Here is a 72,089-nt window from a genome sequence, read left to right on the forward strand (position 1 = left end):
TTGTGACGGTCCGTCAGAGGGACTGACTGTCCACCAAGTCGTCCGTCACTCAAGTGCTAAAACTGGGATGTTCTGCTTTGGAGTGACGGTCGAAGTGATGGTCCATCATAAATCTGATGGTCCACCAGATCATCCGTCACTCGGGATCCAGGAGTGGGACATTCTGCTCGGTCTGACGGGCCCTCTGACGGTCCATCAACTTTCTAACGGTCCTCCACTTTGGCCGTCACATGAAGACCGAAAAAGGAAGCCACTGGCTTAGTCTGACGGGACACTTAATGGTCCATCAAGGACTTGGCGGTCCGTCAGATCGACCGTTAAACCTGCGATTCCGACAACGCTCAGTAAAACGGCCATAACTTCTTCGTTCGATGTCGGATTTTGATGAAATTGGTATCGATGGAAAGCTTGTTCAATGCTATACATGAGTAAAAGTAGAAATTAGGGAAAGTACACACGATTCAAAGTATTTCATACTTGGGAAGATACTTCTAAAACTTTTAGACTCAGATTTTCCGCTTTGCTGGATACGCTCTAAGGCTCAAACTAAAAGAGAACTTTGCGGGGTATTACAAATAATCTTTAATAATAAATATATCATGTTATTTTAAAAAAATAGGATAAAATTTTGGCTAAATAAGTTGATAAGTTAAATAGATCTGCTTATCCAAAAAAAAATGAATGACATGACATCCCAAGTAGGAGAGAGAAGGTTTTTGATGTATTAAGTATATTTTAAGAAAAATAGGAAGAGTTGGATGATATTCTTGTCCTAAATAAAATAAAACTGATACTTGTAGGCAATTTCCAAACATGGGTGACCATTCAGGAAATTTTCTCAACTTTTCTAAGAATGCAAATGACCAAACAAAACTTCAATTTTATCTCAAATGATTTTATATTGTATGACCAAGCAAGCCCTATGCATTTTGACTATTAACATTTTAATGACTAAAAATGATATATAAGAGCAGTAATAATCAAATTTAGAGTTTTAAAGTATTGTTGACGAGATTGATTTAGGAAAATACATTTCTTATAAAAACTTTAATAATTGTGTTAAGTCAATATAAATCAAGTAAAATTGAATCAGCAGGAGCACAATCAAACCTCTCTATAACAACCTCTCATTATAAAGATATTCCATTATAACGAACCCATTTCTTCAAGATTGATTTTTCATGTTATATTTTACTTTTCTATAACAACATTCTACTTACAACAATAATGAAATTCATTATAGCAATACACTCTTTGTAAATTACCTCTTATAACAGTTATATTCAAATATTATGTAATAATATTTTATAAGAAATATATTATGTATAAAGAAAAAAAATAATATATTATGTATAGTAAAAATGTCCATATATTCATGATAATCATCACTAATGTCATGTACATATTAAATTTTAAGTAGGGATATCTAATTAATAAAAAAATTTACTATAGTGATGTCTATTAATTATGTCATAACTTCATGAAAAAAGACTATTAATGATTCTATTTTCTTTACAATCATACCCTTTCTAATTTGCGTAGTTCATTCATAACAATTAAATGATATGTAAACATCAAATATTAGTACACATATAATAACATATCACTATAACATTATATGAAACTTTGAGACAAATGTTGTCATTGGAGATATGATTGATATACAATGGTTGTGTTTATTCTTGGCTCGACCAATAATAAATAAGAACACTAGTAATCAAATTTTGAGTTTCAAATTATTGTTGACAAGATTGGTTTGTTAAAACTTCAACACGTACACAGAGCCAATGCGCAGCGAAAAATAAATAGAGACATACCTTCAGCCATTATTGTTCAAGTGTTATGAAGAATCACCTTTGTCAAAATCTTAAAAATAAAATAGGAAAGAGACACCTAAGAATCTTCTAACCTATGTCTATCAAAGGTATGTCACACTGATGTAGTCACAGGTGTATTTATAGGTAAGCTAGGGGCTCTTAGGCAAATAACTTTAACCCTAGGGACTTTCATAGTTATTTCTTGCCATCAAAGAAATACCATATGTACATAACTTGGAGGAAAAGTAATTGACTGATTTAATACTTTACTTGGGAGACAAGGTAAATTTCTTACCAAAAATATGTGGGTCATTAATACGTAATATTCTTACATTCTCCCACTTGACCCACATATCAAAATTAGAGAACTCTTATGAGTGAAAATAAATAATATGAACATAAATACATAATCACTTAACTTAATAGTTATGAAAAAATCACTTTTATCAGGAATATATTAATACAAAAATCATGGCAGTCATGCTCTAAATTAAACACTTTCTTCCATGTATTACGATGTACAATATGTTATAAATAAAGTTTCCAACAACTTTATAAATGAGCTTAATATAAGTCATTCAGAGTCCAACTTTATTTGATACAATGATCACTTTATAATATATGAAAATCAAAATGTGCACGTTCATTATATTAAAATGATAATGTCTAGACAAATTGTTAGAGAATATAGCAAGATTACAATGAGATACTAAGTCTCATACGGGTCACATGATCCTTGAAAATATTAGCTGGTAAACCTTTAGTCATAGGATCAACAATCATCAAAGTAGTACTAATATGTTCAAAATTCACATCTTGTTTCTTGACATGATCTTTAACCATCAAATACTTTATGTCAATATTCTTACTTCGGCTGCCACTCTTATTATTCTTCAAAAAGAATACTGATGTTGAATTATCACAAAACAATTTTAATAGTCTTGCAATAGAATCGACAACTTTAAATTCTGAAGTAAAATTCTTCAACCATAACGCATGTGATGTAGCTTCATAGCATGTTATAAATTCAGCTTTCATTGTGGATGTTACAACAATGGGTTGCTTAACACTTCTCCAAGATACAACACCTCCAGCAAGAAGAAAAATGTATCCAAAAGTAGATTTACCACTGTCTTTGCATCTACCTAAATCAGAGTTTGAATACCCAGTGACTTTTAATCAGTCAGAATCTCTGTATGTAAGCTTAAGATCCTTAATTCCTTGTAAATATCTCAAAACTTTTTGTCATCTTTTCAATGATCAAGACCAGGGTTACTTTGATATCTGCCAAGCATTCCTACTACAAAGGCAATATCAGGTCTAGTGCAGACCTGTGCATACATAAGGCTCCCAACAAGTGAAGCATATGGAATGTCTTTCATTTACTCTTGTTTTAATGTATTTTGTGGGCATTAATTCAATGAGAATTTGTCACCTTTAATGATAGGTGCTACTATAGGTGAACAATTTTTTATTCCATATCTTTCTAATATTTTTTCACTATAGGCTCTTTGAGATAGTCCAAGTAATTGTTGAGATCTATCTCTATGAATCTCTATGTCAATGATATATGAGGCTTCACGCATATCCTTCATTTCAAAATTTTGGATAAGAAACTGTTTCATATCATGTAACAACCCTAAATCATTACTAGCAAGTAAAATGCCATCCATATATAGGACTAAGAAAATGTATTTACTCCCACTTATCTTAAGGTATATACATTTATCAATGATGTTCTCCGTGAATTCGAATGAAGAAACAATATTATGAAATTTAATATGTCATTGGCGGAAAGCCTGTTTTAGTCTATAGATAGATTTGTTCAACTTGCAAACAAGGTGACTTTTGTTCTTATCACTAAATCCTTTAGGCTGACGCATGTATACTCTTCTTCAAGATCTCCATTCAAGAAAGACCGTTTCACATTCATTTGATGTAGCTCTAAATCAAAATGAGCTACCAATGTCCTTATAAACAAATGAAAATTGAAATCATAACCAGCTATGGATAATCAAGAAAGAGAAATTAAATTCCTAGAATACGATGGAACATAAAAAATGTTTTCTAAATCTAATTGGAAATCATATTTTAAAATGAGTCCATACATCTCCACGCCTTCCACGAGTGATGTTGTCCTATTTCCAGAATAAATATTTTGTTCACTTTTCATCGGCTTTCTTAGAGTTAGAAAATTCCGCATGATTTTGGCAATGTGAGTTGTGAAATCAAAATCGATCCACCATGTATTATCAGAAATTTTAATAAAATTAGATTCATAATACACAAAGGTAAAATTACATTTCTTTTGGAGTCACTTCTTATATTTCAGGCAATATTTCTTCTAGTGTCCCTTCTTTCTGTAGAAATGGCAAGTATTTTTGTCAAGACTATCCTTCTTTTTCATAGGAACACTTTTGCCCTTTGTGGCATTTCTCTTATTATAAGTCACTAAATTTTCACTTTCGGGTGTCTCGTGCTTCAACCTCTCGTCTTCTTGCACACACATAGTCAAGAGTTCATTGATTGACTATTTATCTTTACTAGTTCAATCGAACGTGTCTCGCACGTGTAACATCTGATTATTTAAAATCAAATGATTTTATCGATTGCGGAGATTCAACTCACTTTTCGAAGATCCTTCACATTTTAATATAATAATGTAAATATAAACATATATTTTAGTGTAAGCATATATATATTTTATCAGCAAAAGTTTCAAGTGATTAATCGATCATCACTTTTGCGTTTATCATGCAGTACCTCTTTCCCTTGTTGCCAGAGGCTAAGAGAGAGACATCAATTTGGACCATATTTGTAGTACGATTATTTTTTTCTATATTTAAAATCTTTTCTTATTTTTTAAATTCAAATCTTTACAAAATCATTGATTATATTCGTATTATGTACTTAAAACTTTTAAAATTTGGTACTTCTTAAATTTTTCTTATTCTAACTCTTTTATATTTATTTTTAGATTTTTCAAATCTTCTTAAATTAAATTTAGTTGATTTAGAATTCTTAAACTAATGAAAAAATTTAGTTGTCATTAATTCTGATGACTTCTAATAAGAAAAGATTTTACCACAAATATATTTAATTAATTTTCAACGCTTAAATATTAGGAAAAATCATTAATTCTGATGACTTCTAATAAGGAAAGTTTTTACTACAAATATATTTAATTAGTTTTAAACACTTAAATATTAGAAAAAAATCATTAATTCTGATGACTTCTAATAAGGAAAGGTTTTATCATAAATATATTTAATTAATTTTCAACACTTAAATATTAGAAAAAAATAATGAAAAGACGATTTTGTCTAAAGTAAAGACTTTTAATGAAAGGCAAAATGTTCAAACAATATTTCTAAGGCTTTTCACACTTTTAATATATTGTAGATGTGTGTCTTAAGATATCTTGAATAGACCATATTCCGTAGGAAGAAAGTTGAGAATAAAATGCACAAGAAATGGTGCAGACATATCAACCTCAAGGGACTTGAGTTTAGCAGCAATATCTCCCATTTCCATAATATGCTCACGCACTGTACTTCTACTATCAAATGTCATACTTGAGATCTTCTTCATAAGGGTATTGGCCAACGCCTTGTTAGAGCTTACAAATTGTTGATCAATTGCCTTCATGTAATCTTTGACATTGTCGTTGTTAGGGATAGAACCCCTAATGCTTTGATTTATATGAGCCTTTATGAGTATTAAGCTCAAGCGATTAGATCGCTCCCATTGCTCGTAGAAAGCCTTAACCTCTACCATACTTGATTTCGTAGGCTCAGATGGTTCTTCCACACGAAGTGCCAAAGCCAGATCCGAACACCCTAAAGTGAGAAGGACTTTCTTCTTCCATTCAGTAAAGTTGTCACCAGACAACATTGAAATTCGAGCATTTTCGTTAAATAGAGCAGTAGAAAAAGTTGTGTTAACTGCAAAACAAGGATACACATACATAAGTTATGAAATACATAACTATCAAAATGAATCGCAAAAATATCGATTCTTAAGTAAATTCTAAACCTTCCTGTGGGTAGAGTTTGAACTCATGCATAGAATTACTTAACTTCATTAGACTAGTAAACCACATAAAACTAGAAAATAATCCGTACCAGTGGGCATAGGATAATTTTTAAACAGAAAGATTTACTATCTATTCCAGTTAATCTAACAAAACTAGTTACCTCCCTGTGGGGTAAGGTTACTATTTTGATAAGATAATGGAACTTTATTAGATGTCATTATTATATTTCAATTACTTAACTTTGTGATTAAAGAAATTATTTTCTTTAGATCATATGCTCGGAATGTTGTGACTAACCCAAATATATGATAAGAAGAACTCAGAATGACATCTCACAATAGTTAATTTTAATAATTAACTTAAACAAAGTGTAATTCCTAAAATATTAAAGCGAATTGAATAAGCAGGGCCTACATCAAAGCAATCCATTGTGCAAAACATCTTTTATTAATTGAAGAAAAATCATACAACAAATAAATAGGCTGAGCCTACATGTCCTTAGTTAAAACGGTAATTCTTTAGCCATAGTGATAATAGGTTGCATACTATAAGGGAATAGGCTGAGTCTACACATCTCTCATTCATATTTCTTATAATTAGTCAAGATATTATAAGAAGAATATGATATAATAATTAAATGTACAATTAAAACAACTACTATTTTTGAATATAACGAAATACTAAACAACATGGCTAAAGCTGGCTCTGATACCACATGTTGAAATTTCAACACATATACAAAGTCAATGCACAGCGAAAAAATAAATAGAAACGTGCCTTCAGTCATTATTGTTCAAGTGTTGTGAAGAATTACCTTTGTCAAAACTTTAAAAAGAAAAGAGGAAAAAGCCACCAAAAAATTTTCTAGCCTATGTCTATCAAAGGTATGCCAGACTGATGGAGTCACTGACGTGTTTATAGGTAGGCTAGGGACTCTTAGGCAAAAGAATTTAACCCTAAGGACTTTCATAGTTATTTCTTGTCATCAAAGAAATACCATATATACATAACTTGAAGGAAAAATAATTGACTGATTTAATACTTCACTTGGGAGATAAGGTAAATTTCTTACCAAAAATATGTGGGCCATTAATATGTAATATTATACGTAGTATTCCTACATGATTTAGTAAAATATATTTCTTATAAAAACTTTTTTAATGATTGTGTTAAGTCAATGTAATCAAGTAAAATTGAATCAGCGGGAGTATAGTCAAACCTCTCTATAACAACCCCCATTAAAACGATATTTCATTATAACAAACCTATTCTCCATAATCTATTTTTCATATTATATTTTACTTTTCTGTGACAACATTCAACTTATAACAACAGTGAAATTCAATATAACAGTACATTTTTTGTAATTTATCTCTTTATAACAGTTATATTCAAAAAATTTATTATATAGAAAGGTGATCAAGTGGACGACCAAGGGTAGTTTAGTAAATATGACTTATTTCAAGGGCAATTTAATAAGATAATGAAACTCTATATTTTTTTTATATAGAAGAGTCATAACTAGGACGACCGGAAAATTTGTCAATTAACAAAAAGTCTAGCTTAAACTTATTGTACATCATGCAAAGAGTGGGTAATTTAAAAAAAAAATTCATGTTCCAGAAAATTCTAATAACTATGCTTTGAAAAATTTTTAAAAATCAAGTGTCATCTTAAAGAATTGGGACCCATTGTTTTCCTTCAAAAGGTTATGGAGAAGTTCTTTTCTTAAAATTTTCTTTATGTAATAACTTCAGAATTCATGATCATACACTTTCGTTCTTTTTTCTTATTTATTTAAATAATATACTTGAATCAAATGAAAAGAATAATTTTAAATTTAAAGAGAATTTATATTTGAAGTTTGTTCCATTTAAATATTTTTAATTTTGATTTCAGACAAACTTTCCTGCTCTTATCCAAAACCACAGAATAAACATTGTGAAATATTTTCATGTATCTTGAATCCGATGTCTACTCAAAGTTATATAAATTGAAATATTGGGAGACGTAGTTTGTCAGTGAATGTATAAATACTCACATATGTTTCATAAATGATAAAAAAATAAAATTAATTTTGGTCATACATTTAATTGTATAAAGTAGTTATTACTATACTATAGTAAAATAATTAAAAAAAAATCCTCATAATTATTGAATAGGCATGTATCTATTATACACAATAACGAATCCCTTCATAATTTCAAAACTTCACTTGATACATATCATTACAAATATTTACAATACATATAAATTATAGAAACATAATTACTTACTAATGTTAAAAATATTTTAAACAACTTATTTAAAATACAATATTAACTACCTCATGTTAAATTACTACAATATATATTATGTTAACTTTTGTTAATTTTTTAGATTCTTCTTATTTGAGATAGAAAATTTCCTCATCAGATAGACAAACCATTTTAAAAGAAATTTCTTGCTTACTGTATTAAACTAATCTATTATTCTTGATGTATATAAGACAAGACATAAAAGCAATCTTTTAACGTTATGATTCATTAAAATTTTCATCCATTTCCTTATTTCTGTATGTTAAACACATATGAAACGAATTTAAATGTATTTAAAATCAATTTATGTATGGATTAATATTCTTTATTGCTTCGTATGATTCTATAAAAAAATATTAATAAATAGATATTTATAATTTTAGTTTATTCTTTTGTATAGTTTTTAAATAAAGTAGAACATTAAAATTAGTTATTTAATGTAAGAGAATATGTTTGATCTGATATTAAAATAAGCACTAGAGTGTGTGATATTTTAATGTTAATTATGAAAATTTAAATAATTTGTAAGATATCTTTGATTTTATAAAAATAAGAAGTTATATTTTATTATATAGTGTGATTTCTACTGAAACTTTCTATTGTGTTTATTCAAATATATTAATAATTATTTTTAAAAAAAAATTAATTAAATAACTATAAATATATTTAAAATTGTAATATTGAGCCCGTAAACGGGCCTTTCATTATCTAGTATTATATAATATTATTTAGAGAAAAGACATATTTTCCCCTGAACTTGTCCTCCCAACTCACTTTAGCACTTAAACTTAACTTTCGTTTATTACCCCCCTTAACATTTTTAAAATGTATTTGTTTGACCCCTAAAGCTGACGTGATAATTTCAGTAATATTATATTTAAAATATAATAAAAAATTAAAATTAAAAATGGATTTTTTTTCTTCTTTCTTCTTCAAATCATCATCAACAACAATACTCAAACCTCCATTAACAACCTTAAATTTTTTTCACTTTCCTCCATTAACAACACCACCCAACAACAACAATTTCCTTCAATTTTTTTTCACTTTCCTCCATTAACAACACCACTCAAGAACAACACTTTTCTTTATTTCCTTCATTAACAACACCACTCAAGAATAATACTTTTCTTTAAATTTCTTTTTCACTTTCTTCCATTAACAACAACACCTAAAACAACACTTTCCTTTAATTAAAAGGGAGAAAGAATACCGGGTGGGGCTGGGGGGCACTGGAAGGGGAGAAAGAAAGGGGGTGAGGTGGGGTGGGGGCTGAAAAGAAAGAAGAGCGGGGGGTGGGGGAAGGGGCTGGAATGGTATATATAGTACGTGTATATTTTTATTTTTAAAATAAAAATACATAAAAATAATTATATAAAATATATATTATTTAAATGAAAATAGGGTGGGGATGGGGGCATTTTTTATTCAATATATATATATATATATATATAAATAATATTTTTTGATTTTAAAAGAAATACATAAAAATAGTATGTGTGGGATTTTTTTAAAATAAATTCTAATTTCTTACGTGGCAATGACCTGGCACTGATGTGGCACTGATTTGGCACTGACATGGCGCGTGTGTAACTCACTCTCCGTTGTGAGAGTGATATTTAATTTTGAGGGGTGAAATAAATACACTTTAAAGATGTTAAGGTGGGTAAATAAACGAAAGTTAAGTTTAAGTGTTAAAGTGAGTTGGGAGGACAAGTTCAGAGGGGAAAATATGACTTTTCTCTATTATTTATAAGAAATATATTATGCATAAAATAAAATATCAATATATTTATGATAGTATTACTAATTTTATGTACATAATAAATTAAATTTTAAATACAAATATCTAATTAAGAGAAAAATTTAATGAAGTAGTATTCATCAACTATGTCATAACTTTACGAAAAAGGCTATTAATAATTATTTATTTTTACAATCATACCCTTTCTAATTTATATATTTCATTCATAATAATTAAATACGATCTAAATATCAAATATCAATATACATATATAACAACACCTCATTATAACATTCTACGAAACTCTTGGCAAATGTTGTGTCATGGGAGAGACAATACAAATGGTTGTGTTTATTGTTGGGTCGACCAATCAATCATTAGTGTGTAGAGGGTACTAGGTAAATTCACTCTTGGTAGTTTGTGTACTAGTATTCAACTAATTACTCCATTTGGGCAAAACAAAAATCATTAGCAAGGCTATGGCCCACACAATTCCCCGAGTCGCCCCTGTTACCAACTCGGTTTCCCTTCTTCCTCGTCCCAACACACACACACACACACACACACTCTCTATACACTACTACTATCTCCCTCACCCCCTTAATCTCTCTCTGTCCTTTTTAGTCTTTTCACACATCAATCCAACGGCAATGCCACCTTCCACGTCCCCCATTTCTTCTTCCTTCTTCTTCTTCCCTTATTTTTCCCTTTTCTTGTGTAGTAATCCACACTATACTCTCCCAAACACCCGCGTAGCACTATATAACCGCCTCTTCTCTTAGGGTTTTCTCTTCTCTTTCTGCATACATTAGCCTTCAACAAATATTGGGTCGCCTTTTTGTCTTCTTGTTTCTGGGTTCATACGTCTCAAAGGTAATTTTTTCTAATGTAATTTGTAATTTTCACTTTATGGCTGTGTTTATTTTTTATTTTACTACATGGTTTTCAATATTTGATGTTTTACTGAAATTGATATTTGGAATTTCTGAATCTTTTTCATGTTTTGTGGTTGAGTTTTTCTAATTAAATCTGTAATTTTTTCTTTATGGGTGTGTTTACTTTTGATTTTACGACATGGGTTTTTTAGTTTGATGATTTCTTGAAATGGGTATTTGGAATTTCTGAATTTTGATATGTTTTTGGTTGATTTTTGTTTTCTAGGGTTTTGAAATTTGGATTGGAAGGGGGTCTGTTATTGTTTTTATGTTGAATGGTGATCGAAAAGAGCAGCTTTAAGGCATCAGAGGTTTCTCCTCGTAGTAAGGACACTATGTCGAGTGAGGAGGAGGAGGAGTTTCGAGAAGTTGAATCAAATGATGAGGATGAGGATGATGATTGTGATTCGGGGGCGGGATCGGATGATTTTGATTTGTTGGAATTAGGGGAGTCTAAGGAGGAGTTTTGTCAAATTGGGGATCAAACATGTAGTATTCCTTTTGAATTGTATGATCTTTCGGGGTTGGGTGATGTGTTGTCGTTGGATGTTTGGAATGAGGTGTTGTCGGAGGGAGAAAGATTTAATCTTTCTCAGTATCTTCCTGATATGGACCAGGAAACATTTATGCGAACATTGAAAGACCTCTTCACGGGTGGTAATATGCATTTTGGAAGTCCTCTTGATAAGCTGTTTTACATGTTGAAGGGTGGGTTATGTGAGCCAAGAGTGGCACTTTATCGACAAGGATTGATTTTCTTTCAGAAGCGACAGCATTATCAAAGCCTCAGAAACCATCATAATGCAATTGTTGGTAATCTTTGTCAGATAAGAGATGCTTGGCTCAGTTGTCCAGGATATAGTATTGAGGAGAAGCTTCAAGTGCTGAACATTAAGAAGAATGAGAAGATATTAATGTATGAGAAAATGGAAGAACTGGAAAGTGATGGATCCGAGAGAGAGGAGTTCAGTGATACTTTCTGGGGCAAAAGAACGAAAGATCATAATCTTGGGCAGAGTATGGGTTGTTATTCTGGATGCGGGATAGGGTCGGCCTTGGATTCATCATCTAGACAAATGGCTTTGGAAGCTACCAGATACAAAAAGCAGAACCTAAAAGGGACTTCCAAGGTAGGTGGAAAAAAGGGTTCTGCTGGTAAAGGAATGGAACTTAGATCAGGGCCCTATGATTCTGCATTGCCTCCTTTTCGTCGTGGTAAAGGAATGGGCTATGATTCTGGGATGGCTTTCCCAATGAGGGATATGTTGAATGGCAATTATGAGGAGGATGGGATGTATGAAGTGGATGTACAGAGAGATAAAAACTTTTCACGGGCAGGGGCTGCTGATAAAAGTGGGACTGTCAAACTGGGGAAGAAGCATGAAAGGCTTAGAATGGAAGAAAGCGCTGATGTTTTCATGGGTGTGCCTGTCCCGTCGAAGAATGATCTTTATGCCTATGGCAGGAATAACACTGTCAATCAGCTGTCAGATATTAAGATCTTGACTGCAAAGCCTGGCAATGCCAGAACTGCATATGAGTTTGGCAAAAAGGACAGGTATGCTGATGGTCTCCCACAGTTTTGCTCTGAAGATCAGATGAATTCTGGGAAAATCCGGATTCCTAAAATGTCACTGAAGGGAAGTGGAATGGAACTAGCGAGCGGAAGTGAACCATTTTGGCCAAGTAAAGCACAAGAGGATAACTATTTTACCAACCCATCCCATAAGTTTGGTAACATGAATGTAAAAAGCAAAAAGTGGAAGGTGGACCAGCGATATCCTGATCGCAAGTTAAATGATAGGTTGTTTCAGTCAGACTATAGGGCAAAGGCTTTTCCTGAGAAAGTCAAGGGAAAATTGCAGAATGGAGGACAAGACGTGTCCAGAGGTAGAAGGGTATTTGCAAAGACTGAAGAAACTGAATCTGAATCGTCAGAAAGAAGTGATGAGGATAATAATCCATTGATGAGGAGCAAGTGGGCATATCCTAGTGGTTCTACGAACTTGATGTCTGCATTGGATACTAAAAAGGCTAAATTTGGTCAAAAGGATAAGTACAGTGTACTGGCTCGTGATGGCTCATTTCATTCTTCTAGGCTGATGAGCGACGCCAGTGATCTTTTCCACCCAAAGAGAACTGGAAGTCATGGCTTGGGAGCAGAACCAATGGGTAAGATGCATGATCTTGGTCATCTGAATAGTTTCTCCAGTAGAAATCATTTCTCTGGTCTAAGCCACTTTAACAATGACAATGATGAGCAACCAATCTACAAGCTAGCCAAGAATGATCCTTTGCAAGGGGACCATACTGAAAAGTACCACATGGCATCCACCCGAGAGAAGAAACAGAAAGGAAAAGTTAGCCATGATATCCTGCCTGCAAATTATATGCAAGATCACAAGTATCAGGAGGATGACTCATTGCGTACACGGTTGCCAGCTAAAAGAAATGGAGTTTCTACCAAGTTTTCAAAGAAAGGTCAGATGCTTGACACACGCACTCTTGATCATCATGAAAAATCGGATATGCATTTAACAGGTTGCAACTCGGTCATGAAGAAGCGGAAAGTCAAAGTTGATGTCCCTGACATGGATGATCTAGATGATACTGACCATCTCTATTCTGATACCCAGCAGAAACAAAATGATTTGTCAGTGAAGCGGGGTAAAAAGAAGCTGGAGGATGAATCATGGCCTTCTTTAATGGGAGTTCCCAGGTCTCCAACTTCGGAAATGATAGAAGATGTAGTGGATGTGGAAAGCCAACCTCAAAAAAAGCCTTTCATTTTGATTACTCCTACAGTTCATACTGGCTTCTCATTCTCCATCATTCATCTTCTTACAGCAGTTCGTATGGCAATGATTACTTTGCTTCCAGAAGAGGCTGTAGATTCAAGTGCCGGAAGGCAGGAAGCTCTGGAGGAGCAAGGTGGAGTTGCACCACCTTCAGAATTGGATGTTGATAAATCACTTCCTTCCACTCAAGCAAAGGTTCCCTCTCTCAGTGTGCAGGAAATTGTTAACCGTGTGAGATCAAACCCGGGAGATCCCTGTATTCTCGAGACTCAAGAACCTCTCCATGATTTGGTCAGAGGAGTACTCAAAATATTTTCTTCCAAAACAGCACCGCTTGGTGCAAAAGGGTGGAAGGCACTTGTAGTCTATGAAAAATCCACCAAAAGTTGGTCCTGGATTGGTCCAGTGAGCCCTGGTTCATCTGATCATGAGCCTATAGAGGAAGTCACATCTCCAGAAGTGTGGGGTCTTCCTCACAAGATGCTTGTCAAGCTAGTGGATTCTTTTGCCAATTGGCTGAAAAATGGTCAGGAGACGCTACGGCAGATAGGAAGTCTCCCTGACCCTCCGCCGTCGTTGATGCAATATAATATAGATGAGAAGGAAAGGTTCAGAGATTTGCGAGCTCAGAAGAGTCTGAGTACCATTAACTCAAGCTCCGAAGAAGTCCGGGAGTATTTCCGGAAAGAGGAATTCCTTAGGTATTCAATTCCTGACAGGGCCTTCTCCTACACTGCTATTGATGGGAAAAAATCAATAGTTGCTCCTCTGAGAAGGTGTGGTGGCAAGCCAACGTCAAAAGCCCGTGATCACTTCATGCTTAAAAAGGATCGCCCTGCCCATGTAACAATTCTTTGTCTTGTGCGAGATGCAGCTGCTAGGTTGCCCGGCAATACAGGGACTAGAGCAGATGTTTGTACTTTAATCAGAGACTCGCAGTATATTGTGGAAGAGGTTTCCGATGCTCAAGTTAATCAAGTTGTTAGTGGTGCGTTGGATCGTTTGCATTATGAACGTGATCCTTGTGTACAGTTTGATAATGAGAAGAAGCTCTGGGTTTACTTACATAGAGATAGAGAAGAAGAAGATTTTGAGGATGATGGTACTTCATCTACAAAGAAATGGAAGAGGCAAAAGAAAGAAGCTGTCGAACCATCTGATCAAGGAGCAGTAACCGTCGCTATTCCTGGAACAGGAGAACAAAATGGCCTTGATTTGAGTTCAGATCTCAATGTTGAGCCCTCAAAAGTGGATGAGGATCGAACAGACCTTACTTGTGAGGAAGGTAAGGATCATGTAGAGGACAATATTAAGAGCAGCCATATGTCAGAACAAGGTGCAATGCATTGTGGTTCATCTCTGATGGATACTCTTTGCTCAACTCCTGGAGATGCAAATAAGTTGTTATGTCAACAGAACTCCACTGATAATTTTGTTGTTGAAACATGTGGTGGAGAACCACCATCTTGACTGTGGAAAGAGAGCCTCCAGGTACTTTGATCCATTTCAAATTTTGTACTAGTTACCTTTTTGAATGTCTTCATCTTATTTTTATTCCTCCAATTTTCGCTGAAACTATAAAGTAGTATTTATAGTTCATTATATTATGTAACTTATTTGAAATTTTAGTTTGGTTGATTGATTTATTCGTTTGTATATGGACTTGTAATTGTCTGATATGTAGGTCTCTATCAGTTTACATTTTTAAGTGGGAATTTTTGTAATGAAGCACGATATTGCTGAAAATACAGGTAAAATAGTGACCCTGAGAACTTGAATCGTAACTTCAGTTAATAGTTTTGGTTGAAGCACAACGTTTGCCCTTTTGCACTGCAATATGAAAGAAGCTTATTTTTTGGATTTCGACGCTCTAGCTTATGCTAGCAACTTTACTTGGTCTCTCCCCATGTTTTTAGTCTCTCTGTTTCTGTCTCAAGAATTACTCCCTCCGTTCATTTTTTACGTGTGACTTTTAACATATTAAAGAAAAGGCAATTTTTTCTTGTTTTACCTCAACATTGCATAGTTATTTGAATCATTTTCCTAGACCTAAGACGATACAGAAATTAATATGGGTATTGTGGTAAAGTACTCATATTAGTCCTTGTTTCCAAAGAAGAGTGCAAAGTTCAAAGTGAACAAGTAAAAGTGAACGGAGGGAGTAGTAAACTGATAGGGCACTCTTAATTTATAAATGGTTAATTTAGGCCAGGAAGAAATAAATTTGGATTCCATTTTATGAGGTTGCTTGAGGATTAGATTCAGTGTTTGGGTTGATTCGACGCCTCGGGGAAAGGGGAAAAGTGTTGGAATTATTTTGCTTTCTTTTCTCTTAACCTTCTGTTCATTTTCTGCAGAAAAACGTTATATATTACCTTACCTGAAGAGCCAGGAACTTTCGGCCGTTAGATAGCTCTAACAAAACATACTGTCCGATTGTGCTCAGTGAAATTCATACACTTCAATCATTCAGTTTTATTGGCCACACTGGTCGCTATGAGGGTGTATTTCGGCCACGACAGTTCAAATGTAGATTCGTTCTAGTTAAAACCAGGAAAAAGGGGAGCTTCTAATATGTAGACCGCAGGTGATAATTTACTTGCTGTTGCACAACTATTTTTATCTCATAATGCGTTGTCTTCTTATCTGTTCCCTTTTCATCTGTTCCTTCCTTTCAGTGTATATTTATGTTGGCGTATTCATACGATACCAGAATGTTGAAGCAAATCACTGTTCTGAATTGAGAAGCAGCAGAGTCCATGGGTTATAAGTTGATCTTGTACATTAATCTGGTCTTAGTTTAGATGAGATAAATAAAAATAAGTTGGGTCTTATGGTCTTTGCCCTTGATCAAGCCTTTGCCCAATCTGCCCCACGTTCATTTAACTGCATTGATACTTAATTTCTATGCTTGTTTATGTGATGATGTTCATACAACAACTATCTTCGAGGCCTGAAATGATCAACATTGGAAATGTCATTCTTTGAATTCACTCAGTTTTTTATTTTTTCTTTGTTGCTTGGGTGTGGGGTTCGGCCCTGGGCGTTTTTCTTTGCTGAATATGATCCTACCAAATTTTCTAGGTGGAAGTTAGGATGGAGAAATTATGCTGCAATAGTTTAGAATTCTATGTTTTCATTTTGGAAGGAGAGTACTGGTGTAGCTAATAAAGTTGTTGGAAGTGATTGCGGTCATGAATTCAAGCCATTGAAAACCTTTTGTAGAATGTCGTCTGTGCACTTCGGTTGATGGGCCAGTTTTCTGTATCCTCCGTTGCAGGATTCAAACTTGCAACACATGTCTACCACACATTTGGCGATGCCTTACCATTGAACCAAAGCAATGGGGCAGTATTGCAGCAACAAGAGTTTTAGGAGCTATATAAATCCAAAGAGAAGTTGGTATTATAAAAACTCAAAAACAAACTTTGTGCGGCAATGCATACATGTATGGCTCCTTGAGATTTACCATGAAGGTCAGCTTTGGTATACATGTATTGTTTGCTAGAAGTTGCAAACGATATTTACATACTCTATCGGCACGTCCAACACACACTTAAACTAACATGTTCAGGTCAAACATTATACATATTTTGTCGCCGAGACTCCAACTGTCTCGTACAAGAATTTCAGACAAATGAAACTCTTTCTAAAAGCTACCAAAATTAAATAAAGACACGGATAAATTTATCCGCTACGTCTACGTATAGGTGAGAAGATATTCAAGACATTATGTACAACTCTCCTCTTTAATTGCCATTTATGTCCTGTAGTCTGGACTCTTCTAATTTACAGCAGTGAGGGAAACTATTGAATCTTGTACAGAAGGAGCTACACCTCTATCTCTATACTATGATTTACATCTCCATTTGCTAGCTTAGAGGATTTTCCATCCCAAAATGAATTCAATAACTCCTCAAAAGCGGGAGTTTTTAATTCTTCAATAGATTCAACGCTTGGGAGATCAAATGGTCTCTTTCTCGGGGTCGAGCACGATGGTTCATCAACCTAGTATTGTATTTAAAAGCAATTTGAAAAAGATGGGTATTATAGACCCTTTTTAATAAATTAAAAATGTTAAATTTTAAGGCAATGCTCTTACCATGTATTCTTGTGAAAGACTTTTCCCAGTGTACTCTGTAATTTCAACAACTTTGTGGTAGTGGCCACAGTTTAGTTCTCGCAACTCTCCACAACAAGGAACAATCGTAGAATCAAGGTTTGCACAAGCATCACGGTCGAGTTGTAAAGAATCTGCACGTATTAATCAAATTAATTGAAAGACAAAGTTAAATCTCTTAACGTGCAACTCTTATAGCTTACGGTCAATAGATGAGAGGAGGTGTTTGCTAGCTGCATCAGTGTCTTCAAGAGTGGATGACACGCCAGATGAAAATCTCACACGCAATGCTTGATTTGCATCCATTCCGCCCCTGCAGAAAACGGTGAAAGTTACAGTATAAGCAAACTATCCTACCCACTATGGAAATGAATACTTGAACAATAAGCGAACCATCTGACCTAACAATTTCATCGACAAAAGCAACATTTCTCTCCTCCAGGTTTAACAAAGACCGTTGAGCATTTGTCCATTGTGTTGCTCCTAATTTAGCCTTTTGCACACTGCATATTGCATATTTCCAGGTTAGCACAAAAAGGATGATAAATATACTTATCGACATCAAAGAGCAATGACAGTTCCAAGATATGCCGTGTTACATACCAATTCTGTAGCACCTTCTCCATCTCTTTCTTCCCATTTTCCACAGCAGCAGTATCTTCAAGATAGTGCGATTCAGCCTTTTCCATGTAATCAGTCCATTTGACTTTAACTGAAGAAGTTGAATCTTGCATGGTTGACATCTCTTGTTTCAGTCTGTTGGTTCTGTTGGAGGCACTTACTCTAAGGTCATCGATAGTGGTTTGAACCTAGAGAAGACACCCAAACAAAAGACAATTAGCTTTTGCAACCTAAAGTAGATCAAAGTCAGTCAATGACTGTGATCCAGGATTTTCCGCTTGATCGTGTGATAAGTTAATTATTGACAACAAGAAATTAAGCAAACATTCAAAACATAAAACTACACAACAGAAAAAGAAGTCTCAATCTGTCTACAACACCTATAAGACATCTCATGTTGATATTTTTATAAGGTTTATAATTGTGCCATCTCAGCCACATGGAAAACTGTGATGCACATCTTTGTCATTGCTAGATAACCTACCAGCTTCTTCTTCCTAGCATTTGATCCAGCGAGCAATTCTGCCACTTTCTCCAATATTTGTCTTTCCTCATTGGCAGCACATTCCTAAAATTGAGAGATCCATATAAAATGAGGTTGCAAATGCATATTGACAGTATTTAATAAATAGTCATATGCTGGTGGATGAAGTCACGGACCTCAAACTTCTTTTCTAGTTCAGAGAATTTCTGGTCACTGACCATCTGTGCTTCTTCCACTATTTCACCCAACTGGGACACATGCACATCTAGAGTCTTAAAGAAGTTCCCAGTAATCTGAGAAATGGACCTTGACATTGTGATACTCCCGCAATGTGCCTATAAAGGCATCCGAAGTTTATAAGCTATACTCGTGAAGGAAGAAGAAAGATCCAGATAAGGAGCATTGAGAATATACGTGCTTAGTTAAATATTGATACCTCACGTTGTTGTTGTGAAAATGCGGTAAGATTCTGCTTCTGATCGTGCAAACTATTTTGAAGATCATTAACCAAGGTATCAGCCTCAGAAGCAATCTCCTTAAAAAGCTACATAAGGAAAAAGGAGATCAGAAAAAAAAAATCCTCATAATTTCTTAAAACAACAGAAAAGATACACACCTCTCCCAAAGCAGAAGAATGTTTAGAAACTTCACAATTTAAACGGTCAAAGGTTGACTGAGCATTGCTGTCAAGTTCACCAGCCAAACCATCTAAAGCTTTAATACCAGAACCAAACATGGTTTTCAAGTTCTCTAAACGGCCTCGGAGCTCCTCTACTGCCTGAAAAGCAGACAAGAAAGTGACATTGATTAATAGTAGTACACTTTCCACCAGAAATATGTAAAAACCTAATAGACAATTGATGCACTACACTTGTTAAGCATGTAATTTATTTTTGGCAAAAGAGCAGGTTCAAATAATTATATATGCTCCCTCATTAAATTTATTTTAGCAAAACACTCCAAAAAATAATATCTGAAATCCACATAATCCCATCTCCTTTTGGCTTTGGAATAAGGTCGTGCAATTTTTCAAGTAACAAGGCTAATTCTAAATTTGCATCAAGAATACCTCAGTCTTTGTAGAAACAAAGGACTGCATGTCTTCCTCCATGCCTTTGAGCTGTTGCTCTTGTTGTGTGGTTGACGAAGCAACAGTCTTGTGCAGGACTTCAAGCTGTTGAGTCAACTGGGCTTGAAAATTTTGGATGAGAACTCTATTTCCATCTTCTATTTTGCCTTGGCGCTCTGAAATCCCAAATTATCAGTATGCAGGAATTTGATGTAACGTTGTTTTCTTAGCAAGAAAATTCATTATGTATTTGAGTTTTAGAACAACTGTATACACACCAATCTTGGCAAACAAGTTTGACACGTCTGATGCAGCATTTTCCAGTTCAGCTCGAAGTTCAAATGCTTGCTCAACCAGTGCTTTTTCTGGTAGAAGACATACAATTCCAGATATCACGCACTACTCTAATTGTGAAATAATTTTACATAAACCCCAACGTTTACTGCCAAATGATTATGGCTGCATCCAAATTTGCTAATGTTCAAGAAAAATGTAATACTCTCATATCCTAATTTTACTTTTATGAAAATGTTAAAATAATAAGTATTTGGCATAAATACGTTGTTTCCCCGAAGCCAGTTGACTTCCCAAAAAAGTTTTCCGTTGGTTCAGCATAGAGGATGAGGCTTACCAGATTTTAGAAGGTTAGATATCAGAAATTCCTTTTCTTTAATAGTTGTAATTGCCTGCCTGTGTTTCTCTTCAAGATCAGCCAATGTATGCTGAGTTTCCTGAAGCTTTTTCTAAAAAGACACAAAAGTGTAGCAAATTCCATGAGAAAGATATGGACAATAAAGATCTGGAATAAGATGAGTTAAGAATTCCACTAACCTCTGTTTTCTCAAGTTTGTCACCCAATTCTGCTGTCAACAGTTGCTGAGAATTGTATAGTTCCTTGAGTTCCATAAATTGCTGTTTGCAGAAAGCAACATGATAATGAGTTCAGAGTTACCAGTTTCAACAAGAAAATAAAGATGCGTTATATTTTTTCATCTCTTGCGCACCTTGTCCCTGGATTCGAAATCAAGTTCCATCCGTTCTATTTTTTCAGACATTGCCTGAGAGAGGAGAAAAACAAGTTACCACAGAGTATTAAACGCGTATATCAAGTGACACCAACCAATCTTGGGATCCTGAAAGCAGTACTGAACCTTCTTCTCTGCTTCGTCTTGAAGATATCGGTCTCTTGGTATATAAATGCCATTCTTCTCTCTTGCGGCATACACCTCTGTCAGCGATAAAATAGAAAAAAAAGTTATTGGATAATTTGTTGCTGCACGATACAGATTTATATATAGAAACAGAGGAAGAGAGCAATATAAACCTTGCTTCAGTCGGTCAATCTCGGAGTACAAATCTTTGATTAATGCAGACTTCATCATCTTTTGGTTAATCTGAAATAACAGAAGAAAAGCTGAAGGATTGTTAAACCATAGAATCAAGAGAAAAAGAAAGAATCAGAATTGATCGATAGATTTCTCGAAACAAATGAAAAGGAAACGAAAGATAAAACATAAATCATGGATCAACTAAGCCCTCTTAGGGACTTTCGTAAAGAGGAACCTCAGTAAAGTTACATTCTTTAGGTAGGTAACAAATGTCCGGAAAACTAACCTCTGGTTTGTTTTTTATATTTTTGGCACGATGAGCATAATCTAAAGTGCTCAGTGTCTCTTCCAGACAGTGAACTGATGGTGATATTGTTGCAATAATGCACGTCTTTGTTTTCCCTCCAAGGGAATCCCTCAACAACCGTGTCAATTTGCTATCCCTGACATACAAAGCAACACTTTCTCAGGATATGCAAGAAGTAAAAGCACTCTACAATAACATAGGACTGGATTAAAGAAGACCTGTATGGGATATGACCAGAGTGCTCAACTAAAGCATTTATAACACGACCAAGTGTAAGCAAACTCTTGTTGATTTCTCCAGCTTCCCTCGCTCTGCCCTGCAGCAAAAGAAAATTTAGTTTATTACACTGTAATTGAGCAGAGAGCAACAGAATGAGGAAAAAGAACGGAAAATACAGAGATATCATGAACAAAAGATAAATTTGTGAGTATCGCCAGATGCAATAGCTTGGCAGTCATATATTTTTACATCTCACCTCCCTTGCACCAGAACGTGATATGTTCTCAGAACCAGCAAGGTCTACAAGGTTCAGTTTGCCACATTTGATCATCTCTTCCCCTTCTGGAGTGCATTCCTTGATGTGAATTGTGATAGAGAAAATAGAGTGAGAACGACTGCTTTGTTTGTTAAGAAGAGTCTCTGCTGTACGCCTCTTCGCTGAACCTTTCTCCAAGATCTTATAGATTTCATTTGCAGTGGAAACAATCTCCTCTTCCAAGCCTCTAACCAAAACTCCACCCTTGCCATCTTCCATCAGTGCTATTGGTTTTTTGGATTTATCATCTGCATACTTTGTGCATTCCTCAGGAGCTAGAAGATCAGTGATCTCCTCATTATAAAGCTCTAAATGTGTTACTTTCATGCTATATTCAGCATTTTGAGCTTCCAATATCTCAAAAATTTGTTTAACAGCTCGGGGGATAACACCTGCATCACTTGGAAATTCCCCATTCTAAATGGGAGCAAATTTAACAATTAGTATGAAGAAACAACCAGTGGAAACAAACACATGTTTATCAACCACCAACCTTTTTTCTTCCACCTCCTTCCATTGTATAAGTTTTCCCTGTTCCTGTTTGCCCATAAGCAAAAATAGTGCAGTTATATCCCTCTAGAACTTCATAAACAATAGGCCATATTGCAGAATCATACAGGTCCTTCTGCTGGGATGTTGGACCAAACACCTGAGACAGAATTATCCAACATAAATTAGGATCTTTTTGAAAAATATGAAAAGCACGATTAATTAATAAGAAACTAGAGAATTTATTACTAAATAACTATAGAAAGTGTAGTGGCATTCAGGAAACTCCAAAGGCATGATTGGCTTTAACAAGTTCATTCAGAGTGTAAACTACAGTCTAGTGAGATTTATGAAAAAAGTGTTATTTTTATGGAAAAATCAAAGGAGGGCTATAGGAAATTAGGAATAAGTTCAAATTTTATGCAGGAAAGGCTTAATTTCTTCAATTCCTCTCTGTAAATCCTTTCTCTAAATCGAACAAATGAATGATAAATCAGCCAGAAATTATCAAACCTTATCAAAGGCAAATGTTCTGTCAATCTGCTTATTAGCTATGTTCTGAATAGCAGAAACTTCTCTTCTACCCTCATTACAGGAAATCACAACTGGTGTATGCAATCTTATCTCATCCTCACTCAATGGCCTGCATATTTTCACCATAGCAATTCCATTAACTATTGTCGATTGAAATCAGTAAATATAACAAACTTTAAAGTACATTCATTTTAGAGGGAAAGGTCAAAGATACACCTAAAGTACTCACACACCTAATTGTTCAACTATGAAATTCAAAAAAACCCAATACTTTATGGGGTATTTTTGACCCTTAAAATCAGTGGATATATCCAATTCTAAAGTACATTCATTTTAGAGTGAAGCGTCATAAATACACCAAAAGTATCCTAATTTTTTACTTTAACTATCAAATTTGTTAATTTCCTTCCTGAACTATCACCAATTTTTTTTATCAAAATTCACCTTAACTATCAATTGTTTCTTTTTCATACCAACAGATAAATAGTTCTAGTTAAAAACTCGAACACTTGACAGTTCATCTGTAAAACTCCAAAAATCAGGTTACTTTAGGCGTATTTTTGACCATTAACTCTTCATTTCACTAACCTGCAACGCAAAATAACTTGCACATTAACACCTTTTTCTTTATCATGCTTGCCGGTCATACTCCCTTCTCCCGATCGCAGATCTTTCACCGCCTTATCACTCGACCGCGGCGGAGTATGCAATTGTGACATTGAAACTAAGCTACCTCCTCTTCTCTGCTGCTGCGACTGCAATGACTCCATTCAAATCTCACTTCTCTTAGTCAACTCAGTTCAAATTCAAATCTGAGCACAAAAATTACATTAACACAAACAAACAAATAAATAAATATATACACCTAAAATTACATAAAACTATATGTCAATTAGAAATCACTGAAAAGAATGAAGGAGAAGTAAAATTTGGACATTTTATCGAGAATAAGAACACAAATATTTTAATAACCATATGTCTGGGCCAGCTTCGGCGCACCTCAACTAAATCCACCTCCCACCAACAACAAATGTAAGAATCACCATGTGTTTTCAAATGTCCTACTTGAAAATGACTTACCAATTCGAATAAACTCAAGCAAAAATATATTAAAATACGACTCAAAAAAAAGAAAAGAAAGAGGATAAATAGAATCTAGGCATTTACAGATACGTACAAATGTAACACTACAATCCCGTCCCCCGATAACTAAAAGTTATCTCCTGCATTTTATCCTTGTAACAAACGAGTCCTTACAGATACGTACAAATGTATATATGGTTACAGAAAGTGAAGTACTTTGATTGACGGCCGGCCGGCAGTTGAGAGGTTCAACAAATTTGAGCAATGGAGAATGTTCTAGAGAGAAGAAAAATGTACACTGTGTGTGTGATGGAGAAGATGGAAGAGTGGGAATTTGATTAATTGTTGAAAAAACTTTAGGTTAAAATTAAAAAAGTATTGAGAAGGAGCTGTGTGTATGTGTATGCGCGTGAGAGAGGAAGTACGTTATTGTGGCGTTTGAATTTTGCAAGGGAATTTGAAGATTAGATACGACGGTGTTAAAAAGAGGTCCTTATCGAATCCATATTTTAACCGTTATGTAATTGGTGAAATGTCTCGTGACCCTTTTAGTTGTCTTGATTTATAGAAGAGTTTATATATTTATCCTAAACTTAACATTAAATTATAACTTTAATCTTAAACTTTGACAATACATAAATATGACCTTTAACTATTCAAAACTTCACAAATATGATCTCCAATCCTACGTGGCAAAACGCGTGTTCAAAACGCAAAACTGGGCGCGTCCAGTTTAAAATCTAAGGGCATAATACATAAATATGACCTTAAACTTTGACAGTGTACAAATATAACATTTAACTATTCAAAACTGCACAAATATGACCTTTAAATAACTTTTCACTATTATTTTTTCACTATTTTCGGCTCAAAGATGAAAATGACATCTAATTTCTTTTGTCATTGCGGAAAAAGAGCAATATTGAAGATTTATTAATTAGGCGGGTCAGCCTCATTTGAAAAAATCGAGCGGGTATGTATATATATAATAAAGCAGAGGACGAATTTAAGTTATATAATATATCTAAATATTATTTATTTAAATATTAAATTAAAGATAAACTATACTAATAATAAAAAAAATTATAGTTTTAATAAAACGTTATTAAATTAATGTTATTAAAGATAGTAGTAGTATATTAAATTAACGTTATCAAATTAACGTAATTAAAATATTATTAAATTAACGAGGGATCGACCTATGTGGTTGCCATGGGGTTCACCCGAACCCCCTCGGTAAAAAAATTACATTGTATATATATAAGATAAAAAATGTATATTTATTTACTAATATTGAACCACATGAAACAAGACACTTAGATAGCCCAGTGGTGTTATTTGCTCTTTTTGAGCACTTCCTTCAGCCTACTGTGCGGGTTCGATCTCTGCTAGTGGCTATTTTTTTTAATTAAAAGAAAGCTAGGTGTTGCTGCTATAGAAATAAATAAAAATAATAATAATAATAATAATTTTTTAAAATTAAAAAAAAAGTTAGGTGCTGCTACAATAGAAATAAATAAAAAAAATTATTATTATTATAATAATAATAATAATAATAATAATAATAATAACAATAATAAAAAAAAAGTTAGGTGTTGCTCCTATAGAAATAAATAAAATAATAATAATAATTTTTTTTTTAAATTAAAAAAAAAAGATAATAATAATAATAATAATAATAATAATAATAATAATAAAAACGACATCGTTTTAATACAAAAAGCAAAACTTTGACAGTGCACAAATATGACCTTTAACTATTTAAAACTGCACAAATATGACCTCTCTCCAAGTCAGCCCTTTTAACGATGTGGCACCGTGTGATTGGATTACCTTTCCACGTAGGCGCGAGTGAGACTCACACATGGGGTTGTAAAATTGAAAGTCATATTTCTTCATGTTTTGAATAATTAAAGGTCCTATTTGTGCACTATCAAAGTTTAAGGTCAAAGTTATAATTTGGTATCAAGTTTAGGGTTATTTTTATGTATTAACTCATTATAAAATAAATACTTCTACTTATTTATTTGTCATCTGAATCTTTAAATTTATTTGAAATAATTTTTTAAATCTTTTTTTTTTACATAGCATCCTATGTGGTTGGAATCACATAGAAGCGTGTAATTAAAACGTCAAAGGCGCGTACCACCCCCAAAAAGGCCCCAATAATCCAAAAAGGATATTTATAAGTCTTTCTTCGTCATTTGCTTTCAACGCTATTATTGGAGCAATTTATATTTTTTTCTTTTTTCTCTCTCTAATTTCTTGTACCTTAATTTTTTTCCCTGTTGTGTTTGTTTTGTTGTATCTTAATTTTTTAATTTATTTTTGTCTAATTTTTCATAACACCATAACAATCCGAGTTTGTTATTGTAGGCTTTATGCTGAACTTAAGATGTCAAGAACACCAACTAATTTCGAAAGAATGTTTTGGAGCTGTAAAGAATATAAAGCTTGTAATAGTTGTGGATTCTTTCGATAGGCTGATGTAATTGAACAATACTACATAAACGATCCATCAACAATTTTAGAGCAAGAAAATAAAGGCAGACATAGAAGGCACAAGATAAGAAAGACTGGAAAGAAATGAAAGGCATGAAAGACACGAAAGATAAAGCACTAACATTGATATCACTGTAATCATCATTATTGTCAGTTGCAATGTATAATGATAATGAAATTAAAATTTAATGATGAACACTATTTTGCCAACACAGAAATCTTTAATAAATAGTGTCTTAACAAGAGTTGACATAAAAAAACTTGTCTTAACAACAACATTAATGAAAAATGCACTCGAAGTCATAAAATACTTGTCTTAACAACACTTGGGATCAATATAAACAAAAAGCTAGCAATATACAAAAAGAATTCTACTACTGTGCGACTTGAGTGCTTGGTGTGGACTGATTCTTGCTGGTTTGAGCATTTAAGGTGGCTTGAGTAGTTGTAGAAGATTTTTCCTTTGATCTTTTGTAACTCTATTCTTGTAATCTTTAAGTTATTGCAACTCCACATTTTCACCTTAGTGCATTTGATTTGTAATCAAAGTTAATATTGGTTGGAACTAAACTAATAAATGTTGGACTATGTACACTCCATCAGTATTTTCAGACTGAAAAATAATAAAATCAATTAAAGATGCATTAATTAATACCAGTTAAATGTATTTAGATAATAGAAAACTTACCCTTTGTACTAAATCGTCACTTATTCCAAACAACACACCATAATCAACTGCTTTTGTCTTCTTTTGTCTTGGTCTTTTATATGTCAGATTTGCACCACCTGTCAAAGCTATACTAGTCTCTCTCTTTTGGAAACCTACACTAGTAGTAGACTGTGGAGTTGTAGATTGTGTAGCATTATCACATATTCCAGAAGTGGTTGGAGGTATCACAACAGTTACAGGCCTTATATCAGTTGTTGAGGCAATTGTAGGCCTCACACGATCAACTAATGCAGTATTTGCCGGCCTTCTTGTAGCCGTTATTGAACTATTAGGCTTTCTTTTGCTTGATGTAGAATTTGCAGGCCTGTCAACACCTGCTGAAGCATTTGCAAGTCTCTCAGCAACAGCTGAAGTACTAGTGCTAGGTTGCACACTTGATTGACTGTCACTTGCAGATATTGTAGCAGTTCCACAGTTATCAAGGAAATTTTTTTGTACAAAAAATATGTTAAGGTAAAAAACATACGCAAAAAGAGTAAAATTCATTAATAAGATGATATTTAGCTTACCAAAGTTGGACTTCTTTTCTTGTTGTGTCCAATAAACTTGCACATAAAACATGTCATTCTTCTTTTCTTTATTATAGCCTGTTTAAATTTTTCTTTAACAAACTCATCTCTAACTTTTTTTATTTACTTGGCCTTCCTGGCATGGGAGTAATCTTATGTGACTCAATTGCTGATCTTGTGCTTCTTGATCACATTTTTATGTTTGTCATTGGTTGAATATATTTGTTATATGCCTTAAGGTATGTTTTTCTTTTATACCAGTGATCAACAAATGACTCCATATTCCATTTCTTGTAATGCATTGCAGTGATTGCACGTGCATAAAGAATTTTTTTTAGTTGTCATGACCTACAACTACATTGCTTTCTCTTCACATTAACAATATGTGTATATGGTGGATCACCAATCTCAAAGCCAATATCACCATTAAATCTCATCTCACACTTGACTGCATATTCATCATTTTTTGCAAGAATTTTTATAGTCATTGATGATACATCACTGATCAATTTTTCTGAAAACTCTCTCATTTGATTCATTCTTTTCACGACTTTGACTATTATTTCCTCCAATATAGTGATCATTGTTTTGAAGTTGCACCTAGAATTCTCAACCACATCACATTTGTTATGATCTTAAAAAAAGTTCTACATCATGCCTCTTTGTTGTACTTGAACAAATCTTTCACAATTTCATCACCCAACTCACTCATTTCACTAAGTAGCAAATACACTTCAAATGATGCCCTTGCAACTTGTCAAAAAAAAAATTTCTCCTTTCTTCACCCCTCAAAACGTATTTTCAGTTGGCCCATATATGTCTAGCACACCATCTATGCTCAGCATTTGACGGTAGATTAGTAAGTGTCAAATGAAGTCCCTATCAAATTATGTAAAACAGTAATAAACATTAATTATTGCATCAAATTGAAAAAAAATATAACTTAAAAATATGAAACATCATACCTTCTGCATATCAGACATCACTGTCAATTCTTCACCTTCATTTTCTTTAAGTTTAAATCGTGGATGGTGCATCTAAGAAATTAAGATCATGTGTCCTGAATTTCTTTATCAACTACTGCCCATGCTACAAGGTACATTTGATTATTTTCATCTTTAAAAATGCAAGATAATAAGATACCTTTACATACACCCTAGAGAAAGGTATCATCTAAATCAATTATTTTTCTATAACCCTCTTTCCATCCATTTTTAAGGCCCCTAGATAAATATAAGAGAAAAGGGTCAAAAATACCCTTCTACTTTAGTTAATTGGCTAAGTTTACCCTTCGTTATATTTTAAGGTCAAATATACCCTTACCGTTAACAAAGTGTATAAACATACCCCTCATTTTAACGGTTGTCCACCATGACCTAACATTTAATTAGGTGGACGCCACATGGAAATGCCACCTCACCCCTAGAGTTTTATTTCTTAATATTCTTTTTTTTTTCATTTCAAATTGGTTCTTGTTCAAAGATGAACAACAAAACCACATTCAGTTATCGCAAAGAGGAAATTGGTTCTTGTTCAAAGATAAATCAGAAAATCAAATGGGAAATTGGTTTTACTAAAAAACTACCAAAAGATTATCATCCTGCAAAAGTTAGGTGATCCATCCAGGAACGATACGTATCTTCTCAAAGAGGAAATTGGTTCTTATTCTGATGGATGCTGCCGTGTTTACAGAGCTCTTTATTCCGAATATATGGAAGATACTGCCGAACTTTTCAATTCTGGCCATGTCACTTTGAAGGTCATCAATAGAAAAATCCATGAAAGTGATTGTCTGGAGTTTCACCGCATAATTGATGCATCGATAGGAGATCGTTCTTATTACACCACAATTGGAATCAAGAAAGTCTTCGCTACTGAAGACTTGTCATGTGTTTCATTGCCTTATATGTCACAGGGATACCTTCGCCATATTCTCTCTACTCATCAAGATAAAAGATTGCCAGAGGAGTTCATCGCTATTGTTCTTAGAATAGTATTTGCTGCTCTACGAGTGAGATTCATAATGGGTTGATTCCAAGGGCTCATAAGGCTTTAAGTGATGGAGATATCTTTATTCACACTACTAGTGTCCAAATGTTGATCAGATTAGCATATGAAACATCGCTTTATGATTCCGAAAAGATCAATGTTGAGAAAGATATTGAGGAAGATTCAAATGAAGAAGCAGGTTCGTCCTCCTCTGCATTTTTGGCTTCGAAGAGAATTGCAAAATAGGGTGCTGCGCCAAAGGTGTTTGGAAGAAAAAATGATGAAGGGGTTGGACCAAAATCTAACATCTGGCTATTGGGAAGAATGGCGTAGGAATTAGCCTATGGAGTGAAAAAGAACGCATCAATGGTTTGAAGAGAAAAGTAAAAAAAATGATAAAATTTGAAATGAAAAAAAATAGCAAGAAATAAAACTCTAGGGGTGAGGTGACATTGTCATGTGGCGTCCACCTCATCAAATGTTAGACCATAATGGACAACCATTAAATGAGGGGTATGTTTATACACTTTGTTAACGGTAGGGGTATATTTGACCCTAAAGTATAACGAAGGGTAAACTTATCCAATTAACTAAAGTAGAGGGGTATTTTTGACCCTTTTCCCTAAATATAAATCTTCATAAACTCTTCTTTTCTGAAATTGAATTCTTGAATGTCTTAATAGATACAGTGGTACCAGGATTGGTAATCCTCAACTATTCATTCATAACTCTGATTTTTTGCCTTTCTACGGGTTGTTTTACTAACATACAACTCATAGTCTTTTCTTAAAAGAGCTTGAATCTGATGCAATTTTATTGAAGGATCACTCATAATTCTGTCCTTGTAATGCTTACTAATCCATCAAGGATTACACAAATTATTTGTTGTCTTTTTAGGACACTTATGGACGGGAAAGTAAGTCTTCACATTAAAATTTTCTGTGTTATCAAGATTTTCAAGAATAACCCAAGGACAATCCTTATGCTTATACTTTGTGCTTACTCTTTTCTTCTCATTAGGTTTCAACTTAAGGTTTACACGTTTTTTAATAGAGTAAGTATGCAGCGCCTCTCTAAACTCAACACAATTAAATAAAATCATATACAACGAAAAATATATCTTTTTTGCAGTTTTATCAAAGTAGATCTTGATAGATGAAGTTCTAGGTAATGGATCCACCACTTCATCATCATCAAAAAGATCTCTTTCCTCTTCACTAATGTCACTATTCGAATTTGAACTATCAAAATAAGGGTCATTCGTACCCAGTTTATCTTCATAATTAGTCCTATTGTCCTTATAAATTTTCTCAAAATCAGCATCTATATCTACTAGTCCAAATGGTATTTTATCTGGATTTATCGTATCAACCTTTTGTTCAACTTATTTTTCAATGTTAGACTGCCTTGCTTGTAGCAACTCTTCATCTAAATCACTCAAATCATCAATGTTTTCGTCAACATCATAAAATGGATCACCATTACTATCATTGACATCTAAATCTACTTTAGAATAAGATATTTGAAGATAGTATGTGGAGAAGTCATTAACTTGACCTTCCTGTAATTCTTCTAAAGAAATCTTAGCTTTTTCTTTGTCTATCCTAGGAGGATGATTTTCATTTATATATTTATTTTCATTGCTATTCAATGATTGAGCAGAAGACACATCAACCCTATCAATTTCAAAAGGGACTGCCACTTCACCATTACAAAGTAATAATAATGATGGAGTGGTTGCCACATCAGTCTTAGACATACTAGATTTTTCTATTTTCGAGATTTTTTTTTTTTTTTTATAATTTCAACCTCATTTTCATCATCAATAAATAAAGATTCACTAATTGGTGAACAACATATACATCAACAAAATCTTCAATTTTTACACTGTTGATAAATCTTAAAACATCAGCATCACTATTTAACATGTAATAACAGTCCTTTTTGTTAACTTTACATTCAAAGATTTTAATTTTTTTCACATGTAATTTCAGTGCTAAATTAAAACAATATTATATGAAGCTCATCTACATCTACTCTGATTTTTTCAGAATCACAAATTTTATTTGCATACTTTAGAATAGGGCTTGACAAAAAACACCTCCCACAAGTGAAATTAAGTGTTAATATTTATCCATTTGTTACAAAATCTGTACAATGACAAGATAACATATATCATTAGCCAATTATGCATAAAGCCCTAATTTTTAAAGAAAAAATAAATGAAAAAAACTCAATTATGATTTTATCAAAAAAATTCTAGAATCTAATTGAAATCACAAAGTATGTCATTGAAGGCACAAAACTGCTATACATACGTCTAATAGGAGCATTAGACACCAAAAAGAGTCAAAAGCTTCAAAATTTTTTATCTCAATTTTAATGTTACTAAAAAAAAAATTAAAATGTAATCAAGATAATAAAACATGCCATCAAAGGCTCAAAACAACTATATATAGGTCTAATGGAAGCATTAAACATGAAAAAATATAAAACTTTCAAAAAAATCAGTCACAATTATGATTTCACGAAAAAAATTCTTAATTCTAATCAAAATCGCAAAATATGTCATTGAAGGCATATCACTACTACATATACTACCTACAACATCATTAGACAAAACACTAAGCAAAATTCACAAAAAATTTGAAGAAAAAATAAGTGAATCGCGAAAAATCCTAAAATCTCAAAAACGGACATCATTAACTCGAACAAAACCTTGAAACACACTACAAAATCCTATAACTAGCACAAAATTTTAAAAGCTTACACTGATTGCCATAACCATCAACAACAATCGAGTAAAATCAGTGAATTTTGTGAAAAATTAAAATAGGAACGAAGGGACGAAGTGTACTCTGAAATGACCTAGAAATTAGGTGCCCTTAAGATTTTATACCTTGTACACTTAATTTCATACGTGATAACTATTTAAATTTTTTTTAATGACGTGTCTGCAATTATGCAACACATTCAGATTATTAGATCGAAAAAGAGTTTACAAAATTATTTTAAATTGGTTCAATGGTCCAAATGACAAACATATAAGTATAAATATCCAATTTGCAAACCAACACAAGTGCAAGGATCCACTGAGATATTTCGCCTATATAATTTGAAGTGAAAAGAAAATTAAAGGTTAAGTCATGTACGGTCTCTAGGCTTATTGGGAAGGACAAAGAATAATAATTTCGAGATAAGATTAATAAATATTATCCTATGTTTGGTAAAGTAATAGTGAGTCCTAAAGTTATTTATTCTATCATTTATACGATAATGATAGAAAAATTATCCCATGTATAAATGGGATAACTTAACCCATTGGCTATCCAAATCGTAGGATAATTTTGTTTATTCCCTCCCTCAATCAAATGATAAAGTTGTCCTTATTCTTTAGTTATACACTTTAGCAGATCATTTTTTTATTAGATACTCTAATAGTAACAAATACGTACTTATTACACAACAACAACATACAATGTACTTATTCAACAATATTAAGTGATAGTTTAAATTAGCAGATTTAAAGTACCAACCTCCTTCGTTTCAATTTTTTTGTTTTTTTTTTTTAAAAGCAAAGAAGATTTAGTTAATCATATTTCAAGTATTTGAGTCCATAATCCAGAGTACCAAAGTGCAAGTCAGCAGCATAGCGAATGAGGCGAAGGTGCAAGTAAAAATCGATGCACAAGTCATACCCAAAAAAGAAAGTTTTAAGTATCTTGAGTCCATAATTCAATGAGACAGAGTGATTTATGATGCTCCACATTGTATTGAAGCAGAATGAGCGAAATGAAGGCTCATATCTGGGGTACTATGTGATAAAAATTTGTCACAAGGTTTGAGGGTATTGGTGGTTAGATCAACATTATTGTATACGCCAGGGTGTTGGCTAGTAATAAAACTATATATATCATTCAAAATAATGAATACAACAAAAGTGAAGATGTTCAAATGAATGTGTGGATATACTAAAAGAGATATGATCAGCGGCGAAGTTATGCAGATCAAGGAGGGAGTGTCTTTGCGGAGGACAAGATGAAAGAAGCAAGACTGAGATAATTAGGCATGTAAATAGGAGGTGCATGTACATCAATTACGATGATGTAGAGAGGTTAGATCGAAAGGTTGGTTGTAACGTGAGTTAAGAGAGGTAGAGGTAGACTGAAAAAGAATCATGGAGATGAGAGGGAGATAATTAGATAGAAATGATACAACTTCGGCTTATTGGGTCAATAACCTTAGATAAGATGGTAATCAGTTACGAGGTATGAAAGATTGGTTGTAGCAAGAGTTAGGAAACGTAGAGGTTTATCGAAAAAGAACAGGGGGAAGGTAATTAAATAGAAATGGCATAACTTCAGCTTACTGAGGATAATGACCATATCTAAGAAGGTATGAATATCGAGAATACGGATAAAAAATTAGTAATAGTCGCGTGTGGTTGCTCATTACGTGGGATAGGCAAGCTAAGGGGTCAGCCTATGCCTTCTTCTTTGTATTAGTAGTTGTATTTTAGCAATCATATAGTTTCTTTTTCTTTATTTCTACTATATGTTTTGTTGTCTATATTTTCTACTTGCAATTCCTTTTTAAATAATTTTTTTAAGCTGATGATTTACTGAAAATAATCTATTTAATTCGTATAAATAGAGATAAAATCTGCATACTTACATCTTATGATTCATTTTGTATCTCATTTATAAAATTATATTGAATATATTATTTTTCCAGTTTAACTACTATCTTTATGTCAAATTTGCACCAGTTTTCTGATGCTTAACGGAAAAATAACTCTCTCTGACCATACATATAGAATAGTTTTAAAATAATGATCTCAAGTGTAATATAATTTTCTATATTTAAAATCAGGTGGAGACTTGATGAAAAACAATGGAGTTCACAGCATGCCAATTGTCTTACTATTTAGATTTCATGATTAATTTAATTAAGAAGGATTATAGTATAATCCAATATACTGTTTGACATGATTTTGAATTTAAGAAATTGCTTACTATGTCTTCAAGTTTTGTTTTATTATTTGAATTGTATTTTAAGCTTAAAGTGATGGGGACAACGAAGTAGATTTGATCCCTAATCATTCAAGTTAGTCATTTCGCTGGTAAATTTATGTTGAAGTTTACTTAATTTTAACCTTTCTTTCTATTACAAGTAAGTAAGTTTACTTCTATTTTACTTTCTCATGTTCTTTTGTATCGGTATTTTACCTTTATCAAAGCCATAAACACTGCTTTGATGTCACACAATGTGTTTTGTTCGTAGGGCCGCTATTTGATTTAAAATCAGAATATCTCACTATTAGAATCTTTCTAATTTTTTGTGGTTTAGAACAAAGAAAGTTATAGCCGCTATCCTTAAATGTGTTTGGAAAATTTTTTGTTCTAGTATAACAATCGATAAATAACTTAAGAGATGCAAGCCGCACTAAGCAAACTTCGTTAGATGAGCTCGACCAAGAAACGTCTGCATATCGCATCAAACCTTGAATCCTCCATTTGAAAAATTCAATATATAACTAACTTATATTTGCACGGTAAAAATTTAATTCTTAATGGATAAATTAGGTGCATGTTACAAGTTTAAATAACTTTGTCGATAAACATCTAATACTTTATGAAGAACGATAGGAAGGTATATTCATAATTCACTAAGGACTCGATTGGTACAACAGATAAGAGCTAATCAATTTCAAAATTAATTTTAGGATAATAGAATAAGGTACATGATGAAATGACTCATTTTAATATTAATTATCTCAAAATTATAATATTATTTATTTTAACTTAAGAATGAAATAACTAATCTAAAAATAATTAATCATGTAATAATTTATTTTTCAATAAAACCCCTAAATTTTGAATAGTGCATTATTAATTACTAAATATTTTTAATTATAAATAAAAAGAGAAAAAGAGATGATTAGGTGAAAGTAAGAGAAGAAGAAAAGATCAAAATAGATTGTGATGCGGTGGATAAAATTACTCTTGGGAACACAAAAGCAGAAGAAAAGAAAGACAGAAGTGGGGTGTCAAAGTTGCCCCACGTGATAAAGAGTGATGTGAGTCTTGCACATGCTCCGCTCTTATTTTTTTTTTTTTTTAAATTTAATATTTAATATTTATATTAAAATTTAATTAAATTTAAATTAGTATAAAAAATTACACATTAAAAATAAAATACTTCCTAACATTACCAATTTCGTACTAAAAAAAACTCAAATATAAAATTTTTAATTAAAAATATTTTTTTTTTACCACTCCACTATAATTATCATTAGTACATAGCTCTCCTATTTATTTAACTTCAAATAGTAGTAGCATCATCCTCATTTTTTGAGTCACGGTTATACAATATCTTTCAGGTTCGTACAATACGGAAACGAAATAATCTAGAAACTATAATGCAGTGAGTATAATTTTAAAATTAACTTATTTTCTTTGAAAAATGAAATAAAATAATTTTAGTTAAATTAAATGAAATAAGGTGGGTACTCCACAAATAAGCAGATAAGATTTATATCTTATTTAGTAAATGATATAAATTTATTTTGAGATAAATTTATATCGTTTATTGAGCGTGGTATAAATTTTATTGCAGAATTAATTTTAAATTATTTCATCTCATTTCACGTATCAAACGAATCCGCATATAATAGAGATAAAATTACAAAAATATTAATCTATTATAATTTTATGAAATTATACTAAATATATTATTATTATTATTATTTTAACTTTTCATTTGATGTACAATACTTGCACTAAAATTTAATTAGATTTGAATTTGCTTGAAAAATTATATATTAGATGGTAAAATACTTTCTACAAAGATACTATTGCGTATTCACTATCTCCTGTTAAAAACCACCATCCCTTTTTCGACCTTCCCTATTTCCATTTTTTTTCCTTACAAGAAAAAAAAAGTCACCTTTATATGCTTTGCATGTTTGCTTAGCTTAAAAATATTCCTATATATTATTCTTTTGTTTTTTTTCAATCTTATACATTTTAAAAAATTAATGAGATTTTCTATAAATTATTTATAAATAAAAAAAATGCCTTCTCCAATAAAAATAAAAGAATATTCTATAAATGACATACAAGTCTCATATCGCATCGATCCCTATCCACCTAATGAGTAACACCCGAACCCCACCCCTTGACCACCCCACCCCGCGCCCTTGAAACCCCACTCCCCATCCCATCTACCCCAGTGGGATGATATTTGAAGAAAATATTTTCTAGTACAACACTTCCCTTTGTACCAAACACACCATTTATCTTTTCCTAATCTTTTTGCATATTTTAAACAATATTCATAAGAAAGAAATTACTATCTATGACTATTATTTTAGAAAATCATTTCATTTTAAATTTCAGAGTTTAATAGTGTCAACATTGTAGGCGGTGAGACAAAGAAAAGGAAAATGAAAAAAGAAAACTTGTCACACAAAATCAGAGTGGGTGAACGAATCAACTATTAATATGCTTAAAATGATTGGTAAAAACAAATACTAATAACCAACTAATTAGATCATAGGACTTTGACTAAGAATAGTTTCTAATCATATTGCGTATGAGCTATTTGTGAGAGCTAAATTGAAGGATAAATAACCATGCTCTAATCAGGGGTAGTATGGTTTAGAAGTAAGTTAGGCACAGATTAGTAATGTTGGAAATATATTATTTCTGTGATGATTAACAATGAAGTTATTGTTAAGAGAATGTTATATATGAAAACATAATTGCTTTAAAAAGCTATTACTATTGTCTTTAAATAGATTACATAATTAAAAACAAAAGAGGATCTGGTGAAGTATTAGACTGCTTAACAGTCTAACCCAATTAGAAACAGTTAAAATTAAAGAATTGTCAAAAAAAAGAAAAGAGGCAATTTTTTCAAAACGAACTAAAAAGAATAATACAAAAAATAAATTGAAATAGGGAAATTAAATTAGTGCTATAAAATGAATATTGTGGTGTTGCAAATTCTACTGGCCGTATTGTAGCAGCTAGCTTCTGAAAAAAGACATTTCAGTCAAAAGAATAAACAGACTTCCTATATTCATCAAATACAACATAGGTATACTTCTATTCAATCTGAAACTTTATTGGACTAAAGTTTTCGTCATGTGCAAGTTAAGAAAGAATCAGATCACAAAGATTTGTTATACGCAGTCCAGCCCTGCATTTTCGCAAGAAGATGTTTCTACGACTTAAAATTTTGACGTTCTGATCACATAACAACAACCTGAGTAATTGCATCGAGACAACATGTATACTAGTATTCAAGCTGAAGCTCCATTATATTGGACTGTTACTTAAGGGATACTCAAATATCTCCATGCATTGTGAGCACGCTTTACTTTTCCACTTTATTTCCATATACATAAAGGCCCTTGCACTTGGTCACTACTCTTAAATTTGGTAGAGACTTTGATTCTTCTCTGCTAATATATCTCCCATTTCCAATGGAGTTTACATCGTCGGTGTGCAAATAATTATTTCTTACAATATCACTATGTTAAAGTATACATGCAGGTAGCATTCATAAAATGTGAGATTTGAAATATTGAAAATAATACTGAGGATTTTCCTGCTAAAATAGATGAATATATAAGATAACTTGATAGTATAAAAATTATTTATGCTAACGATATAGTCGTTTCCCATATTATATGGTGTTTCTAGCTTGAACAGATTGTTTAAGAAATCCACACAAAGTATAAGAGATGTTTTCTTTGTTATGTAAAAGCCACTTATCTAAAATCAAGGGTAAACTTGAAAAAAATAACTAATACCTTCTTAATTATGTAAAGAGAATTATTTGGACATGTAAAAGTTAAAATAATATGGATCGGAGGGAGTATATAGGGTCAATCAGCTAGTCATTTTACGAATTTGTTTTTAATTTTATGTCATTTTAGTAGAGAGAGAGATTTATTTTTAGGAAAAATAACATAAATATACATCTTTAATTTATTATATTTATACAAATCCTCACCCTTATAAAGTAATTATAAAAATCTCAACTAATTATGTATCTTCCTTGGATGTATCGAGGAGCTAATAGTGTATTTCAACAGATCCAAAAGTGTAAATAATGTATCAGAAGAAAATTATGTATCTTTACAAGAAAAAAAATCTTTGTTGGATGTGTTATATATCTCGACTGATCCAAAATTGAAAAAAATTATCGAGAGCTAATTATGTATATTAACAAAGGCAAAAATGTATCTTCGTATCAGGAGCTAATTATGTATCTTGACAGATTCAAAATCAAATTTTTTATTAATTATAAAAAATAGTGAAATTTTTTATAATTAAGCTCCAAACTGTCGAGATTTATGTATTTTTTATAATTAAACTCCAAATTGTCGAGATTTATGTTGTTTCCTTTGTTTTTATAGCTAAGTGATATAATAATTTTTTTTTTTCAATTCAAATTTATAATTAGCCATAAAAAACCATACATACTCGAGGATATTAAGTTTAAACTTTTTCCAATATGCTTTCGACAGGCTTCAACCTTCTTATAACCCTTTAGACAGAAAAGTGTTAGCTTCAGCAAATAGGATACTACTAGGTATTGCCTTTTAGTTTATAGAATCAGAAATTCACATGCTAGCAGGGGCGGAGCCAACCTTTGGTTAGAGGTTCATCTGAAGCCCCTTCAACGGAGTATTATTTATACATAATTAAAATTATTTTTTATGTATCTATAGTAAGTGTTGAACCCCCTTCAATTAATATTTTTTTTTTTTCAAATATTGAACCTTTTAGTTGTAATCCTGAGCCCGCTTATTGCTAGTTAGTTTTTAAGTCATTGCTCATACGCCTAGCAATAATTCTGTATTGCTGTAGCTAGAAGCAATAATTCTTTGTATTCCTGTGACATTCTCTGTGCTAGCTACTTTTTTTAATAATACACATGTTATATTCCATTTTAACACGAGGTCAAAATAGCGTACAATATATTAAAATTTTTTGGGATAAATAAAGGAAGTCGCTACCTAATTAGTTCTATGATGAATTAGGACATCTATTATAAACTAAGCGATTAAACAACTAAAGACTTCATTTTAAGGTCCACTTAACTAGCGATTCTAAGTAAGAGTCCTAATTATCCTAAAGGGAAGGGATTAGACATCCTAAAGGATCCGCTAACTACGATTAACCGGCCAAACTTAGGTTAGATAAACAATCAATATTAAATTAAGAAAGATATGAGTGAGGCATTATATATCTTATTTTTAAAATAATCTATGTTAATCATTTATAAGATAAAGATTTAAAATATTTAAAATCCACTCATCTGCAAAAATAAATAAAGATAACCTTTATAGTCCTTAAAAATGATGCAAACTTTATAGTTGTTTAAAGAAAGTCATTTCAAATAATTTCTAGAAAAGATTTACAAAGGTTCCTAACTAATTGTTTAAGCAAAAGATTAGTTATGTTATAAAAGTTGTACGTTTTTTATATATATATATATAAAAAAATCCTTTGCCCTTCCTTTATCAATTTTATAAAATAAATATAAGTACAAAATTAGCCACACCATACTAAATAGATTATTGAAAGATAACTTTGAAGATATCTAATTGCTTAAATCTACCGTGACTTGGAATTTTATTTTATCAAAAATAAGTTTTTGCCATTAAAAATCCTAAGAATGCCTCGTGAAATCAAATTGGCATAGTTTCCATCTTTTATGTGAAACGAAATTAATTACTATATCCAAAATAAGGAAAGCGGACTATCAAGTTTAACGGTAATAGATTTTCCTACCACCAAAACCTATATTTGATTAAATCAATATTACTAATTAGTTAAGACTAACTTTGATTCTAAAGATAAAGTCGTTACTCTATATTAAGCCGTTAAAGGGTTCTAACAACTCGACCAATTATTCAAAAGGGTATGTCTTTTGCCTATCAAATTTTAATCTTTAACTATACTAGTCATACACCTAAGCCAATCGATTAGTTTAAAATTACTATCTAATCAAAGGATGGGGAGGACAATAGATAAATATATCATCCATTTTTATAAGCCTATACTAGTTCAAACATAAGCAATCAAAACACCGACTCTAAACAACAATGTGCAAAAAGTGAAGTAATGAAAGATAACATGACATGTATATAAAAGAAATAGAGCTTGAAGGAAAGAAAGCGGCTTTAAATTGCTAGCGGATTTGACTTGAGAGTATAGAATGTGATTCCTTACTAGGATAAGGGGTAACATCGAGTCTCTTTTTAAGACTCTTGAATTAAGACTTCATTTGCTCCGAAGTGTACATGTGAATAAAGAGAAAGTAATCGAATTAGTAAGACAATTCTAAAGTATAACTACATAAAAGTCACACATGGAATATAATATCAAAAGACGAGACATGCAAGAATGCCAAATGATATAACCTTCGTACCAATTCTAGGAGGGCGGACCTATGTAGGATTTTGGGTGCTCCATCACCCACTAAACTGGACGCAGAATATGTATAATTATATAGAAAATATAGAAAAATAGGTATAAACCATATAAAAGCACCCACTATAACAAAAAGTTGGTTGGGTGCATTGACATTTAGGTTGATCTTAAGGTGCATCATTAGAAGGAGGCCCTGGGTTCGAACATCATTGAGGTGATTTTTTACTTTTTTCAGTTTTTAAATTTTTCAAGTACTCACTATCCGGTGATTTTTTACTTTTTTTTTAATTTTAAAATTTTTAAGTACTCACTATCCTTAAATTCAGGGCCCGCCACTGAATTCTAGGCTAACAAAAACATGAAACCAAACCAAGAGAACTCTATTATAACACATTTTAACATACGCTCTTCAGCTGGGTACAAGCATACTTAGGCTTAGAAAAGATTGACAAGAGTAGTGAAAGAAACCACACAAAAAACGAGGAAGGGCCAAACTGCATGACAAAAATTTGAATTACAAAGGTTTGGTCATGATACAAACATTGGTTTTTGAGAACATTACTACCGTAGGGAAGCTAAATATTAATAACTGACATTATATAAATAAAAAAAAACACAGCCAACTTATACCAGACACTGGCGTTATTCCGAACTTATAAAGACATGGCGCTAAATTTCAAACATGATATTAAGATAACTCATAAAAAATTTCACGACAACCCTCATTCAAAAATCCCCTTGACTGACTAGAAACTAATGCTTCAAACTCTTTAAATACCAAGAACTAACTCTGTTATCGTTTCAAAGTAAAACAAATGTTTTACTTCATAAAAAGGTTTACGGTTCTGGGCAATACAAGCAATGCGACGCTTAACATATGGTTTATACAGATACAAAAGCACTATTTCTAATTCATTATCGTAAAAGAATGCTCTTAAGCAACTGTCAAGTATACTTTTTAACCAAAGCAGAGCACATTATGTGTGTTTGAGCAAATGAGCAGCAAATTAGTAAGTAGTAAAAAGAATTGTGATTCCTGAATGCCAACGGGGTTTTTGATATCGTGTTATAGTTAATGAGGACATACAAATGAAGACAAGTGATCCCTAATGACAACACATAACACACATTTCGATTGAACCTGAACGAAAGCGTGATACCTAAATGACGATAATCTGACGAAAAGTTATTAGGTAACGCTAAAACACACCCATAATTAATATGTAAAATTATCTATATGGTTGAAGAGGGAAAGATATATTTACTTAGACAACATGGTCTACAACGATACATGACATATCCATCCTTAATTCAAATATGCACTGCATAAGTAATGAAAATGGTGGCTATTGTTTTTAACAAATTCGATCAACTGATTTTCAGATCCTTACAATTTCAACGATAGATTGCAAGTGAAAACATTTTCTCACAAAAATCTCCGCAAAAGAGATTTATAGCCCGTTTGGATGGTGGTTTCCCATGGTATGGTATGGTATGATTAACCTGGGAACCATGTTTATTTCCGTGATTTTATAAAAATGGTGGTATGGTATGTTACTATTCCATGGTTTGATAACCATGGAATGAAGCAATTTATTGAACCACCAAATTGGAGGTGTGCCATGGTTTTCATTTTCCTTTTCCAACTATACCTTTATATAATTTTCTTTAATCCTATTTTATCCTTATCAACAAAATACATGCTAAGACTACGCATTTGTTAACAAGATCGAAGATTGCAAGACTTCCTGTTAGCAATATAAAAATTTTAAGAGTGAGAAAAATGATCACAGTTATTTAGTAGTAGTAGTTTTTAATGCCAATAAAAACTCAATTCGATAAAAATAAAAATAAAAATTGAAATGGAGGGAAACAGAGTGAATGCACAAAAAGCATATACATGGGAAGTGATTTTTGAACTCTAAGATACATACATGTATATCAATTGTTTTATTGATTGGGAAATACTTCCCGATTGCATTAGTTTGCGTTCGTCAAATCTTTGTTTAGCAGATACCCTTGTGAATTTGACGTCTTAAAAGGATCATCGGGTAGCTATGAGAAGCATCAAGAAAGAAAGGACAACTGGTTACGCTAGCACTGATATGGATAAAAGAGTTGATATCTCAAATGTATTACAATTAGGGGCATTTTAGTAATTTACTTGTTACCATACCGTACCAGACCATCAAACCAAATAAAAAATCTATTATTAAACCGCAGTGAACCATACAGTCCATCCAAACATGGTACTGTACCGTACCATACTATAACATACTATACTACACCATACCATACATTATGAAACCATGGCAAACCACCATCCAAACAGGATGTTAGAAAACTCTATAAACGAACATCTTAAGGCCCCCGAAAACATCTTCACACCAACAAAACTATAAAATGCCTTCTGTAGGAAATCTGTGAGGCAGGGAAATGAAATAAATAACATTCCAATTAAAAGAACTGTTTTAATTTTAGAATCCTAGATAAATAAATTCGATCCCAGATTCAAGGCTATGCTACAATACCCCCAAAAAACATCTCGACAATGGATGAAAATCTTCCTCAAAACAGCACACTTTCAAAGCTAAAATAAGCATTAATACATGTCTTTAGGCATATCCCAGAAGAGGACAAAACAAAACGAAACATGATTTCTAAAGTAAAATGGCATGGCAACACACAAAACTTCAGAACCTAATGCTGCTCATGTATTAACATATTCCCTAAAATATAAAAAAAAATGTACTCAAAAGTCGTAAAATTGGCACATTTTTGAGATATAAAGTATACACTCAAAGTTCTGATACAACTAGTCATATTATATTCGTATTATTGTTGTTACTACTAAACATCCAGATTTTAAACAATGAAAAACAAATCATAACACACGTAAATCTAACAACAGAAAAAAAACAGAGGACGGAGAATGTTCATAACATATTCTCCGCAGAGGTAAAAACAGGATCTGCGAAGAAAGGAAAATGGAGAAGAAGAGGGGAGCAAAAAATCACCTGCTGCAAGGCAGTGAACTGGACGATTTTAGATCACGAATCCACGCTCAAACTTTACGATTTTAAATTCGAAAGTGCAAAGAATATTGAAACTCAGAGACTGGACGTTTGTGGAGAAAAAGAAAGTTTGAGGCTACAATAACAACTATCACTCAAATATCCAGATGGCTTCCTTTGAGGCTCTCTATGGTAGGAGGTGCAGATCTCCTATTAGTTAGTTTGAGGTTGGCGAAGCTACTTTGATAGGGCCAACATCATTGTATGAGGCGATGGAGAAAGTTCAGTTGATTCGAGAAATGCTGAATACAACCTAATGCCATAAAATATTCTATGCTGATGTGTGGAGAAGAGAGTGAGTTTGTGTATCTGAAAATTTTATCCATTAAAAGGGTAAAGAGATTTGGTAAGAAGGGGAAGCTCAGTCCCCGCTATGTTGGCCCCTATAGGATTTTGAGTTATTTTGGGAAGGTAGACTACGAGTTAGAGTTGCCTGCAGAGTTAGCATCAGTGTACCCAGTATTTCATGTCTCTCTATTAATGAAATGCATTGGTGATCCAACTTCTGTCGTTCCGTTGGAAAGTGTGGGCATGGAAGATAGCCTCTCCTATGAAGAAGACCCAGTTGAGATACTTGGCCGTCAGATTCGTAGATTGAGGAGCAAAAAAGTCGCCCTACTATGTTTTATGGAGAAATTAATCCATTGAGGGAGCTACTTGGGAAGCAGAAGCTGATATGCGAGCCAAGTATCCCTATCTCTTCTTTACAAAGCCAGATTTAGCTTGAGCTAATAGGTTCCTTAAAGTAATCCTTTCATTTTCTATCTCATCTATTCAACCATCCTCATGTCATAGCATGCATTCATGAATTTTAGTTTAGTCCATGCATCATGTTTTAGATTCAGATATTTAACCATGATTCAACTCATTTGTATTTATTACATGATCTTTGTCTTCATACTATTCCAGCTGAAACAATTTCAATTGAGGATGAATGATCCCAAGGGGGAGATATTGTAATACCTCATATTTTTAAGCACTAGACCCCTTAAAATATAGGCCACTAAGTTAGCTTTCAAACGTTGTAAGTATCACCTCCATCCAATGTCGTGGAAAAATTTCCTTAAGGGCCTAACATACACGACCATGACGATGACTCAAGTAATGAGTTGTTACCACTAGTGACGAGTCATCACGAGTGAGTCGTAGTCATTACAAATAAGTCTCCAGGTTTTTCCCCAGTGATAATGAGTCTAGGTCACGACTCGTTATAAGACGTGATGAGACATAGTGTAGAATCGTTGTCAAATCAGTGAAGGACTCGTGAACCCAAGTTCAAACTATGAGTCTGCCTAACGACTTGTAGTCAGACATAACGTGTTGTTAGGATGGCAGTCATAGTCATACCAGTGTATGACCATGAGCTAAGCCCCAAATTATGATATTACTATAGTCTCATTTTCAGTCATGACGAGTCGTAAGGGTGAGTTATTATCAGACTAGAATGGACCCAGGATACCAAGGTCCTAAGTTACGACTCAGACCATAACTCATAACCTATCATAATGAGTTATGAGGTGAGTCGTAATGGCTGGAAGCGAATTTTTTGATACATTTTTCTAGGAACTTTTATATGTTTTCCCACTCCCTTGAAATCCAAACCCACGTCGTTTTGGCTTCCAAGTGGTGGTACAAAAGACCCAAAAGCCCAAAATTCATCAGTTAAGCGTATTCCACCAAAAAGAGATCAAAGAGGCAATTTTCCCATCTTCCTCAAGCAAACTAGGGTTTCTCAAGAGCAAGTTCTCGAATATGTGTAGCAGGGACATGACCTTCAGCTATCCCTAATCAGTACAACTAAATAAAAACATATAACACTAGAACTATAGTTGACTCAAGTCCTCAAATCAAAAGAAATCATCACCTTCTAGCTGGAAGCTACAAATTGTCTGACCTCGATGTGTGGTCTACAACTAGTACCTACATTAGAAAACAATGTGGCCACACCGACATATATGTGGCCAGCATTCTGGAATGTACTGAGTAAGTGGGAGTAAATTCAATAAGCAGAATTAAATCAATGCATAATCATAAAATACGTATGCGAAGTGCAATTAGACTCACCAAAAGACTGAAATAATCTAAAAGTTAAAATATTATAAAACAAGAATAACAAAGCATTATCGATATACCGGGTGATTCACTACACTTAGTTTCTTAAATCATTACTCTTGTAGAATAAGTAAAACTAATGCTGGATATACTTTCAATCATGCAGGCTAAGTGTAAAAGGACTCACCTTTATCATAGGCAAAACTGAAAGCTGAAATCTCATAAGGAGTAACTCATAAAATAATCTCTGAACAAAATCGTGAGTCTTTATACTTAGTTTCTAAAATACTTTCTTTCTGTGGGAGATTCTCATAACCGATATAAATGATGTGAGCTAGCATGGAGTTGTCACGACTCAAACCAAGGCCTGGCCGTGACGAGCATTTCGAACCATGGAGGCCCGAAACACCCCTATCTGTCTGGTAATCATGCACCTAATTCATATGATCAAAGTAATGCAAAAGAAAAACAATAATTTGGAAACATGGTCATAAATATGGAAAGAAACAATAACGGGGAAATAAGTTTCCCAAACATCAATCAACCTCTAAACAACTGTTTGCGAAAATCTCTAACAAATGACTGAGTCAAGTAACTGTATATGAACTGGGACAAGGCCCCCAGTAGACCCCAAAACTAAATATAAGATCAAAGGACTGTAGGACATAAGACCTTCTGAAACATAGAAGGCTTACCACTTGTCTCTGCAACTCTGTCTGAAAGATCTACTGATTCTCTTACCCCTAGACTGGGCCTCTGAACCTGAGAGGTTGGAGAGAGGAGGGGATCAGCACAAAAGTACTGGCACGCAGAGATATCAAAACAAAATATAATATTTTTACAAAATATAGTTGAGAGCCATTATAAAGCAATTTCGTATCAAATTATTTGAAAAACACATGGGCGTAATGCAAAAGTTTCTCAACAACAATGACATGCAATCGAGCTAGGTGGAATACCCAACATAATTTACACCAACTGTCTAACCTCGGTTGTGGCTGATATTAGAGTATAAGTGAGGGAGAGACACTCAAGACCATGAAGCATGGTGTCTCGACCCAATAGTAGTGCCCAAGATCACTTAGCCCGGGCTCCTACCTATAGTCCCAATTTGGGAATGACATAAAGTCAAGTACACAAGATTACTTAGCCTGGTACCAAATTTTCGTGTCGACAAACACATTTTTCCAATAATGAGCCCTTACACTCAAACGCCTTCTTCGAGAATCCACCTATTTCAATTTCATCTGATTCAATCACATGTCATATTCTGTAGGGTATCGTCATACCCGACTTGCAAGTCATCAATAGAACTTCCACATATGCATTATGATGTAAAAACCAAGGTGCTTCATCATTTACAAGTGGTGAACAATGATTATTTCAAATTCATGCTCTCTTTTGTTGGTCACAATATGATATAGGGTATCAAAACATTATCATGGGAATTTGAAAGCAATTTATCATTCATATTTATCAAACTTCCATGGAAAATCTCAAATCACATATGCATGGTTTCAACCATTGAAGTATATAGGCAAACAATTCCCATGACATAAAGTAAATGACTTAGAAATCATATTGAAAGTAAGATATTAGCATTTGAATGAAAACCCCCATTTAAAAGCATGCATGTTCATAAAAACTACACCCATGAGATTTTTGGATAACGCCACGTACCTCGATTACTCCTAATATTAGATGCTTCTCGAAGCCTACGTTGATAGGATTCCAAATATGTAATTATCTTCGAAAACCTACGGTCGAATCTTGAACTATTTGGGTTTTTACTTTGAAACCCTAAGGAGAATCTTTGAGCACTTTTGATGAATGAAGGTGTATTTTGGGGTCCTTGGAACTGAATTTCGTGTTTTAGGGCTAAGCAAGGGTGGAAAAGGACCATTTTATCCCCAAAACGGAGTGTTTAAGTCACTTGAATTCTTTACATAGGCGCCGCCCATCCCATTGCCTATGTTTACATAGACGCCGCCTAGGCTATTGCCTATGTTTACATAGGCACCGCCTAGGCTATTGCCTATGCTTTCCAGTGGCCATGGGCGATTGGTTAGGCGACACATATCACTTTGAAAGGCCATAACTTCTTTCTTGGGTGTTGGATTTTAGTAAAATTGGTATCGTTGGAAAGCTAACTCGAAGACCTATCATTCGACACTTAGTAGGCTCCCTAATTTGACCTATGCAAAGAGTTATGGTCAATAGAAGCTGACACACTTTACAACATCCACTAAAACTTAGTCGATCGAAATAGTTTCAACTCGTCCTTGCGTTGAAGGACCTCTATGGTCTAAATTCAAGCTTGAATGGATTCACATGCTATAAAAATAATTAACATGCCATATTGGCATAGGATTTTATGGCTTTGGGATTTATCAACACATCGAAATCATGGTCTATATTGTAGCCCGAAATGCGGGGTATTACATTATCCCCCCCTTAGGATCATTCATCCCCGAATGATGATGCGGGACACAGATAGACACGATTTCAAGCATAATAAAGGACTAGGAAAGATAATATAGGAATAGTACCTTCTGTCTCATCCTCTATCAAAGCAAACAAATTGGGATATCTAATTCTTATGTCATCTTCTAACTCCCAAGTTGGTTCTTTGACTTTCTGATTCCTTCACAGTACCTTTAATGAGGCTATCTTTTTGCTCCTCAGCTTTCAAACTTGGCGATCTAAAATTTTAATTGGCTCTTCTTCGTAAGACAAGGAGTCTGTCACTTTGATACCCTCTACTGGCAATACCATAGAATGATCTCCAATGTATTTCTTCAACATGGATACATGGAATACCGGATGAACAAAACCCAAAGTTGCAAGCAATTCTAGCTCATAAGCAACTGTACCAATCTTTTTCAAAATCTGATATGGCCCTACATAGCGAGGGCTCAATTTACCCCTTTTTCCAAACCGCATAACTCCTTTCATAGGAGAAACCTTGAGAAAAACCCAATCACCAACTTCAAACTCTAGTTCTCTTCTCCGAACATCGGCATAGGACTTCTGACGACTCTGAGCAGTCTTGAGCCGTTCTATAATGATCTTCACTTTCTCCATCGCCTGATGAACAAGATCATGCCCATACAACTGAGTCTTACCCACTTCATACCATCCTATTGGAGACCTACATCTCCTCCCATACAAAGCCTCAAAAAGAGCAATCTTGATGCTGGCATGGTAACTATTATTGTAAGTGAATTCAACTAGTGGCAGGTGATCTACCCAACTACCTTTGAAATCAATGACGCATGCCCTCAACATATATTCGAGGGTCTGAATGGTACGCTCATCTTGCCCATCCATCTGAGGGTGGAAAGTTGTTCTCAAATTCACTTGTGTACCTAAACCCTTCTGAAAAGATCTCCAGAACTGAGATGAAAACTGCGTACCTCTATCGGATATAATGGACATTGGTGCCCCATGCAATCGAACTATCTACTCAATGTAAATCTTAGCATAATCCTCTCCCGTATAATTAGTCCTTACAGGCAAAAAGTGGGCTGACTTTGTCAACCGATCTACAATCACCCATATAGAATCATACTGGTTTCGGGATCTCGAAAGTCCTGTAATGAAGTCCATGTTTATCATCTCCCACTTCCATGAAGGCTGGGCTATCTCTTAGGAAGTACCACCTGGCCTCATGTGTTCTACCTTCACTTGTTGACAGTTCAAACACTTGGACACAAAATTAGCTATATCACGTTTCATGTTATTCCACCAATACAAGGTTTTCAGATCATGGTACATCTTAGTAGAGCCTGGGTGAATGACATACCTCGTAGTGTGCACCACATTAAGGATTCTTTCTCGCAGCCCATCAATATTCGGAAAGCACAACCTACCCTAAAATCTTAGAATACCATCACCACTAATTTCAAATGACATAAACTTATGTTGACCCACATCTTTCTTGATTTGCATCAAGATGGGATCTTCAACCTGCTTCTCCTTAACTTCAGCACAAAGGGATGACTTAGCTAATTCATGAACAATCACCCCTCCATCTTTGAAATCTAAGAGTCGCACTCCCAGATTTGCAAGGCGATAAATATCCTTCACCATCTCTTTCTTTCCTTCTTCTACATGAGAAAGGCTGCCCATAAACAACCTGATGAGGGTGTCGACTATAAAATTTGCCTTGCCTGGATGGTAATGTAGACTTATATCATAGTATTTCAAAAGCTCCATCCAACGCCTCGGCCTGAGGTTCATTCTTTCTGTGAGAAAACATACTGCAAACTCTTATGGTCAGTATACATATCAACATGCACTCCATTAAGATAGTGCCTCCAGATTCTAAGTGCAAACACTACGGCTGCTAACTTCAAGTCATGAGTGGGGTAATTGCGCTCATACACCTTTAACTGCCTAGATGCATAAGCTATCACCTTACCATACTGCATCAATACACAACTAAGTCCCATACAGGACGCATCACAATAAACCACAAAATCATCTACACCCTCGGGAAGGGTCAAAACAGGAGCAGTAGTCAGCTTGTCCTTCAACTTCTCAAAACTATTTTCACACAAGTCAGACCGCACAAACTTCATCTTTTTCTGAGTCAGTTTAGTAAGCGGAGCAGCTATGGAAGAAAAACTCTCTACGAACCTTCTATAATACCCCGCCAAACCTAAGAAGTTTTGAATATCAGGTAGAGTCATGGGTCTGGGCTATTTTCTCACTGCTTCAACTTTCTGGGGATCCACTCTTGTCCCGTCACTGGACATAATATGCCCCAGGAAGGAAATAGCATCTAAGCAGAATTCACACTTAGAAAATTTAGCATACAACTGATGATCCTTAAGGGTCTGAAGAATAATCCGGAGGTGATTGGCGTGATCCTCTTTACTCTTAGAATAGATCAGAATATCATCAATAAATACAATGACGAACAAGTCAAGAAACTGATGGAACACTCTATTCATAAGATCCATGAAGGCTGCAGGGGCGTTAGTCAACCCGAAGGACATGACTAGAAATTCGTAGTGACCATATTGGGTTCGGAAGGCTGTCTTGGATATGTCTAAATCCCTAACTTTCAACTGATGATAACCCGAATGAAGGTCTATTTTTGAAAAACACTTGGCACCCTGAAGCTGGTCAAAAAGGTCGTCAATCCTAGGAAGAGGATATTTATTTTTAATCGTAACCTTATTCAACTAGCGGTAGTTTATGCACATACGAAGGGAGCCATCCTTCTTTTGCATGAAGAGCATAGGTGCACCCCATGGGGAAATATTAGGACTAATAAAACCCTTGTCTAGGAGGTCTGCAAGCTGTTCCTTTAACTCCTTTAGTTCCGAGGGAGCCATTTTATATGGCGGAATAGAAATAGGACGAGTGTCTAGCAATACATCAATGCCAAAATCTATCTCCCTATTAGGGGGTATCCCTGGGAGATCTTCAGGAAAGACTTCTGGGAATTCATTCACTACAAGGACTGACTGCAAAGGAAGATTTTCAACTTTTGATTCTTTTACTTGGATTGGATGGTACATACAACCTTTGGAGATAAGCTTTCAGGCTCTAAGATAAGAGATAAAGTGACCTCTAGGTTCCACAAAACTCCCTACCCATACAATTGGTGTCTCATTCGGGAAAGAAAAAGTGACCTTTTGGGTTCTGCAATCACGGGTGGCATAACACGAATGGAGCCAGTCTATCCCAAGGATGGCATCAAAATCTATCATATCAAGTTCTATAAGGTCTGCCACAGTTTCCCTACTATGAATAGACATGACACAATTTTTATACACCCATCTAGCAATAACAAAATCACCTATAGGCTTTGGGATCAAACCCGAAACCAACAGCCACATAAGGGGTCACATAAGATAAAATAGACTCGGGATCAAGCAATACATAAACATCACGAGAGAAGATTCGTAACATACCGGTTACAATATCTGGTGAAGATTTCACCTCCTGGCGGTTAGTCAAAGAATATAACCGGTTGCGACCGCTCCCGGCAGCTGAAGGGGCACCCTTAGGAAGAGGAGCTATGGAGGCAGCTTGGGACTTAGCCCCCCCCGCATTTTCTCTAAAAGAAGGACAATCTCTCTGAAGGTGACCCACTTTGCCATAAGTATAGCAGTTTTTCCCTTCAAACTAGCACTTCCCTAGATGATTCCTTTCGTAAAACTCGCACCGCGGATAAGTACGATGCTGCTGGGACACACTGCCCTGAGATTGTGTACCTAGAGCTTTGGATCCATGAGTAGTCTGAAAACTCTGTCTGTCTGTCGGTGGTCTGGGTGCTGGGGCGCTGGCTGCTGACTGTGCATTATTCCAAAACTTCTTCTTCTTCAACCACTTATTACCCCAGTTACCACTTTGCAGCTGACTCTGGTGATGGTTCGCAGATCTAGCTCTCTTAGCCTGTCTGTCTTTCTCTCTAGATTCAGTAATTTTTTTCTTCTTCTCTTCTACCTGCTGCATATGAATGGTCAGTCGAGCAAAGTCTAACTCCTTATTCAACATATCCCCCTAGCACTCAAGTACCAGGTTATCAGCAAGGCTAGATGCAAATTTCCTCATCCGGGCTCTCATATTACTAGTCAACTCTGGTACATAGCGGGCTAGTTTATTAAACTTCAAAGTGTATTCCTGGACACTTATACTGCCCTGCTTCAGATTCATAAAATATTTCGCTTTGGTCTCCCTCAACTCCAAAGGAAAGAATCGATCAAGGAAAGCTTCCACAAATTTTCCCCAAACTGTGGGTTCAACACTCTCAGGTTTTGCATATTCCCATTCGGCATACCACTAATTTACAACGTCCTTGAGCTGATAGGTTGCTAGTTCCACCCGTTCAATCTCATCCACATGCATTACCTTAAAGATCTTTTCCATTACATCCACGAACACCTGTAGATCTTTTTCCACCTTGGTGCCAGTGAACTTAGGTGGGTTCATCTTCATAAAATGTTCGACCCTAGTAGCCTCAGATGTAACAGATGCAGACCCAACATCTTTCGATCGTTGAGCCTGGTCAGCTACCAACTATGTCAACATATGAATAGAACGTCTAAATTCTGTATTTGAAATATCTCCCTGAGTAGTTGGGGGATGGTTGACATTAGTCCGCAGAGCTCGAGGTGGACTGGTCGGGACTGGAGGGACTTCTGGAGTAGGGACAAATTCTGAAGTGTGAGCTCTATTATGGGTTCGCATTCTATGGGTGGGACGAACCTCATCTGCCTGAGCATTCTGATCGATGAGACGACATGGAGGCATAAATATGTTTCAGAAACACAAGTGATCATTTATTAGGGGATAGTTTAGACTCTGAAGCACAAACTAAATCACAAAGAAGGGAAACATTTCTTAAATGCCTAGCAGCCTCCTGCTTATAAGTGTGGCGCGCTACACACCCATAAACAGGACTATACTCGACGCAATTTCGCAGACACCCTGGGACCATGAACCGTTCTTTGATACCAAGTTTCTCTCAACCTAAACTAGGGCCTGGCCGTGACGAGCATTTTGAACCATGGAGGCCCAAAACACCCTTATCTGTCTGGTAATCATGCACCGGTTCATATGATTAAAGTAATGCGCAAGAAACATAATAATTCAGAAATATGGTCATAAATATGGAAAGAAACAATAACAAGGAAATAAGTTTCCCCCAACATCAATCAACCTCTAAACAACTGTCTGCGAAAATCTGTAACAAATGACTGAATCAAGTAACTGTATATGAACTGGGACAAGGCCCCCAGAAAACCCCAAAACTAAATATAAGATAAAAGGACTGTAGGACATAAGACCTTCCGAAACATAGAAGGCTCACCACTTGTCTCTGCAACTCTGTCTGAAAGATCTACTGATTTTTTTGATCCCTAGACTGGGCCTCTGAACTTGAGAGGTTGGAGAGGGGAGGGGGTCAGCACAAAAGTACTGACACGTAGAGATATCAAAACAAAACATAATATTTTTATAAAATATAGTTGAGAGCCATTATAAAGCAATTTCGTATCAAATTATTTGAAAAACCCATGGGCATAATGCAAAAGTTTCTCAACAACAATGAAATGCAACTGAGCTAGGTTGAATACCCTACATAATTTACACCAACTGTCTAACCTCGGTTGCGGCCGAGATTAGAGTATAAGTGAGGGAGAGACACTCAAGACCATAAAGCATGGTGTCTCGACCCAATAGTAGTTCCCAAGATCACTTAGCCCGGGCTCTTACCTATAGTCCCAATTTGGGAATAACATAAAGTCAAGTACATAAGATCACTTAGCCTGGTACTAAATTTTTGTGTTGGTAAACACATTTTTCCAACGATGAGCCCTTACACTCAAATGCCTTCTTCGGGCAGACTCTACCTATCTCATGTAAAATCAATGCATTCAAATTTTATCTGATTCAATCACATGTTATATTCTGTAGGGTATCATCATACCCGACTTGCAAGTCATCAATATCAATTCCACATATGCATTATGATGTAAAAATCAAGGTGCTTCATCATTTACAAGTGGTAAACAGTAATTATTTCAAATTCATGCTCTCTTTTGTTGGTCACAATATGATATGGGGTATCAAGACATTATCATGGGAATTTAAAAGCAATTTATCATTCATATTTATCAAAATTCCATGGAAAATCTTAAATCACATATGCATGGTTTCAACCATTGAAGTATATAGGCAAACAATTCCCATGACATAAAGTAAATGACTTAGAAATCATATTGAAAGCAAGATATTATCATTTGATTGAAAGCCCCCATTTAAAAATATGCATGTTCATAAAAACTACACCTATGAGATTTTTGGATAACCCCACGTACCTCGATTACTATGAATATTAGATGCTTCTCAAAGCCTACGTTGATAGGATTCCAAATATGCAATTATCTTCGAAAACCTACGGTCAAATCTTGAATTATTTGGGTTTTTACTTTGAAACCCTAAGGAGAATCTTTGAGCACTTTTGATGAATGAAGGTGTATTTTCGGGTCCTTGGAACTGAATTTCGTGTTTTAGGGCTAAGTATAGGTGGAAAAGGACCATTTTGTCCCCAAAACGGAGTGTTTAAGTCCCTTGAATTCTTTACATAGGCACCGCCCATCCCATTACCTATGTTTACATAGAAGCCACCTAGGCTATCGCCTATGTTTAAATAGGCTCCATGTAGGCTATCGCCTATGTTTATATAGGCGCCGCCTAGGCTATTGCCTATGCTTTCCAGTGGCCATGGGCGATTAGTTAGGCGACGCATATCACTTTGAAAGGCCTTAACTTCTTTCTCGGGTCTCGAATTTTAGCAAAATTGGTATAGTTGGAAAGCTAACTTGAAGACCTATCATTTGACACTTAGTAGGATCCCTAATTAGACATATGCAGAGAGTTATGGTCAATGGAAGCTGACACACTTTACTACGTTCACTAAAACTTAGTCGATCGAAATAGTTTCAACTCGTCCTTGAGTTGAAGGACCTCTATGGTCTAAATTCAATCTTAAATAGATTCACATTCTACAAAAATAATTAACATGCCATATTGGCATAAGATTTTATGGATTTGGAATTTATCAACACATCGGAATCATGGTCTAAATTGTATCCCGAAATGCAGGGCGTTACAGGAGTCCAACATCTGACCCACATTGAGGAGGGTTATTCTATCCTTGCCATAGGAATAGAACCTGAACTGAATTGGAGTGATCACAAAACTGAGGACATATTGAGCAAGGGGGATATATTTCTAGCGATGACCCTAAACCTACGATGGCACGTAGTTGCTAGAAAATAGGATGCGCCGAACCTACACTTTTCTCTTGGTGCTAAATACTAATCCCAATATATATATATAAATATATATATATATATATATATATATATGCTCATACTAATGAAATTCACCATAAAATAAGCATATGAGTTTGTAAATCTGAAAGTCGATCATGCTTCTGTTAATAACTCATAATCATGAATACTATGTGATTTCACATCATGTCTAAGATCATAAGATAAAAAATGAAATTTGAATCCTATTGTGGTAATATGAAATAGTAATTCTGAACTTCTTGCAAACTGGGAGAATCATGATAAGTTCACATACTCTTTCTTTTAAACTGACTAAATCACACTAAAAATCATATATATATTCAGTATCTCATAGAAATTCATGCCAAAATACTAAAATTCATCTCATAATAACAATCATATAAGTGAAAACAAGAGTAAAGGTATATTCTTGTGCTAACTAAACTTTAAATCATATGAAAATGTCATAATCTCAAAAATGTGGAAATCGGGTATGAACCCTAATTAAAGTCTCATAAATTTGAATACAAAAACCAAAGCTTTTAGGTACAAGGATGAAATTTTATCCTTTTTCAAACTGCACATATATGAAATTATTAAAGGAGAACATAAATTTGGATCCTTGGAAGTTAAACTTTAGGAAGAAATTCTGACTTCTTTCTTTTGAGAGTGGAGAAGAGAAAGAGCATCGAAGATTGATAACTGATGAATACATAATATTTATAGGGTTATATAAGTCATAGGGTTAGGGCTTGAGGTGATTAAAAGACCAAAATACCCCTAAGGAAGCAAAAACAATTGCAGAAATTCTTCAGTTGACGATTTGTGTTGACGACACATCAGTTTGGTGACAACTCGTCACCCTAGTCATCAATATCTAGCTAGATTTTTTTATTTACTGATCATGGTTGATGACTTGATTTGACAGCTCGCCACTTAGTTGATGGCTCATCAACTTAGTCATCACCTAGTTGACAGACAGAGACTCCCAAGTAAAATGAGCATAACTTTCTACATCGATATCAGATTAAGGTAAAATCAGATGCGTTAGATGGAAGACTCAAATATATTTCATTTGATATATAGTAGGACACCTAAATCATTATATTCTAGGAGTTACACTCGTTTTAAATTTGACCCTTATAGAATCCAATAATAATACTCAATTAATACAAATGTTCTCAACTCCACTTTGCTCAAAGTGCTTTCTATGACCAAAATCGCATTGAGAACTCTTCACATTCAAGGTGAATGGTCATGACACTTATTTATGGTTTGACATAAACCCTTTGGGGCCTTCAAATCTATGATGGATAGTTGAAAACTTATGTAGGAGCTTGTGGGGTATTTCATATTTATTGCAATAGGTTAGTCATCTATTGGAAGAAATCAAACCTCTTGAAGACCTATTTTAATTTTTCTAATAGATGAATAATCTGTAGCAACAGATGACTATCCATTAGAAAAAATCAAACAACTATCAAGACCTATTTTGAATTTTTCCAAAAGATTAGTCATTTGTTGAACCGGATGTCTATATCTGTTTGATAATTTCCAACTGATAAGTTATCTGTTGCAATAGGTTGGTCATCTGTTGCAACTGATGTCTATTATTATTTGATACTTTTCAATAGATGTGTCATCTGTTGTAACATGTTAGTCATCTGTTGATTCAAATTAAGTCATTATTAGTAATAAACAAATTAATTTAACTAATTAAAGTTAAATTAATAAGTTCAATAAAATTTTAATTAATTTCATTGTAATTAAATGATTAACTAAGTGTATTCGTTCCGTGTGTCAATTAACTAATTTGATAACTAAATTAGTTTAACTAAAATTAAAGATGAATTAATAATTTCAATTACAATTTCATTACTTTCATAGTAATTACATGTTCAACTAAGTGTATTCGTCCTGAATGGAGTTATCAATTGACTAATTTGATGTGAAATAATTTATATTAAATCATTCTTAGTAATAAATAATTTTATTTTAATTAAAATTAGCTCTCAATTAATGAGTTCAATTTCAACTAATTTCATATTAACGATACAAGAATAATAACGGATATGGACCTATGAGAGTGCGTGTTGGACCCGAGACTTGATGTGCGCAATTGAAGAGCTAAAGAGGACCTAATGATGCACCAAAACCGTCCATACACTACACTTGGACTACACTTTATAGGCGCCTCACACTTAAGGGCCTCTTGGTGATTCTAGTTTCTATTATGTAATACACTATACAAAGAACAATGTAGGGTTTCATTACTTAGATTTTAGATGATATTTCTTGTATGACTTTTGAAATACCAAGTCCTCTCTCCTTTGAGTCAAATCAAAACTAGGACTAGAAACTAGTGTGGATTCACTAGTGATTGTATTTTGATTAGAAATGTCGATGCTTGGGAGGTGGATTCCGATCTTGTGTCTACGTAGGAGATTAGTGATAGTTTGTGTAGGTTGTAAGGGTCCTTAGATTTAATATATATTAGGGTTCTTAGGTTCTATGCACTCCTTTGTCAATCTATTTATCCTTTAATATATTGCATTTCATTTCTTGTTCTTGTGTTGTGTTCTTGGGCCATTTTTAGTGTCTTGTTGTTGTGGACTATTTTGTGTCGTCTTGTGGTTATTTTGTGTCTTTTTGGGATCATTTGGTATCAATTAATTACATGATCAACTAAGTGTATTCGTCCTGAATAGAGTGATCAATTGACTAATTTGATGTGAATGATTTATATTATACTATTATTAGTAATAAATAAAGTTAGGAAAAAATGTGTGAAAAATATCTATACTTAGGCAAAATTTGCAGTTACGCACCCAGAACTTTGTGGGGATCCTATAACCCCACTATACTATTTTTTACCATATTTAACTATCATATATTTTTTCCTTATCAAATATTTTTTTCGTACACACTCAATGTGCGTGAAATACACGCAGTGATCTAAGTGTCAAATATATGTCAGTTAAATACTATAAAAAAGAGTATGGGGGGGGGGGGGGGGGGGGGGGGTCATAGGACCCCTACAAAGTTTAGGATGCATAATTGCAAATTTCGCCAAAGTATAGGTATTTTTCACACCTTTTTCCCATAAAGTTATTTATGTAAATTTATGTCTCAATTAATAAATTCAATTCCAATTTCAATTAATTTCATTGTAATTACACGATCAACTTAGTGTATTCATCCTAAATTGAGTGATCAATTGACTAAGTTGATGTGAAATGATTCAAATTAAATTATTATTAATAATAAATAAATTAATTTAAGTAAAATTAACTCTCAATTAGTGAGTTCAATTGAAACTTCAATGAATTACATTGTAATTACATAATCATAACCTATTACAATTGATTTAACTTGGTACAACAACTATCTATATCTATTTGATACTTTCCAGTAGATGAGACATATGTTACAACGGATGACCCATCTATTGAAACAAATGTCTTTATCTATTTGGTATTTCCAATAGATTACACATCTATTGCAACAGATAAGTCATATGCTGCAATAGATGTGTATATCTATTTGATAATTTCTAGTAGATGACTTATCATTTGCAATAGATAATTCATCTATCACAACAAATATGTATATATATTTTATAATATCAAACAAATGACTCATCTATTGCAACAGATAATGCATATTTTGTAACATAAAAATATATTTATTTGATAATTTCCAATAGATGAGACATCGGTCGTAACAGGTTAGTCATCTGTTTCATTATGTAGATGTCTATATCTATAATGCACTTATTCCAATATTTTGACTTAATTATTTTTGTAATAATTCATAAGTTTTAAATCTAAATATAAAATAGAATTCATTACAGAACAAATGAACTTCTGTTTGAATTACTAAAATATTGTCATCACAATTAAACAATACAACTAACTAAAATACTAAAAATAAAAAATTATCATCAATAATTTTTATACACATCAAGATAAATAAATTTCAAGGCAAATCAGGGATCCAAACTTTTATAGAGCACCCCAGTGATCTGAGGTGGATTTATGCACCTCAGAGCTGTCATTTGGTCTTATTTAGCCTTATTTTGAGGATGTTTGATGTGCTTAATGTATTAAAATGATATTATTGAGCATATAAGTGTTTAAGTACTTGATTACAATGTTTAAGGTGTTTTTCAAATAATTTTGGACTTAAATTGGTCATTTAGAGTTTAAACGAGAAAACTAGTGTTACTAGCTTGAGCTAGGTGTTATTCTAGTTGATCTCAATGGATTCTAGTACGTGTAATGAGTTATTAATGGTATTATTATGTAATTATGTGTGTAAAAACTTTTTTCTAGTGTTTAAGGTTCAATTGATTCACGCCAAGAGTCAAAACACCAAGTTAAAGATCCAAAAGGGAAAAACTAGTTCACCGTCTTGGATGTTATGTTGTTTTGAGCTCTAATTTTTGGTGTTTAATTGTATATGATGATTTATGAATTTATAATTATGATATATGAATGATATAAAAGCTGGAAATCAAGTGAAAACAACACAAAAAGGCTTGAAATGGATAGACAAAGGTAGGGGACAAAATTTGACGTAAAACGAATACTTTGGATGTCACTAGCGCATCTTGGAGATTTGATATGGATATGGGGTACGTGATACACATATGGAGCTCCATAAGGGACCCAAAATAGCGTTTCTCCATGATGAGTGCTCGTAGTGGACCCTAGATACCGAGATAGAGGCCACGACGTGCACCCTAGTCCAATTTCGGCATGTTTTTACCTCCTTTAAATAGGACACTTAAATATGACCTAAAACACCTTGAAAGACTTGGATACTTTGAGGGAGGCTAGAAAACACTTAAATTAGGGTTTTTGTTTGTTTTAATTCAGTTTTTTTTATGGATTTTATTATGTATTCATTTATGGTGATTATGACTATGTCCATGAGCGGCTAAAAGCCCCATTCCAGGGTTAAGACCAAGAACATGATTACTTTTGCTTTGAATTGATTTGGTTTATATTATTTATCCTATTTGGTTGTTTATTTATCCTTGTTGTAACTATTTTAAGAATTCTCAACCCTTAGAATACACCCATTATCATCTTTATGAACTCGAGAGAGGGAATAAGAGGATAGAACATTGGGGTGAATAGGATAGGATTATAAGCTTCAACAGAATGAAGTTGTAATTTTCATATAGGATAGAGATATACCCATGTGACCTATTTGGTTTACTACAGGATGCAATATAAATGCGTTTAGTTTATTTCTCACATCTCTGCTCAGCGATGTAGTTGTGTGGCTAAGTTAGATAGGTGATTAGAGGCTTGAGAGACCATGATCATAATATCAACCCTGTGAATCAACAACCAAGATAAGTAATCTAACCAATTAAGTTCAATAGATTAGTATGATTGTTCGCAGATCCTTAACCTTGGGTTTCTCCTTACTGATTGTCCAAAAAATTTACTTTTACGATTATTTACTTTAATTTTCTTTTACAACTCAACAAACTCTTTTGGTTACTTTCACATCAATTTAATCTTAAATGTTAACTAAAATTAGATAGTTTTAAAAACAAGTCTATGTGGGATCGATACTTGTCTTCGAAAGGGCCACTTTACTAATTGGTATGACCACGTACACTTGCGTGTGCGCTCAGGCGTAATCAAGTTTTTGACGCCATTGCCAGGGACTTGTAAATAGGCAACTATCTTATTTTTATTTTTGCTATATTGAGTTGTACATAGTTTAGTATTTTTCTCTTTTCATTTTCTTTTACTTTTTTTTTGTCACACTTTTTAATATGGCAGCCTGGGATAGATATTTTTTATGTGATGATGATTCTCATTATTTTTGTGGAGGACCCCACAAGGAGAGAGTTTGTCCAAATTTTGATGAAAGCGCGTGGATGGGACCTTTATAAGATGAGGTGGATACTATCCTATCTATGGAGATGACCATAAGTTGGTGTGTGGTTGGTGGAAATAGTGGTCACTTTGCAGATATGTGCGGTGAAAATACTGAATCAGTGAATTTTGTGGGTAATGTTTAAAGGCCAAATTTTGGTAATACCTACAAACCAAAGAGGTAGACCAAGGCATTAAACAAGTTGTGGAACAACAACCAGCAATAATAGTTTCAGTAGCAGCAACAAAACACACAGGCCAGTAACATAGAGGAGATGTTAAAAAAGATCATTGTCACCCAAGAACAGATGGCTATTAAACTTAAAAAGTGGCAAGTACTTTAGAAGCAGTTTGAGTATCAGTTGGGGCAAATGCTACAGGCACAAAATACTAGGCCTTAAGGTGGTTTGCTAAGTGACACTGTATCCATACACAAGTAATGGAAATCACTTTGAGAAATGGTAAAGAGCTGAATGAAGAGCCTCCAAAGACAGCTAAGGAGGTAGATGTAGAGTTGGCTCCTCAAACAGTTGTAGAAAAAGTTGTCGATAACTCGAGGAAGTCTGAGTACTCAAAAAATAAAGTTGCTGAACAGGTTAAGGAAAAACCACCACCACCATTTCCATAGAAACTGAGAAAAATAGGAGGATACTAGCCAAATTGTGGAGCAAACACAAGAATTTCAGCTATTGAACTGTCATCTTTCTCTTGAGACTAAAATTGAGAAGGTGAATAAGAGTGAGATTGTTGTGAATGATTTAAATTTTGAAGTGGGATTGGTTGGGCCTCTTTCAAAGAACTTTTATACATTATGTTAGATGATGACATGTTGGTGGAGTCATCTAAAATAAGAAGAATGTGAATATGAGGAACAAGAATCCTATATTCTTAATTTTGCACCTTACATGCAACACAAAAGATACCTCACTTTAAGGCAGAGTGGTTTACCATGCACCATCCATTACTTAGTTTCTTCATCTTTATACCACCACCTTATGAACGAAGCAAAAAGATGGATGCAAGGTAGGGGGTAAAATTTATATCCTAAGGGTGTAGTAAAAAGTTGATGTGAGTCGTGCCTGACACTAAATCAAGCACTGCTTGGGAGGCAACCCAAGTTAAGGTATGTTTTATTTTTAGTATTTTTATTTTTTACTTCATGTAGTTTTTATCTTTGTTGAGTCACAGGATGAAGGAAAGTTTGAGTACTAGAATCCTGAGCTAAGGAGCATGCCGAGTACTAAGTGTGGGGTCCCCGAACCCTCTTAATGCAAAAAGATACTACTAGCTAGGCCTAGAGGCCTCAGAGAGTATTTCTATCTCTACTTTTAAGTACACTTTGGGGACAAAGTAGATTTTTAAGTGTGGGGTGGGGAAATTCCCAGTTTTAGGAGAAATTTTAAAAATTTTTGTGGTAGGAATGAGCAAGATATTCTTGTTGGTGCTATATGTGATTACATGATGCTTTTTATAGAGCATGTTGTTTGTGTGAATTATTATTTTTAAGACTTCTAGGCTCTAGTTTATGACTTGTACTTTTTGGCTTAATGTTTAATTCATGTGATTATTTGGTTAAAAGTCCATAATGATCCTACTTGAGTTGAGCATGTGCTATGTGTATGTGAGGTTTTGTGTATTCCTTGTTATACTTGATGTCTAGAACTTTCCTAGTGCATCTGCAAAGCGAAATACAAAGTGTGGGTTTAGCAGATGAGATAGGCATTTCTTTGATAGCCATGTTCATACCCTCTTTTACCTACCCTTGTGCATAATCGTAGTTAACCTCATTGAGACTTTAGCTTATTTTCATTGGTAGCCTCATGTATAACATTTATCCCCTTCTTTGATTGACCAAAATTTAATCCAAAGCTCCTAAGTGCTTTATTTGAAAATTAATTGAGTTAAGGAGTATGAAATTGAAGTAGGAAAAAGGTAAAATAAATCCCCAAAGTAAGAGTTATTGGTGTTGAAAATTGATGTGTTATGGTTGGGAGTTGTGTAATGAAAAGAATAAAAAAAATTTAAAATTGAATAAGATGTGAATATAAAATACTCTTACCATAGTGTTTTTGAATCAACTTAATGAGACAGAGCAAATCAAATGATGTGTGTGAAAGTAGAGGAGGTGGAAATGGGTTATTAGTGGTGAATTGAATGAAAGGTGTGATGTATTAAAATTCTTAGGGAAGATAGTCACTATTTTTGACCAAAATAGTTCCTACTCATCCCTTAGCCTACATTACAACCCTTAAAGACCTATTTGATCCTAAGCTTCATTATTCTGATATTAGTGGAGTACTACACTAAGGTCAAGCTTATGGTTCATCTTGTGTAACTTGTGAATTATTTTTGAGACTAAGCGTAATTTGATTCTTATATCCAGTTAGTAATAAGTTGCATTTATGTGAGTGATTATGGGTGTGGTAAGGGCACATGTTTGATTCTAGTTGGGTGATTTATATGATGTCTTTTATTGGGAAATATGTATGAGTTTGCGAACTTGGTGAGTTAGTTATAAGCACTAGGATGTTTTGGTATAGTATTCTTGAGCTTTAATTTGTGGATATAACAAGTTTAGTGTAGAAACATGCATTCTATATAATCATTATAGTACAAGATTGGGTGTCTTGCTTGTTGTAGATGTGTGGAGTCACCTTAGATTATGATTCTTAGAGTAAAGAGTTGTTCGAGGATGAACACGACTTTAAGTGTGAGGTGATGGTCAGAGGTAGATTTATGCACCTCAGAGTAGTCATCCAGGTTTATTTAGACTTGTTTTGAGGATTTTTGGTGTGATTAATGTGTTAATAATGATATAATTGAGCATATAAGTATTTAATTACTTGATTACAATGTTTATGGTGTTTGTCAAACAAGTTTGGACTAAAATTATTGAGCATATAAGTATTTAATTACTTGATTACAATGTTTATGGTGTTTGTCAAACAAGTTTGGACTAAAATTGGTCACTTAGAGTTCAAACGAGAAAACTAGTGTTACTTGCTTGAGCTATGTGTTGTTCTAGTTGATCTCGATTGATTATAGTGTGTGTAATGAGTTTATAATGGTATTATTGTGTAATTTTGTGTTGAACAATTTGTTTATAGTGTTTAAGTTTCAATTGAATTAATCCAAGAGTCAAAACACCAACTTAAGTTGGATCTTAGATATGGCTATGGGGAGAGTTCTAAACTTATGGATATTCCTAAGGTACCTAAAACAATGTGTCTCCACATTGAGGTCACGTTGCACACCCTCAATACCGTGATAGAGGCCGCGATGTGTACCCTAGTCCGATTTTGGTAGTTTTGACCTCCTATAAATAGCGCACTTAAACATGACCTAAAACACCTTGGGCGACTTGGATACTTTGAGGGAGGCTGGAAAACACTTTAATTAGGGTTTTTATTGCTTTAACTTTAGCTTGTTTATGGATTTTGTCATGTATTCATCAATGGTGAGTATGACTATGTCCATGACCGGCTAAAAGCCTTCTTTCTGGGGTTAAGGCTAAGAACATGATTACTTTTGCTTCGAATTAATTTGGTTTAGACTATTTATCATATTTGATTGTTTATTAATCCTTGTTATAACTAGTTTAAGGATTTGCGATCCTTAGAATACACCCATTGTCGTCTTTGTGAGCTCGAGATGGGAATAAGAGGATAGAACATAGGGGTAAATAGAGTATGATTATAAGCTTCTACAGAATGAAGTTGTAATTTGCATGTAGGATAGAGATATACCTATATGACCTTTTTGGTTCACTGCGGGATGAAATATAAATGTGTTTATCTTAGTTCTCACATCCCTGCTCAATGATATAGTTGTGGGGCTAAGTTAGATAGGTGATTAAAGGCTCGAGAGACCATAATCATAAAATCAACCCTGTGAATCAACAACTAAGATAAGTAACTTATCCAATGAATTTCAATAGCATAGTATGATTGTTCATGGATCCATAACCCTGGGTTTATCTCAGACTAGTTTAACGCCCCGAGAGCACTGTATAAAATAACACGGTGCCTACAACCCCAAAGGACCACAAGCTAACCAATGCTGGTACCTGCTGTGAGCACTGTATAAAATAACAAAAAACATATGCAGAACTTAGCTGAAAATGCCATAAGGTTTAAAATACAAAAACAATATGGAATCAAGATATTGAAAACATTTGTCTAAAAATAATACTGTAAGACTATCAATAACATCCGATAACTCAATAACTGATTGGAAATTTTTGAAAGCCTCTAACTGACTAACTGAGGAGTTGATGGGACAGGTCCCCAACTAACTCTGCCCGACTACTGAATTAAACTGAAATAAATATAAATGGTCCTCGGAACATGAGGACTCACCCCTTCTACTTCTGCGGATGTACTGGAGTGTCTAAGTGTGGTTAGGAACATGAGTGTCTGAACCTATGATATGACACATCATAGCGTAAAAAATGAGTATGCAGTCAGTGCTTTGAATGTACTGGTATACTAAATAGGGTTAAGCTGATATGCATCACTCATGTGCATGAATAAGAACTAACTGTAAGTATGGCATAAGATAATTGATGTATAGCATGCATGAAAGCTATAAAATCTGTGAATGCATGACCAATCATATAACATGAAACTGGGATAGTTTGGAAACTAAATATGAAATACTGATATTGCACAACTAGTGACTGTGTGCCATGGTAAAGCAAACTTGAAACTGAGTACTGGACTGAAATTGTGGGAGCTATCATCTAATCAACATGCCCCAAAATAAGGTAATAGAGTATAACCTGTAACCCTAGTTGGAAGGGTGTCAGTACTGTGCCACGGGTACTAACAATGGCTATGTGGATCCACTGAGGTATTGTCCCTAAGGAATAAGGGTCACCCTCAACTGGCATGGGCCTAATGACATATATGTCAACCCTCAACTAGCAGGTTAATGTCTTAACCTACGCTGGCTACGTAGATCTAGAACACAGGGACTGCTACAAAAATTCACTCCCTCAACTAGCAGGTGAGCCCCTATCCCTGGGTTCGCTCGGTGCTAAATCCTACTCCCAACCAAATTGACTCTAATTACTGGACAGAACTGAGCTTACTGGCATGATGTATTGACTAAACTGATAATGCTCTACTGCATTTGAAACCCCTTTTAAAAGTATTTAAACTAAGTAAACATCTAAGTTTTTGGGTATTCATAACAGCAGGACTCGATAGTAATATAAAAAAGAACACATGAGAGCATTTCCAACCATAATACAACTTGGAGAACATCATAAATAGTCATTGTTCAAAATTCATCTATGAGGCATTTCATCAAACTCATGGGGGTCGTGAGTTAAAGCATGGAATTAGTTTAATACACATGATAGTAACATAACTTCAATACTAAAATCATAGGTTAGGGATTTCAACATGAAATCTTCATTCTTCAAACATATCAAGAACCACTCCCAACGAAAACATTTGTAAACATTGTATAAAGTCAAAATTCATGGAAGTTCATGGATAAAATTCTTAAATACATGTTAATATCATAATTTATCTTGAAAATAGGTTTCTTGAACTCCATGGATGAAAAGGGTCCATGAATCAACATCTAACATACCTTGCTTAAAGAATTCGAGAAGTTCTTGATGGGTTTCTTGAGAATTGACCTTGAATGTTGAAGAGCTAGTGTTTGTTCATGAGTGGAAAAAGGTGAATAATAGTGTATCTATGCTATTTGGGGCTGAAATTATGTGTTTATGATGGTTTTGATGTGAGACAAAATATCTTGTCCTCCAATACGTGGAATCAAAATCTAAAAAATTTAGGAGCGTATTATGGAGCGTGCGTCGTATCCTCTGGAGCTCCAAAATGGAGCACGCACCACATACTTTATCGCATGCTCCCTAGGGGTGGAATGGAGCATGCGTTCACATAATTGCTATTTTGTACTTCCAAATATGTCCTTACGCTTGCCCAAAAATACCAAAACTCACCCGAGATGTACCTTTGACAACCCCAATCATGAATCAACTTTAAAATCGACATTCTACGGCCGGAAAGGTCGGGAATGAAATCATCAAAGTTTAGGAGTTTTAAAAATGACTAAGTCTCAACACTTAGTTTTATTTTAGGTTGTAAGTGGCTTAAACAAGAACCAAGAGCTGAATTAAGCTAAAAACACATGGGGTATTATACTATCCCCCCCTTTAGAACATTCATCATCGAATGAGACTGGTTAACCTAAGAATACTTATAGACTGAAGTTATATACTGACATGCATAACTGAAACATGACTGAATCTTGAAATATGACACATGAATGAACTGATTCGTGAATGCATGAATAATATGTGAATGATATGCAGCTGGAACTGAGTATGAAGTAGAATAAATCTAAGGATGACTATTACCTTAGGCTGAGTCTGAGTTAGCAAAGAAGAGATAAGGGTACTTGGTTCACATGTCTGCTTCTGCTTCCCAAATGGCTCCCTCAACAGATTGTTTTCACCAAAGGACTTTGACCAAGGGAATTTCTTTGTTACTTCATCTTCAAATCTGACTGTCAAGAATTTTGACTGGAACTTCTTCGTAAGAGAGACTATTCTGAACATCTACACTTGACTAAAATCGTTAGGTCACCAATATAGTTCTTTAACAAGGACACATGGAACACTGGATGGACTGATGCCAACTCTGCAAGCAACTCAAGATCGTAAGCTACCTTTCCACAATGACTCAAGATCCTATAAAGGCCTATAAATCGGGAATTGAGCTTCCCCTTTTTGCCATATCTCTTCTCTCCCTTTATGGGAGAGATTTACAAATAAACTAAGTAGCCAACCCAAAACTTATGATCTTTCCTCTTCACATCTATATAGGACTTCTGTCAGCTTTGGGCTGTCTTAAGCCTTTCTCTGATTAGCTGAAATTTCTCCTTTGCATCAAATACTAAATCTAACCCTATCAATTTAGTCTCCCCTTCCTCAAACCAACCGATAGGATATCTACACCTCATTATATAAAGAGCCTTAAATGGGGTCATCAAAATATTAGAGTAATAACTGTTATTATATGTGAACTCAATCAAAGGCAAGTGGTCATCCCAACTATCCATAAAATCAATAACACACGCTCTCAACATATTCTCTAAGGTATGAATAGTTCTTGTTGCCTGACCATGTCCTTCTGAAAAGCCTTTAAGAACTGAGAGGTAAACTGAGTACCCCTATCTAAAATGATGGACAATGGGATTCCATGCAATCTAATCAACTCTCTAATATAGAGCTTGGCATAGTCCTTAGCTGAATAAGAGGTGTGGACAGGCAAAAAATAGGCTGATTTGGTCATTTTGTCTATAATAACCCAAATCGAATTATGCTGGCGATGTGAGTGAGGTAACTCTATCACAAAATCCATGTTTACCTCTTCCCATATCCAATTGTGAATACTAAACTCGTGCATAAAACTACTAGGCTTTTGGTGCTCAACCTTGACCTACTGACAATTAGGGCACTTAGCTACAAACTCTGCAACATCCCTCTTCATCCCACTCCATCAATAGATTTCCCACAAATTAAGGTACATCTTTGAGGCCCCTAGATGAATAATGTAATGCGTACCATGCACTTCTGCAAGGACCTGCTGCCTCAGGCCATCTACACATGGCACAAATAGTCTACCCTGGCAACTCAATGCACCATCTGCCCCTTGGGAGAAAACCTCTACCTTTTGATCTCTGACTAACTCCTTCAACTTAACTAGACTGGGATACCTATCTTGCTTTTCTTTCACTTTGGCAACCAAGGAAGATTCCAAACTATTTTGAACCCATGCACTACCCTCAGTCTAGTCTACCAAACGAACACCTAATCTGGCAAACTGTTGAACCTCCTAAACCAACTTCTTCCTATCATTCTCAACACGCACAACACTACCCATAGACAATCTACTAAGGTAATCTGCCACTACATTGTCCTTGCCTTGGTGATACAAAACACTCATATCATAATATTTCAATAATTCTAACCACCTTCTCTGATGAAGATTCAACTCTATCTGCAAAAATACATATTGTAAACTCTTGTGATCCATGAACATATCAACATATACCCCATACAGATAATGCCTCCAAATTTTCAAGGCAAACATAACGGTTGCTAATCTTGATAATTCTTCTCATGGGGCTTAAGATGTCTAGAGGAATAGGCTATGACCTTACCTCTCTGCATTAATACACAACCTAAACCAACTCTAGAAGAATCATAGTACACAACAAACCCATCTAAACCATCTGGAAATATCAAAACAAGGGCTCAGGTGAGTCGAGTCTTTAACTCCTAAAAACTCTTCTCACAAGAATCTGACCACATAAATTTGACTTTCTTATAATGTAATAGACGAAAACCCTTCAACAAACCATCGGTAATATCCATCCAAACCCAAGAAACTCCTAATGTCTGATGGAGAGATGGGTCTGGGCTAATTTCTCATAGTTTCGGTCTTTTGAGGGTCAACTCTAATGCCATCACCAAAAATAATATGGCCAAGAAAAGCTAATGATATTAGCCCAAACTCACACTTACTAAACTTGGCGAACAACTGATGAGCTCTAAGAGTCTGTAATATAATTCTGAGGTGGTCTGCATGATCAGTTTCATTATGGGAATAGATAAGAATATCATCAATGAAGACTATGACGAATATGCCTAAGTACTATTTGAGCACCCTGTTCATCAAGTCCATGAAATCTGTTAGGGCATTGGTAAGAACGAAAGACATGACTAGAAATTTGAAGTGACCATATCGAGTTTTAAAAGATATTTTTGGAATTTCACATTCTCTGGCTCTGAGCTGATGATAGTCGAATCTGAGGTCTATCTTAGAGAAGTAACTGGCAAACTGAAGTTGGTCAAATAAGCCATCGATTCTGGGAAGTGGGTATTTATTATTGATTGTGAATTTATTCCACTGACGATAATCGATACACATATAAAGAGAACCGTCTTTCTTTGGCATGAAAAGGACTGGAGCACCCCATGGGGAAACACTGGGCCTAATGAATCCCTTATCTAAAAGGTCTCTCAATTGTTCTTTCAACTCTTTGAGTTATGATTGTGCCATTTTGTAAGGCGGAATGGAGATAGTCTTGGTATATGGAAGTAGGTCCATTTTGAAGTCAATTTCCCTTTCTGGAGGAACTCCAAGAAGATCTTCAGGGAACACATCTGGAAATTCCTGTACTATTGAAACTGACTCGTGATTTAAAGTCTATGAACTAGTCTTTAACTCGAACAAGATAGTAAACACAACCCTTGGATATCATTTTCCACGCTCTAAGGTATGAAATAACTTGACCCCTAAATCTTGAAGAACTACCCCTCTATTCAAGGACTGGTTCACTTGGAAATTGAAAATGAACAACTCTATTTCCAAAATCAACTAAAGCATAGCATGAGTGGATCCAATCCATGATGAGAATGACATCAAAATCAGTTATCTGTAACTCTACAAGATCGACTGAAGTGACTCTCTGGGATATTGTGACTGAACGGTTCCTGTATACCTGCCTGGCTATCTTAGAGACACCTCTTAGGGTAGACACTGAGAAGGGTTCTGCTAAAGTCTCAGGAATGACACTAAAAATAACAGCTATGAAAGGAGTTACAAAAGAAAAAGAAGCTTCGGGGTTTAATAAAGCATAAACATATAAATAAAAGACCTGTAATGTATTAGTAACTATATCAAGAGAGTTATCTTGATATCATCGGTACTAAAGTTCATGCAATCTATTTGGGCGCTGACCACTGGTAGCACTGGAAGTGGCACCCTGCTGACTCGGGAGATCAGATAGAATAGGGGAACGACTGGACTGACCTTGCTGACCA

The 72,089-nt window shown here is 34.2% G+C and overlaps 3 protein-coding genes across 3 annotated transcripts; 1 reads left to right on the forward strand and 2 right to left on the reverse strand.

Annotated features, from left to right (window-relative positions):
- Window positions 1-5,228: 5,228 nt before the first annotated feature.
- LOC107846273 lies at window positions 5,229-6,071 on the reverse strand. Its single transcript, XM_016690705.2, has 2 exons — window positions 6,014-6,071; window positions 5,229-5,761 (listed from the first exon to the last, which is right to left on the reverse strand). Exons 1-2 carry the CDS (start codon window positions 6,069-6,071, stop codon window positions 5,229-5,231), a joined length of 591 nt encoding a protein of 196 aa, XP_016546191.2.
- A 4,290-nt stretch (window positions 6,072-10,361) lies between these two features.
- On the forward strand, window positions 10,362-15,118 carry LOC107847398. Its single transcript, XM_016691605.2, has 2 exons — window positions 10,362-10,767; window positions 11,056-15,118. Exon 2 carries the CDS (start codon window positions 11,105-11,107, stop codon window positions 15,095-15,097), a length of 3,993 nt encoding a protein of 1,330 aa, XP_016547091.2. The 5' UTR covers window positions 10,362-10,767; window positions 11,056-11,104; the 3' UTR covers window positions 15,098-15,118.
- A 1,973-nt stretch (window positions 15,119-17,091) lies between these two features.
- On the reverse strand, window positions 17,092-24,656 carry LOC107847399 (kinesin-like protein KIN-5D). Its single transcript, XM_016691611.2, is given in 24 exon segments — window positions 17,092-17,462; window positions 17,465-17,635; window positions 17,730-17,881; window positions 17,951-18,060; window positions 18,149-18,250; window positions 18,351-18,556; window positions 18,853-18,936; window positions 19,029-19,187; window positions 19,289-19,396; window positions 19,469-19,630; window positions 19,922-20,097; window positions 20,200-20,286; window positions 20,553-20,664; window positions 20,753-20,833; window positions 20,926-20,979; window positions 21,073-21,149; window positions 21,246-21,315; window positions 21,536-21,692; window positions 21,775-21,872; window positions 22,032-22,508; window positions 22,585-22,740; window positions 23,094-23,223; window positions 23,703-23,926; window positions 24,414-24,656. Coding segments are annotated over 23 exon segments (3,162 nt in total). The 5' UTR covers window positions 23,885-23,926; window positions 24,414-24,656; the 3' UTR covers window positions 17,092-17,411.
- Between the last annotated feature and the right edge of the window lie 47,433 nt (window positions 24,657-72,089).

The sequence above is a fragment of the Capsicum annuum genome, chromosome 11, assembly GCF_002878395.1.
Source record: "Capsicum annuum cultivar UCD-10X-F1 chromosome 11, UCD10Xv1.1, whole genome shotgun sequence".
NCBI classification, from domain to species: domain Eukaryota; kingdom Viridiplantae; phylum Streptophyta; class Magnoliopsida; order Solanales; family Solanaceae; genus Capsicum; species Capsicum annuum.

Bases quoted from the DNA above. Each gene is read 5' to 3' on its own strand.
- LOC107846273 (XM_016690705.2), bottom strand. From the start codon at position 6,071: ATGACATCTAATAAAGTTCCATTATCTTATCAAAATAGTAACCTTACC. The intron at 5,762-6,013 runs GTAACTAGTTTT...CTTGTTTTGCAG, and splicing joins TAACCTTACCCCACAGGGAG to TTAACACAACTTTTTCTACT.
- LOC107847398 (XM_016691605.2), top strand. From the start codon at position 11,105: ATGGTGATCGAAAAGAGCAGCTTTAAGGCATCAGAGGTTTCTCCTCGT.